Here is a 72,089-nt window from a genome sequence, read left to right on the forward strand (position 1 = left end):
TTATTTGCGTATATTGTATTTATTATAGTCATAACTCATAACTCTCACCTTACCGCTATAAGGTAGCTCCACATGGAGGACACTGTCATGGCCGTTATCGGCGTTCCTATAATCCTATTGCACATGTCTGGAAATCCAGTTACCATGTCACAAAGTATCGGCCAATGGGAGTTCCAATTCACTTTCATTTTCATAGCGCATGCGCACTATCGTTATGTCAGTGCCGCATCGCCATCTTGGATGTGGCAAAAGCGTTATATTGTGCCATATCATAGCCTCAATTCAGATTGCGCTCCTAAGGATGTTTTCATGATTTATATCTGATTTATCTTTATAGATACACACAGGCTGTTTGTCTACAATACCGGATATATACTCCTTAAATGGATATTAAAAGGGCTACATAGTTACAAATTTCACTTTGACATAATGGATGAAAGCCTTACTCAGGCTATCTCCATTAGTCTGTGCCTTTCCAAGTTGACATACAGCCTCTCCAGGCCATAACATCACACTTTAGAACTGGCAAAAAAAGTGACATATATAATTTACCCTGTATCTAGATATAAGACTAACAGCTGGTAGTTTTTTTATATGCAGTGAATTTTATTATGGATAAAGAACACTTGCCATTGGTCGACATAAGCGACAGATAAATTTAACCAAAAAATTATTGTAAAAAAACAAAAAATATTTTTTTTCAAAAGAAAAATTAGCATATAATGTACGGGCAAAAATTAATTATTCATTCCTCCATATGGATACTCCATCAAGCGGCTGGTGGGGACATATATACGACCCTCCGGTCACAAGATATCTATAAAACAACAAAAAAATTATTAAAATCAATGCACTCTGCAAAGTACAACAAGGAGCCTATACACATCTAATTCAGAGGTCTATCATAGGAGGTTTCTTCACATACCTGACTGAATTTTAAATTCCACATTGAGTCCTTTAGGTTTTAGAGTGTTCAATTCATAAATCCATCTAAGTTCTAATTTTTTTAAAAGACATGTTCTGTCCCCTCCTCTCCTCTGTATGGGGACCCTATCTATTATTTTCCATTTAAGGTCTTTTTCTGTATGTTTGAACTCTGTAAAATGTTTTGAGACTGGGAGATCTAATCGCTTCTTCCTAATAGAGTGCCGATGATTATTTATACGTGTTTTGAACTCACAAGTCGTTTCCCCTATATACCACAATTTACAAGGGCATTCCAGTAAATATACTACATAGTCAGAGTTACATGTCAAGAAGTGTTTGATTTTATATACTTTATTCGTTTCTGGATGTTTAAATATAGGACCTTTTAGTATATTGGGGCAATTTACACAAGATAAGCATGGGAAACAGCCTTTTTGGACCTTGCCTGTAATGGTGGTCTGACTAAGATCTTTTAATGAACCAATATCAGCTTTGACTACATAGTCTCTAATATTTTTCGCCCTCCGATATGAAAATAGTGGGGGCTCTCTTAGTTCTTTAATCCTTGGTAAACAATTGCCTAACATCCCCCAATGTTTTCTGATAATGTCGCCAATAGCTCTACTTTCCTCTGAATAGGTCATCACACATGGTATCCTGCTTAATCTTTTTTTATTTTGATAATTTTTCCTTAGTAAATCCTTTCGATCTTTTTGGATGGCTTTGTTTTTAGCAATATTGATTACATCTTGTGGATATTTCCTATTTAGAAATTTTTTTGCCAGGATATCCATCACTCCCTCCATCTCTTTATCTTGTTTAACAATCCTACGCACTCTCAAGAGTTGGCTCAGGGGTATTGACCTTACCATGCTGCGTGGATGTTGACTGTCATAAGTTAGGAGATTATTTTTATCAGTTTCTTTAACGTATAATGTAGTTGTTAATTCTCCCTCATTTTGTGTCACAGATACATCTAAAAATTGTATACTTGTTCTGGAGAAATTTAAGGTGAATTTGATAGTCTCATCTATTTCATTCAGGAACCGGTGAAAATTATGTAACTCTTCTTCTGTATTTTTCCATAGGAGGAAGACATCATCTATGTATCTCCACCACACCAGAACATGCCGGAAGTGGTGGGACACATAGATGAGGTCCTCCTCCAAGGCACTCATCACTAAATTTGCGTAAGCAGGGGCCATATTGGCCCCCATAGCTGTACCTCTTTGTTGTCCATAGAAGGTATCCCCAAATAGGAAGTAGCTCCGCCTCAAAATTATTTCCAACAATTTGATTATAAATATTTTACCTTCATGAGTTATATTTGTTGTATTTAACTTTTTTTCAACTGCCCTTATTCCCGAAGTGTGGTCTATTGAAGTGTAGAGTGAGATGACATCAAACGAGGCCAAAATAACATGACCCTCCAATTTTACAGATTCCAATTTATTAAGGAAATCTGTAGTATCTTGAATATAAGATTTTGAATTTTTCGCAATAGGGTTAAGGATTTTGTCCAAAAAAGTTCCTATTCTGCTAAATACTGAGTCCACTCCCGCCACTATGGGTCGCCCAGGAGGGTCGACCAGTGACTTATGTATTTTAGGGGTAATGTACAGTACAGGGGTTCTTGGAGACTCTATGGATAGGTAATCCATTAGCTCCTGATCTATGATTTTATTGTTAAGAGCTTCTTGTAAATAATTATTAATCTCCCCCATTATTTTAAATTTAGGATCACTCTCAAGTTTTTTATAGACATTCTCATCCCCCAATTGCCGATATATTTCTGCCATATATTTTGACTTGTCCATGATGACGACAGCACCACCTTTATCTGCAGGTTTAATTATGATGTCGTCATCATGGACAAGTTCTTGTAGAGCCTCAAACTCCTCCTTTGTCACATTCGGGTATTTAAATTCACTGGAGGCCTCACTTCTGATCCCCTCCACCTCACTCCTTACCACACTCTCAAAAGCATCTATAATTGAGGAGCTAGTGGGTGGCGAAAAATCACTTTTATTTTTTAATTCCATATTTCTAGAATTGAATTCACCACAACCTGTTATATGTTCTACATTCCTATCTTGGAACCACTCTTTAAGTTTGATGGACCTAAAAAATCTCTCCAGATCTATCTGTAAATCAAACCAATTAGTATGTGCACAAGGTACGAACGACAGTCCTTTACTCAGGATTGAAACCTGTGGGGAGGTTAATACCTTGTTAGAAATATTTATCACGAGTTCTGATCCTTCTTCTTGGATGTTACTTGTCTCTGGGGCTGTGTTCTGTTCTTTTCTGATCTTTTTTTGGGACCGATGGTGCCGCTTGCCTCCTCTCCTCTTGCGCTTGATTGTTTCTCCATAGTAGTGTCCTGGTCTATGAGGAATAATATCATTATTAGTCAGATTATTGTTATCACCACATTGCTGATTCTTCCAAAGACCACCTTTCTTTTTCCATGCCGGTTTATTATTCTCCTTCTGCCATGCATATATTTGTCCTGTTTCATAGTCCTCTAGGTCTCTATTCCACTTCCTCCTTTTAATCTCTTCTAAGTCATTACGCAGCTTAGTGCCTTCCTTATCAACTTTTTCTTTAAATACATTCCACTCTTCGACAGGAATTAATACTCGTATTTTGTTTTCAAGATCTCCAGTATTAAGTTGTAATTTCTTTATTTCAGTTTGTAAAAAATCAATATTAAGTAATATTGTGTCCATCGCATATTTGTTAGAGATAATGACAAATCGTGTACAATATGCCGCATTCCCTTGAAATAAATTCGGGCGTATAGTCGATCTCAATCCTCTGGGGATTTTACCCTCTTTGTAGTACTGCCCCAACGTCATCATATGTAGTTCTAGATTTATGGTACGTTTAACATCACTTTCATACTTGCGTTTTAATTCCAGTATGGACGGTGTCTTAAGAAAACAAGCTTCACCCTGAATACCTCCAAGGATACGCTCCTCCTCCTCAGATGTATACTTAAATACTCCAAGTTCCATGGTGCTTCCATCCATGGAACAAAAAATGGCTTGTAAAGCAAAAAATAGCAAAAAATTGAATAAGAAAAAATTGTGCAAAAATTTCCGGACATAAATAAGGAAAGAAAAATGGAACAGCACAAAGCTCACCAATGGTGGGTGCCTAGCCCCCTGGATAAAATGGTCCAAGCATAAATCCAACATGTATACCAAATAGTAGAAATGAAGGCAGCACTCCAAAAGTTTCAGATGAAAAAAAGGTGTAGTTTTAATCGACCCACATCACTGCGCGACGTTTCGGCTCACTGAGCCTTTTTCAAGCAGTGGGTGTTAACAACAATTGTGCTTTTATATAGACAATTTCTCTTGATTTGCATATTACAGTTGCCATTTATACATATATAAACAAATAATTGTACAACTTTCTATAAAGTGCATATTATAGATTATTAGTAATGTTGAGCATTCCGATACCGCAAGTATCGGGTATCGGCCGATATTTGCGGTATCGGAATTCCGATACCGAATTCCGATACTTCCCGCGTATCGGATACCGGAATCGGAAGTTCCCAGAATTCAAACTGAACGCAGCAGCCAATGAGGAATGATTGGAAGTGTGGGCACATCCTGTTTAGCATGGTGGGCATGTAAGTACTGGCAAGGCTGGGATTGGCTGCTGAAATGATGTCACTCTGCACTATAAAAAACGCTGCCGCCATTTTGCGCTCACTCTGCTGTGATTTCAGTTAGGGACAGGACGCTGTGTTCTAACTGAGGGCCAGTCGAGCTAGCTAATTGCTTTATTTTACTTTCCAAAGGCTAATTTAGCAAAACGCTGTGTGTTCTTCACTGTTCACCTTGCTCTTGCCTTGCAGCGCTGTTTTAACAGCGTTCTACAAGGTCTCTGTGTGTGTGTGTGTGTGCAGCTCACTCTGTAGTCTGTGTGCAGCCATATACCCGGTTGTATTCAGCTCAGGGGGGGTTCACACTGCCTCACACAGTTGTCCTTTTTTGCTCTTAGTGCAGCCTGCTGCACATTTTTTCTCAAATTTCCTATTAGTGTTTTTCCACCAGTCTCCAGCTCTATTGTGGAAAAACACTACATAGGATAACCTAGAGGGGGTTTTTTGGGCCTTGCAGCGCCATTTACGGCTGTCTGCACGGTCTCCGTGTGAGCCCAGCTCGCCCTGTAGTCTGTGTGCAGCCATAGCCGGTTGGATTCAGCTCAGGGTTCATTACTGGCTCATACCTAGAGAAAAATTTTACTTTTTTTCAAATAGTGCAGCCTGTTTAAAATTTGAAAAAAAAAAAATCCTATTAGTGTCTTTCCACTCGTATCCAGCTAAAAGTGGAAAAACACTATATAGGATAACCTAGAGGAGGGTTTTTTGGCCTTGCAGCGCCGTTTACGGCTGTCTGCACGGTCTCTGTGTGAGCGCAGCTCGCCCTGTAGTCTGTGTGCAGCCATAGCCGGTTGGATTCAGCTCAGGGTGCGTTACTGCCTCATACCTTGAAAAACAATTTCCTTTTTTTCAAATAGTGCAGCCAGTTTAAAATTTGAAAAAAAAATTCCTATTAGTGTCTTTCCACTCGTATCCAGCTAAATAGTGGAAAAACACTATATAGGATAACCTAGAGGAGGTTTTTTTGGCCTTGCAGCACCGTTTACGGCTGTCTGCACGGTCTCCGTGTGAGCCCAGCTCGCCCTGTAGTCTGTGTGCAGCCATAGCCGGTTGGATTCAGCTCAGGGTTCGTTACTGGCTCATACCTTGAGAAAAATTTTACTTTTTTTCAAATAGTGCAGCCTGTTTAAAATTAGAAAAAAAAAATTCCTATTAGTGTCTTTCCACTCGTATCCAGCTAAATAGTGGAAAAACACTATATAGGATAACCTAGAGGAGGGTTTTTTGGCCTTGCAGCGCCGTTTACGGCTGTCTGCACGGTCTCTGTGTGAGCGCAGCTCGCCCTGTAGTCTGTGTGCAGCCATAGCCGGTTGGATTCAGCTCAGGGTGCGTTACTGCCTCATACCTTGAAAAACAATTTCCTTTTTTTCAAATAGTGCAGCCAGTTTAAAATTTGAAAAAAAAATTCCTATTAGTGTCTTTCCACTCGTATCCAGCTAAATAGTGGAAAAACACTATATAGGATAACCGAGAGGAGGGTTTTTTGGCCTTGCAGCGCCGTTTACGGCTGTCTGCACGGTCTCCGTGTGATTTAAACTAGCCCTGTAGCCCGATCTGCACCAAAAAAAAAGTTAAGTTCACCAAACACAACTTAACACTTGTGTAGGCCACATTTGAAAAATAATAAAGTTTAGTCCACAATTTACAACATTAGTGTTTCTTACACCTGTTAGGAGGAGCATTTCAGGAATAAGCACACTAAGGCCTTAGTACTTTTGTGCTTATCTTTATCTGTCAACCAAGATGAAGAGGGCAGGGAGTAAGGCACGTGGGCGTGGGCGCGGAGCAGGGAGAGGAGCAGGGAGAGGACGTGGTGATTCTGTGCCTGCTGCGGGCGCCGGTGACTCGTCGTCACTCAGTTTCAGCAGGGAACAGTCCTTCATGCGCAGCTTTGTCGGAGAGCGCCGTGCACCGCTGCTGCGTGAAGACCAAATTGAAGCCGTTGTCGGGTGGATGGCAGCTAACGCCTCGGCATCGGCTTCAGTTAGTGCCACATCCTCTCAGGCACAGAGCACTGGAGAGCAGCCATCTGTCTCTTCACCACCTGCCAAATTGGCCAGGCAGTCAGAGAGCCCAGGACAGGAGCCTTCTCTACTTCTGTTCTCTGAATCTCTTGGCTTGGAAACAGGGGGCCAGCCAAGCAGCATTGGAGAAATGGAAGAAGAGGCAGTGTGCAGTGATGCCCAACAGCTTTTTCTCTCTGACTCTGAAGAGGCAGGTGGGCCAGTGCCTCCGGTGACCACAGCGCAGTACGCATCTGATGATGAAACTCAGGTGCCGCTTTCTGGTGCATACTGTGCTGCTGAGACTACCCAGGAGGAGCAGTTGGTGGCAGAGGGTAGTGGAGATGATGAGGTCCTTGACCCATCGTGGCGTGAGGAACAGGAAGGTGGTGGGAGCAGCTCAGAGGAAGAGCTTCCTCTTACGGGCCAAAGAGGGAGAGGGAGGGGGAAGACTGCGGAGCCTGTAGCCTCCACTTTGGCACCCGTTAGGAGCCTGTCTCTTTCCAAAGCCAAAAAGGGCGCTCCCAAGACTTGCAGTGCCTGGTCCTTTTTTGACACAGTTGCAGATGACATTTGTTTTGTCAAATGCAAGCTGTGTCATCAGAAAGTAAAAAGAGGGAAAAATGTCAGCAACCTCAATACCACAAATATGTGGAAACATGTGCGGACCAGGCACGCGGTGGAGTTACAGAAACACAGTGAAGACGTAGGCCAACCAACAGCGGCAGCTACCACCTCTTCATCTCGTGTTGCCTCTTCCTCCACTGTTGTCCAGAGACCTAGTATAATTCCACCCACAGCACCACCTTCCCAGTCATCCTCACACTCCCAGTCTACTCTACAGCCATCGGTAGTACAGGCATGGGAGAAAAGGCGGGCATTCTCGGCCAACCACCCCCGAGCACAGGCTCTGAATGCAGGCATTGCCAAACTGTTGTCCCTGGAAATGCTCTCGTTCAGGCTGGTGGAGACTGACAGCTTCCGTGACTTGATGGCATTGGCAGTCCCACAGTACAAGGTGCCCAGCCGCTTTTACTTCAGCAGGCAGGCTGTCCCTGCCCTGCACAGGCATGTTGAGGCAAACATAAAACATGCGCTACTGAACGCCGTCAGTAGCAAGGTCCACCTCACCACCGATGCGTGGACCAGTCAGCATGGACAGGGGCGATATGTTTCCCTCACTGCCCATTGGGTTAATGTTGTTGAGCCAGGTACAGATCGTGCGAGTGGCGCAGGACGTGTCCTGCCCACTCCAAGGATTGCAGGAATCCAGTCTGTACGCATCGACTCCTCCTCTTACACCAGTTCCTCTGATTCCTCTCTGCAGGATCCGTCACAGTCCACCTCCACATGGACCCGTGAACGTTTACCTATGACCGACATGAGCACAGCCGTGGCCAAACGTCAGCAGGCCGTCTTGAAACTAGTTTCATTGGGGCATCGAAGCCACACAGCGCAGGAGCTCTGGAATGCCATCAAGCAGGAGAGCGATGTGTGGTTACTGCCAGCGAATCTCCAGCCAGGCATGGTAGTGTGTGACAATGGCCGAAATCTGGTGGCAGCTTTGGCCCTTGGCAACCTCACTCACATCCCATGTCTGGCACATGTGCTCAATTTGGTTGTGCAGAGTTTTCTGAGGGACTATCCGGATCTTGATGCCCTGCTGCACAAGGTCCGCCTAGAGTGTGCTCACTTGCGGCGTTCCAGCTTGGCCAGATCCCGCATTGCTGCTCTGCAGCGCCGATTCCGCCTTCCGGAACACCGCATCATATGTGACCTACCTACCCGGTGGAATTCCACGTTACATATGTTGGAGCGGTTGTGTGAGCAGCAGCAAGCAGTTATGGAGTACCAGCTGCATCAGGCGCAAAGAAGTCGCAGTCAGCGCCGATCAGACTTCACAACCACAGAGTGGGCCACTATGAAGGACGTCTGCCAGGTTTTGCGTCCTTTTGATTATTCCACGCGGATGGCAAGTGCAGATGATGTACTAGTCAGCATGACTGTCCCCCTTATCTGCCTGCTTCAGCAAACTTTGCAAGGGTTAAGGGATGATGTGGAAGAGGTGGAGGATGAGGAGTCACCTTTTCCATCAGCTTCTGGAGAGTCAGCGCCACGTGGTTCCTCACAAAGGGGTACGCAGGGGCCAATTTGTGAGGAGGATGAGGAGGAGTCAATGGAGGAGGAAGAGCTCCGTCCAGAGGAGGGAGCGACACAATTGTCCAGTGGTCAGTGTGTACAGCGAGGGTGGGGTGATGACGAGCGGGCAGAGATCATGTCTCAAGCAGGGGACAGCGTTTCTGGGCCAGTTGGCACTCTGCAGCACATGGTGGATTTCATGCTGCAGTGCCTGAGAAACGACCGCCGCATCGACCACATTCTCAACATGCCTGATTATTGGGTGTTCACCCTCCTCGATCCTCGCTACCGGGACAACGTCCAAAACCTCATCCCTGCGTTGACCCGGGAGCGTAAATTGCGGGAGTACCACGACACACTGGTGAATTCCATCATCTTCTCCTGTCCAACTGAGAGGAGTGCTGCTAGTGCTTTACAAAGCAGCTCAGTGCGTCGAGGCAGTGGGGGAGGCTCTGCCCAAAGAGGGAGCAGAAGCAGTGCCTCTGCCCAAGGCAAGCCCAGTATGGCACAACTCTGGCACACTTTTGTGTGCCCGCCCCAAATGTCTACACCATCACCAGCGGCTCCAGTCAGCAGGAGGCAACGGTTCCGTCAGATGGTGACAGACTACATGGCTTGCCCTCTTACTGTACTCCCAGACGGCTCTTCCCCGTTCAAGTTTTGGGTCTCTAAGCTGGATACATGGCCAGAGCTAAGCCAGTATGCATTGGAGGTGCTGGCTTGCCCTGCGGCTAGTGTCTTATCAGAACGTGTCTTTAGTGCCGCAGGTGGTGTACTAACAGACCGTCGCATGCGACTATCCTCCGATAACGTTGACCGGCTTACTTTCCTGAAAATGAACCAGGCCTGGATCTCGCAGGAATTTGCCACTCCTCTGCCTGATTAAGTAATTGGGTGTCATCCAGGTCTCCTGCTGTGTTCATCTTTCTACCATCTGAACTGCTATTCCTGGGCTCCAACACCGCCAGTTGCGGCTCAGAAGTGCAGGCTGCACAGTAAAAACATAAGACCCAGTGTTATTTGGTTTCAGTAACGTCAGCTGATCCCCAGCTGTGTAGCCGGCAATGTGTCCTGCGACCGCCACGCTGGCACAACAACCTAAATGTAAGGGAACCTGTCCCCCCCCCCCCCCCCGTCGTTTGTTACTGAAAGAGCCATCTTGTGCAGCAGTAATGCTGCACAAGGAAAAGGTAGCTCTTTTTTTTTAGCTCCTTGCACACGCAGAACTTAACACTTGTAAAATGTGTTCACTGATACCGTTATACCGTCCCGGAGCTGGGACTTTCCTTCGTATTGTGACGCAGCACAGCCGTCATTCCTACCCCCTTGGTGCCATGCGCTGCCTCCTCAGCGTTGTTTTAAGCTGTCACGGAGCCTGCGCTGTTCTGTTATCCCTTGGGCATGCCCTATTTGCGCTGCCTGTCTTCTGACATAATTTGGTGTCAGGCTGGCTGCGCCTGTGCGGCCGCGCTGCCCGAGATCCCGCCTCGCAGTGTCTTCTGATTGAGTCACACTGCGGGCCTGGGATCCATGGGCATGCGCAGTGCATATCTTCCCCTCGGGCTCTCGCTCATTTCCCTCCGCCTTCTTTAGACTGTGCGCCGTCAGCTGATCCCTAGCATGCCACGGCCGTGACACCGCACAGTCTGAAGAAGAGGGAAGGAGGGGAGTGAGAGTCGAGGTTATGCACTGTGCATGCCCATGGTTCCAAGGCCCGCAGTGGGATTACGTTAGACGAGACTGCGAGGTGGGATCTGGAGCAGCGTGGACGCACAGGCACTGACAGCCTGACACCAAATTATGTCAGAAGACAGGCAGCGCTAATTGGGCATGGCCAAGGGCTAACAGAACAGCGCAGGCTCCGTGACAGCTTAAAACAACGCTGAGGAGGCAGCGCACGGCACCAAGGGGATAGGAATGACAGCTGTGCTGTGTCCCATTACGAAGGAAATTCGCACCTCCGGGACGGTTTAACGGTATAAAGGGACACATTTTTAGTGTTTACTTCGGTGTTTGCAAGGAGCATAATTAAAAGAGCAACCTTTTCCTTTTGCATCCTTAGTGCTGCACAAGATGGCTCTTTCAGCTACAAACGTCTTGGGGGGTTCCCTTTCAACTTGCTCCAATCAGGCTTCGGCCTACACTCTGTTCCTCTGCTCCTCCTGCTGTCCCTGGGCTCTAACACCGCCAGTTGGTGCCTGGAAGTGCTGTGTGCACAGTCAACAGTCGCTCCTCTGTTATTGTGGTTCAGTAACATCAGCTGATCCCCAGCTGTGTGTGCGGCAATACCTCCAATCTGCTCCTCCTGCTGTCCCTGGGCTCTAACACCGCCAGTTGGTGCCTGGAAGTGCTGTGTGCACAGTCAACAGTCGCTCCTCTGTTATTGGGGTTCAGTAACGTCAGCTGATCCCCAGCTGTGTGTGCGGCAATACCTCCAATCTGCTCCTCCTGCTGTCCCTGGGCTCTAACACCGCCAGTTGGTGCCTGGAAGTGCTGTGTGCACAGTCAACAGTCGCTCCTCTGTTATTGGGGTTCAGTAACGTCAGCTGATCCCCAGCTGTGTATCCGGCAACGTGTCATGCGACCGCCACGCTGGCACAACTAAAATGTAAGGGGACCTGTCCCCCCCCCCCTAGGCGTTTGTTACTGAAAGAGCCACCATGTGCAGCACTAATACTGCACAAGGGAAAGGTCGCTCTTGAAATTATGCTCCATGCAAACGCTGAACTACACACTCATGTAATGTGTCCCCTCACACCGTCCAACCGTCCCGGAGGTGGGACTTTCCTTTGTAATGTGACGCAGCACAGCCGTCATTGCTACCCCCTTGGCACCGTGCGCTGCCTCCTTAGCGTTGTTTGATTCCGTCATGGACCCTGCGCTGTTATGTTATCCCTTGGCCATGCACAGTTTGCGCTGCCCGTCCTCTGACATCATTTGTTGTCGTCCTGGCTGCGCCTGTGCGTCCACGCTGCCCGAAATCACACCTCGCAGTGTCGTCTAATGTGATCCCACAGTGGGCCTGGTATCCATGGCCATGCGCAGTGCATATACTAGCCTCTCACTCCCCTTCTTCACGCTTCTTCAGACTAGGCGGCGTCAGCTGATCCCTAATAGCATGCCACGGCCGTGACGCCGCACAGTCTGAAGAAGCAGGAAGGATGTGAGTGAGAGGCGATGATATGCACTGCGCATGCCCATGGATCCCTGGCCCGCAGTGGGACTACATTAGATGACACTGCAAGGTTGGATCTCGGGCAGCTTGGATGCACAGGCACTGCCAGCCTGACACCTACATGATGTCAGAAGACGGGCACCGCTAACTGTGCATGGCCAAGGGATAACATTACAGCGCGGGCTCCGTGACAGAACCAAACAACGTTGAGGAGGTGGCGCCTGGCACCAAGGGGGTTGGAATGACGGCTGTGCTGTGTCACATTACAAAGGAAAGTCCCACTTCCGGGATGGTTTGACGGTGTGAGGGGACACATTATATGAGTGTGTACTTCAGCGTTTGCAAGGAGCATAATTTTCGGAGCCACCATTTTCCATGTGCAGTATTACTGCTGTACAAGATGGCTCTTTCAGCAACAAATGCCTGGGGGGGGGGGGGGTTAAAGGTTCCCTTTCAACTTGCTCCACTGCAGGCTTCGGCCTACACTCTGCTCCTCTTTGATTCCCTGGGTTTCAACACTGTCAGTTGCCACCTGGAAGTGTTGTCTACACAGAAAAAACACTAGGTGATGTGTCAGTGGGGTTCAGCACCGCCAGCTGTTCCCCTGCTGTGTAGTCGGCAACGTGTCCAGCACAAGCCACGCTGGCACAACAGAACAAAAGCTGCCACCAGTGCAGGCTTCGGCCTACACTCTGCTCCTCTCCTCCTCCTGCTGACCCTGGGCTCAAACACCGCCAGTTTCTGCCCGGAAGTGCTAGCTGCACAGAGAAAAACACCAGCCAATGTGTTAGTGGGGTTCAGCACCGCCAGCTGTTCCCCTGCTGTGTAGCCGGCAACGTGACCTGCAAACGCCACGCAGGCACATGAACTGAAATTGAAGGGAGCCTGCCCCCCACCCCCAGGTGTTTCTATGTATAATAGCCACCTTGTACAGCAGTACTGCTGCATTTGTACAAGGTGGCTGACTTTTTCTCCTTGCCCACGTTTAATTAAACACGTACTAAATGTGTCTCATTGAGACCATTCCACTGTCCCTGAGGTGTGACTTTCCTTTCTAATGATAGCAGCACCACCCTTGTTAGCGCTGCCCGTCTTTTGACATCATTGGTTAGCTGGCTGCGCCTGTGCGTCTGCCCTGCTCGAAACAACGCCCCTCGGTGTCTTTTTTTTTTGGACAGCGAGGGTGTGATTGATGGGCATGTGCAGTGCATATGTTTGCCTGTGTTCACTCATCTCCTTCCGCCTTCTTCAGACTGGGTGTCCTCATGGCCGCGGCAGGCGATAAGGGATCAGATGAGGCCGCCCAGTCTGAAGCAGGTGTAAGGACATGTGTGAGCGTCAAACATATTTACTGAACAAGGCCACGAATCCCAGCCACGCAGTGTGATTTTTTGAAAACACACTGTGGGTCTGGGATTCATGTCCATCGCTAACCGTAACGGCCGACATGAAATGAGGTCAGAAGACAGGAAGCGCTCACAGCGCATGGCCAAGGGATCACAATAGCGCAGACTCCTGTACAGCAAATAACAACGCTCAGTAATCTGCGCACAGCAGCTAGGTGTAAATTTTGACACCTGTGCTGCATCTCCTTAAAAAGACAAGTCACGCCTCCACTACTGTTTGACAGTATAATGGGCTAAATAGTGTACGTGTTTTATTCAGCGTGTGCAAGGAGCAAAATTTATAGAGCAACCTTTTACTTGTGCAGCATTAATGCTGCACAAGGTGTGGCTCTTGTACCTTTCAACACCTGAGGGGGGGTTAAAGGTAACCTTTGAAATTGGTTCAACTAGGCTTCGGCCTACACTCTGCTCCTCTACTCCTCCTGCTGACCCTGGGCTCAAACACCGCTAGTTTCTGCCCGGAACTGCTAGCTGCACAGAGAAAAACACCAGTCAATGTGTTAGTGGGGTTCAGCACCGCCAGCTGTTCCCCTGCTGTGTAGTTGGCATCGTGTCCAGCACAAGCCACGCTGGCACAACCGACCAAAAGCTGCCACCAGTGCAGGCTTCGGCCTACACTCTGCTCCTCTCCTCCTCCTGCTGACCCCGGGCTCAAACACCGCCAGTTTCTGCCCGGACATGCTAGCTGCACAGAGAAAAACACCAGTCAATGTGTTAGTGGGGTTCAGCAACGCCAGCTGTTCCCCTGCTGTGTAGTTGGCATCGTGTCCAGCACAAGCCACGCTGGCACAACCGACCAAAAGCTGCCACCAGTGCAGGCTTCGGCCTACACTTTGTTCCTCTCCTCCTCCTGCTGACCCTGGGCTCTAACACCGCCAGTTTTTGCCCGGACATGCGATCTGCACAGAGAAAAACACCAGTCAATGTGTCAGTGAGGTTCAGCAATGCCAGCTGTTCCCCTGCTGTGTAGCTTGCAACGTGACCTGCAAACGCCACGCAGGCACATGAACTGAAATTGAAGGGAGCCTGCCCCCCACCCCCAGGTGTTTCTATGTATAATAGCCACCTTGTACAGCAGTACTGCTGCATTTGTACAAGGTGGCTGACTTTTTCTCCTTGCCCAAGTTAATTAAACACGTACTAAATGTGTCTCATTGAGACCATTCCACTGTCCCTGAGGTGTGACTTTCCTTTCTAATGATACGCAGCACCACCCTTGTTAGCGCTGCCCGTCTTTTGACATCATTGGTTAGCTGGCTGCGCCTGTGCGTCTGCCCTGCTCGAAACAACGCCCCTCGGTGTCTTTTTTTTTTGGACAGCGAGGGTGTCATTGATGGGCATGTGCAGTGCATATGTTTGCCTGTGTTCACTCATCTCCTTCCGCCTTCTTCAGACTGGGTGTCCTCATGGCCGCGGCAGGCGATAAGGGATCAGATGAGGCCGCCCAGTCTGAAGCAGGTGTAAGGACATGTGTGAGCGTCAAACATATTTACTGAACAAGGCCACGAATCCCAGCCACGCAGTGTGATTTTTTGAAAACACACTGTGGGTCTGGGATTCATGTCCATCGCTAACCGTAACGGCCGACATGAAATGAGGTCAGAAGACAGGAAGCGCTCACAGCGCATGGCCAAGGGATCACAATAGCGCAGACTCCTGTACAGCAAATAACAACGCTCAGGAATCTGCGCACAGCAGTTAGGTGTAAATTTTGACACCTGTGCTGCATCTCCTTAAAAAGACAAGTCACGCCTCCACTACTGTTTGACAGTATAATGGGCTAAATAGTGTACGTGTTTTATTCAGCGTGTGCAAGGAGCAAAATTAAATAGAGCAACCTTTGACTTGTGCAGCATTAATGCTGTTCAAGGTGTGGCTCTTGTACCTTGCAACACCTGAGGGGGGGGGGGTTAAAGGTAACCTTTGAAATTGGTTCAACTAGGCTTCGGCCTACACTCTGCTCCTCTACTCCTCCTGCTGACCCTGGGCTCAAACACCGCTAGTTTCTGCCCGGAACTGCTAGCTGCACAGAGAAAAACACCAGTCAATGTGTTAGTGGGGTTCAGCACCGCCAGCTGTTCCCCTGCTGTGTAGTTGGCATCGTGTCCAGCACAAGCCACGCTGGCACAACCGACCAAAAGCTGCCACCAGTGCAGGCTTCGGCCTACACTCTGCTCCTCTCCTCCTCCTGCTGACCCCGGGCTCAAACACCGCCAGTTTCTGCCCGGACATGCTAGCTGCACAGAGAAAAACACCAGCCAATGTGTTAGTGGGGTTCAGCACCGCCAGCTGTTCCCCTGCTGTGTAGTCGGCAACGTGTCCAGCACAAGCCACGCTGGCACAACCGACCAAAAGCTGCCACCAGTGCAGGCTTCGGCCTACACTCTGCTCCTCTCCTCCTCCTGCTGACCCCGGGCTCAAACACCGCCAGTTTCTGCCCGGACATGCTAGCTGCACAGAGAAAAACACCAGTCAATGTGTTAGTGGGGTTCAGCACCGCCAGCTGTTCCCCTGCTGTGTAGTCGGCATCGTGTCCAGCACAAGCCACGCTGGCACAACTGACCAAAAGCTGCCACCAGTGCAGGCTTCGGCCTACACTTTGCTCCTCTCCTCCTCCTGCTGACCCTGGGCTCAAACACCGCCAGTTTCTGCCCGGACATGCTAGCTGCACAGAGAAAAACACCAGCCAATGTGTTAGTGGGGTTCAGCACCGCCAGCTGTTCCCCTGCTGTGTAGTCGGCATCGTGTCCAGCACAAGCCACGCTGGCACAACTGACCAAAAGCTGCCACCAGTGCAGGCTTCGGCCTACACTTTGCTCCTCTCCTCCTCCTGCTGACCCTGGGCTCTAACACCGCTAGTTTTTGCCCGGAACTGCTTGCTGCACTGAGAAAAACACCAGCCAACGTGTTAGTGGGGTTCAGCACCGCCAGCTGTTCCCCTGCTGTGTAGCTGGCAACGTGTCCTGCAAACGCCACGCAGGCACATGAACTGAAATTGAAGGGAGCCTGCCCCCCACCCCCCCAGGTGTTTCTATGTATAACAGCCACCTTGTACAGCAGTACTGCTGCATTTGTACAAGGTGGCTGACTTTTTCTCCTTGCACACGTGGAACTCAACAAATACAAAATGTGTCTCATTAGAGACTATTACAATGTCCCTGAGGTGTGACTTTCCTTTTTAATGACACGCAGCACCCCCATTGTTAGCGCTGCCCGTCTTCTGACATCATTGGTTGGCTGGCTGTGCCTGTGCGTCCGCCCTGCCCGACACAACGCCCCCCGTTGTCTCATATATTTTGACTGCGAGGGTGTGATTGATGGGCACGAGCAGTGCATATGTTCCCCTGTCTTCACTCCCCTCCTTCCGCCTTCTTCTGACTGTGCGGCCTCATGGCCGCGGCATGCGATAAGGGATCAGCTGAGGCCGCCCAGTCTGAAGCAGGTGTAAGGACATGTGTGAGCGGCGAACATATTTACTGCACAAGGCCACGAATCCCAGCACCGCAGTGTGACTTTAGGAAAAGCCACTGTGGGTCTGGGATTTATGGCCATCATTAACCGCACCGGCCAACATGAAATGAGGTCATGAGACGGCCTGCACTAACAGGGTATTGCCAAGGGATAACACAAGAGCGCAGTTTCCTGTACTGCAAATAACAACGGTAAGGAATCTGCGCCCAGCACCTAGGTGTAAATTTGTACACCTGTGCTGCGTCTCCTTAAAAAGACTAGTAGTCACCCCTCCACTACTGTTTGACAGTATAATGGGCTAAATAGTGTACGTGTTTTATTCAGCGTGTGCAAGGAGCAAAATTAAATAGAGCAACCTTTGACTTGTGCATCATTAATGCTGTTCAAGGTGTGGCTCTTGTACCTTGCAACACCTGAGGGGGGGGGGTTAAAGGTAACCTTTGAAATTGGTTCAACTAGGCTTCGGCCTACACTCTGCTCCTCTCCTCCTCCTGCTGACCCTGGGCTCAAACACCGCTAGTTTTTGCCCGGAACTGCTAGCTGCACAGAGAAAAACACCAGTCAATGTGTTAGTGGGGTTCAGCAACGCCAGCTGTTCCCCTGCTGTGTAGTCGGCATCGTGTCCAGCACAAGCCACGCTGGCACAACTGACCAAAAGCTGCCACCAGTGCAGGCTTCGGCCTACACTTTGCTCCTCTCCTCCTCCTGCTGACCCTGGGCTCAAACACCGCCAGTTTCTGCCCGGACATGCTAGCTGCACAGAGAAAAACACCAGCCAATGTGTTAGTGGGGTTCAGCACCGCCAGCTGTTCCCCTGCTGTGTAGCTGGCAACGTGTCCTGCAAACGCCACGCAGGCACATGAACTGAAATTGAAGGGAGCCTGCCCCCCACCCCCCCAGGTGTTTCTATGTATAACAGCCACCTTGTACAGCAGTACTGCTGCATTTGTACAAGGTGGCTGACTTTTTGTCTTTGCCCACGTGGAACTCAACACGTACAAAATGTGTCTCATTGAGACCATTCCACTGTCCCTGAGGTGTGGCTTTCCTTTCAAATGATACGCAGCACCCCCCTTGGTAGCGCTTCCCGTCTTCTGACATCATTGATTGGCTTGTTGCGCCTGTGCGTCCGCCCTGCCTGAAACAATGCTCCTCGTTGTCTTACTTATTTTGACTGCGAGGGTGTGATTGATGGGCACGAGCAGTGCATATCTTCACCTGTCTTAACTCATCTCCTTCCGCCTTCTTCAGACTGTGCAGCCTCATGGCCGCGGCATGCGAGAAGGGATCAGCAGAGGCCGCCCAGTCTGAAGCAGGTGTAAGGACGTGTGTGAGCGGCCAAAATATTTACTGCTCAAGGCCACGAATCACAGCACCGCAGTGTGACTTTATAAAAAGGCACTGTGGGTCTGGGATTTATGGCCATCGTTAACCGCACCGGCCAACATGAAATGAGGTCATAAGACGGGCAGCTCTAACAGGGCATTGCCAAGGGATAACACAAGAGCGCAGACTCCTGTACAGCAAATAACAACGCTCAGGAAGCTGCGCCAAGCACCAAGGCGTTATTTGGGACACCTGTGCTGCGTCTCCTTAAAAAGCCAAGTCACGCATCCACTACAGTTTGACTGTAGAATGGGCTAAATTGTGTACGTCTTTCATTCAGCGTGTGCAAGTAGACAAATTAATAGAGCAACCTTTCACTTGTGCAGCATTAATACTGCACAAGGTGTGTCTCTTGTACTTTGTAACACCTGAGGGGGGGTTAAAGGTTTCCTTTGAAATTGGTTCAAATAGGCTTCGGCCTACACTCTGCTCCTCTCCTCCTCCTCCTGCTTCAACACGGGCTCTAACATCGCTAGTTTTTGCCCGCAAGTGCTAGCTGCACAGAGAAAAACACACGCCATTGTGTTAGTGGGGTTCAGCAACGCCAGCTGTTCCCCCACTGTGTAGCCGGCAAAGTGTCCTGCAAACGCAACGCAGACACAAAGCTGCCTCCAGTGCAGGCTCCGGCCTACACTCTGCTCCCCCTGCTTACCCTTAGCTCCAACACCGCTAGTTGGGGCTCTAGGAAGACAATCTTTAATAGGCAACGCATCTGGGTTCCATCACCGCCAGCTGGTTCTCGGCAGTGTTCTTGTCACAGGTACTCCCTCGTGCCAAGCCTGGTTTCAGCACCGTCAGCTGTTTCCGGGTTGTGTCAAGTTCACTGAGACGCCTATGCTTGCCCCGTCGTGTTGCGGTCGGGTTAGCCAACTCCAGGGTGCCTCCAGTTTAGGAGCTTCCTATGTGGGCTGCGTGAACTGGTAGTCAAGGCTGGTTCTGTAGTGCCAGTAGGCCCAGCTCCCCCTGTAGGACTGTTGGGGTTCGGTAACTGCGGCTGCCTCGCGGCCTAGCTGTTCTCTCCTCTCCTGTGGACCTTGGGGTCCACCACCTGGTTCCAGCACCGTCAGCTGGTTCCGGGCCGAGCCTTTGGCTTAGGTGCCTCCTCCTGGGTATCCGAGTTCCGCCAACATCAGGCGGTCCTTGGTAGTGCTTTTAAGCGCGGGCACCTACAGCTTAGTAACCGGGTTCCAGCACCGCCAGCTGGTCCTCGGTCGTGCCATTGTCTCTTGCACACTGGGGCAACGCATCTGGGTTCCAGCACCGCCAGCTGGTTCTCGGCAGTGTTCTTGTCACAGGTACTCCCTCGTGCCAAGCCTGGTTTCAGCACCGTCAGCTGTTTCCGGGTTGTGTCAAGCTCACTGAGACGCCTATGCTTGCCCCGTCGTGGTGCGGTCGGGTTAGCCAACTCCAGGGTGCCTCCAGTTTAGGAGCTTCCTATGTGGGCTGCGTGAACTGGTAGTCAAGGCTGGTTCTGTAGTGCCAGTAGGCCCAGCTCCCCCTGTAGGACTGTTGGGGTTCGGTAACTGCGGCTGCCTCGCGGCCTAGCTGTTCTCTCCTCTCCTGTGGACCTTGGGGTCCACCACCTGGTTCCAGCACCGTCAGCTGGTTCCGGGCCGAGCCTTTGGCTTAGGTGCCTCCTCCTGGGTATCCGAGTTCCGCCAATGTCAGGCGGTCCTTGGTAGTGCTTTTAAGCGCGGGCACCTACAGCTTAGTAACCGGGTTCCAGCACCGTCAGCTGGTCCTCGGTGGTGCCATTGGCTCTTGCACACTGGGGCAACGCATCTGGGTTCCAGCACCGCCAGCTGGTTCTCGGCAGTGTTCTTGTCACAGGTACTCCCTCGTGCCAAGTCTGGTTTCAGCACCGTCAGCTGTTTCCGGGTTGTATCAAGTTCACTGAGACGCCTATGCTTGCCCCGTCGTGTTGCGGTCGGGTTAGCCAACTCCAGGGTGCCTCCAGTTTAGGAGCTTCCTATGTGGGCTGCGTGAACTGGTAGTCAAGGCTGGTTCTGTAGTGCCAGTAGGCCCAGCTCCCCCTGTAGGACTGTTGGGGTTCGGTAACTGCGGCTGCCTCGCGGCCTAGCTGTTCTCTCCTCTCCTGTGGACCTTGGGGTCCACCACCTGGTTCCAGCACCGTCAGCTGGTTCCGGGCCGAGCCTTTGGCTTAGGTGCCTCCTCCTGGGTATCCGAGTTCCGCCAACGTCAGGCGGTCCTTGGTAGTGCTTTTAAGCGCGGGCACCAACAGCTTAGTAACCGGGTTCCAGCACCGCCAGCTGGTCCTCGGTGGTGCCATTGGCTCTTGCACACTGGGGCAACGCATCTGGGTTCCAGCACCGCCAGCTGGTTCTCGGCAGTGTTCTTGTCACAGGTACTCCCTCGTGCCAAGCCTGGTTTCAGCACCGTCAGCTGTTTCTGGGTTGTGTCAAGTTCACTGAGACGCCTATGCTTGCCCCGTCGTGTTGCGGTTGGGTTAGCCAACTCCAGGGTGCCTCCAGTTTAGGAGCTTCCTATGTGGGCTGCGTGAACTGGTAGTCAAGGCTGGTTCTGTAGTGCCAGTAGGCCCAGCTCCCCCTGTAGGACTGTTGGGGTTCGGTAACTGCGGCTGCCTCGCGGCCTAGCTGTTCTCTCCTCTCCTGTGGACCTTGGGGTCCACCACCTGGTTCCAGCACCGTCAGCTGGTTCCGGGCCGAGCCTTTGGCTTAGGTGCCTCCTCCTGGGTATCCGAGTTCCGCCAATGTCAGGCGGTCCTTGGTAGTGCTTTTAAGCGCGGGCACCTACAGCTTAGTAACCGGGTTCCAGCACCGTCAGCTGGTCCTCGGTGGTGCCATTGGCTCTTGCACACTGGGGCAACGCATCTGGGTTCCAGCACCGCCAGCTGGTTCTCGGCAGTGTTCTTGTCACAGGTACTCCCTCGTGCCAAGTCTGGTTTCAGCACCGTCAGCTGTTTCCGGGTTGTATCAAGTTCACTGAGACGCCTATGCTTGCCCCGTCGTGTTGCGGTCGGGTTAGCCAACTCCAGGGTGCCTCCAGTTTAGGAGCTTCCTATGTGGGCTGCGTGAACTGGTAGTCAAGGCTGGTTCTGTAGTGCCAGTAGGCCCAGCTCCCCCTGTAGGACTGTTGGGGTTCGGTAACTGCGGCTGCCTCGCGGCCTAGCTGTTCTCTCCTCTCCTGTGGACCTTGGGGTCCACCACCTGGTTCCAGCACCGTCAGCTGGTTCCGGGCCGAGCCTTTGGCTTAGGTGCCTCCTCCTGGGTATCCGAGTTCCGCCAACGTCAGGCGGTCCTTGGTAGTGCTTTTAAGCGCGGGCACCAACAGCTTAGTAACCGGGTTCCAGCACCGCCAGCTGGTCCTCGGTGGTGCCATTGGCTCTTGCACACTGGGGCAACGCATCTGGGTTCCAGCACCGCCAGCTGGTTCTCGGCAGTGTTCTTGTCACAGGTACTCCCTCGTGCCAAGCCTGGTTTCAGCACCGTCAGCTGTTTCTGGGTTGTGTCAAGTTCACTGAGACGCCTATGCTTGCCCCGTCGTGTTGCGGTTGGGTTAGCCAACTCCAGGGTGCCTCCAGTTTAGGAGCTTCCTATGTGGGCTGCGTGAACTGGTAGTCAAGGCTGGTTCTGTAGTGCCAGTAGGCCCAGCTCCCCCTGTAGGACTGTTGGGGTTCGGTAACTGCGGCTGCCTCGCGGCCTAGCTGTTCTCTCCTCTCCTGTGGACCTTGGGGTCCACCACCTGGTTCCAGCACCGTCAGCTGGTTCCGGGCCGAGCCTTTGGCTTAGGTGCCTCCTCCTGGGTATCCGAGTTCCGCCAACGTCAGGCGGTCCTTGGTAGTGCTTTTAAGCGCGGGCACCTACAGCTTAGTAACCGGGTTCCAGCACCGCCAGCTGGTCCTCGGTCGTGCCATTGTCTCTTGCACACTGGGGCAACGCATCTGGGTTCCAGCACCGCCAGCTGGTTCTCGGCAGTGTTCTTGTCACAGGTACTCCCTCGTGCCAAGCCTGGTTTCAGCACCGTCAGCTGTTTCCGGGTTGTGTCAAGCTCACTGAGACGCCTATGCTTGCCCCGTCGTGGTGCGGTCGGGTTAGCCAACTCCAGGGTGCCTCCAGTTTAGGAGCTTCCTATGTGGGCTGCGTGAACTGGTAGTCAAGGCTGGTTCTGTAGTGCCAGTAGGCCCAGCTCCCCCTGTAGGACTGTTGGGGTTCGGTAACTGCGGCTGCCTCGCGGCCTAGCTGTTCTCTCCTCTCCTGTGGACCTTGGGGTCCACCACCTGGTTCCAGCACCGTCAGCTGGTTCCGGGCCGAGCCTTTGGCTTAGGTGCCTCCTCCTGGGTATCCGAGTTCCGCCAACGTCAGGCGGTCCTTGGTAGTGCTTTTAAGCGCGGGCACCAACAGCTTAGTAACCGGGTTCCAGCACCGCCAGCTGGTCCTCGGTGGTGCCATTGGCTCTTGCACACTGGGGCAACGCATCTGGGTTCCAGCACCGCCAGCTGGTTCTCGGCAGTGTTCTTGTCACAGGTACTCCCTCGTGCCAAGCCTAGTTTCAGCACCGTCAGCTGTTTCCGGGTTGTGTCAAGTTCACTGAGACGCCTATGCTTGCCCCGTCGTGTTGCGGTCGGGTTAGCCAACTCCAGGGTGCCTCCAGTTTAGGAGCTTCCTATGTGGGCTGCGTGAACTGGTAGTCAAGGCTGGTTCTGTAGTGCCAGTAGGCCCAGCTCCCCCTGTAGGACTGTTGGGGTTCGGTAACTGCGGCTGCCTCGCGGCCTAGCTGTTCTCTCCTCTCCTGTGGACCTTGGGGTCCACCACCTGGTTCCAGCACCGTCAGCTGGTTCCGGGCCGAGCCTTTGGCTTAGGTGCCTCCTCCTGGGTATCCGAGTTCCGCCAACGTCAGGCGGTCCTTGGTAGTGCTTTTAAGCGCGGGCACCTACAGCTTAGTAACCGGGTTCCAGCACCGCCAGCTGGTCCTCGGTCGTGCCATTGTCTCTTGCACACTGGGGCAACGCATCTGGATTCCAGCACCGCCAGCTGGTTCTCGGCAGTGTTCTTGTCACAGGTACTCCCTCGTGCCAAGTCTGGTTTCAGCACCGTCAGCTGTTTCCGGGTTGTGTCAAGCTCACTGAGACGCCTATGCTTGCCCCGTCGTGGTGCGGTCGGGTTAGCCAACTCCAGGGTGCCTCCAGTTTAGGAGCTTCCTATGTGGGCTGCGTGAACTGGTAGTCAAGGCTGGTTCTGTAGTGCCAGTAGGCCCAGCTCCCCCTGTAGGACTGTTGGGGTTCGGTAACTGCGGCTGCCTCGCGGCCTAGCTGTTCTCTCCTCTCCTGTGGACCTTGGGGTCCACCACCTGGTTCCAGCACCGTCAGCTGGTTCAGGGCCGAGCCTTTGGCTTAGGTGCCTCCTCCTGGGTATCCGAGTTCCGCCAACGTCAGGCGGTCCTTGGTAGTGCTTTTAAGCGCGGGCACCTACAGCTTAGTAACCGGGTTCCAGCACCGCCAGCTGGTCCTCGGTGGTGCCATTGGCTCTTGCACACTGGGGCAACGCATCTGGGTTCCAGCACCGCCAGCTGGTTCTCGGCAGTGTTCTTGTCACAGGTACTCCCTCGTGCCAAGCCTGGTTTCAGCACCGTCAGCTGTTTCCGGGTTGTGTCAAGTTCACTGAGACGCCTATGCTTGCCCCGTCGTGTTGCGGTCGGGTTAGCCAACTCCAGGGTGCCTCCAGTTTAGGAGCTTCCTATGTGGGCTGCGTGAACTGGTAGTCAAGGCTGGTTCTGTAGTGCCAGTAGGCCCAGCTCCCCCTGTAGGACTGTTGGGGTTCGGTAACTGCGGCTGCCTCGCGGCCTAGCTGTTCTCTCCTCTCCTGTGGGCCTTCGGGTCCACCACCTGGTTCCAGCACCGTCAGCTGGTTCTCGGCAGTGTCTTTTGCTCTTGTACCTTCTGCTCCCCATCCTGGTTCCAGTACCGTCAGCTGGTTCCGGGCAGAGCCTTTGGCTTAGGTGCCTCCTTCTGGGTATCCAATTTCCACCAACGTCAGGTGGTCCTTGGTAGTGCTTTCAGGCACGGGTACCTCCTGCTTAGTAACCGGGTTCCAGTAACGTCAGCTGGTCCTCGGTAGTTCCATTGGCTCTTGGACCTTCGGCTACCCATCCGGGTTCCAGTACCGTCAGCTGGTTCTCGGCAGTGTCTTTTGCTCTTGTACCTTCTGCTCCCCATCCTGGTTCCAGTAACGTCAGCTAGTTCCGGGCAGAGCCTTTGGCTTAGGTGCCTCCTTCTGGGTATCCGAGTTCCGCCAACGCCAGGCGGTCCTTGGTAGTGCTTTTTAGCACGGGTACCTCCTGCTTAGTAACCGGGTTCCAGTAACGTCAGCTGGTCCTCGGTAGTTCCATAGGCTCTTGAACCTTCGGGTAGCCATCCGAGTTCCAGTTCCATCAGCTGGTTCTTGGCATTTTCTCAGCCTTCTTGTACCTTCTGCTACATTTCCAAGTTTAAGACCCTAAAGTCGACGACCCGGAAGACCACCCCGATGACGACGACCCGGAAGACCACCCCGATGACGACGACGACGGCGGAGACGACGACGGCGGAGACGACGACGGCGGAGACGACGACGGCGGAGACGACGACACTGAAGACGACGACCCTGGAGACGACGACATGGAAGACCGAGAAGCAGAAGAACAAGAGGCTGCAGAACAAAGAGCAGAAGAACATTAAGCATAAGACTTAATATCAGAGCAAAAGATATTATCTAAATTATATGCAGAAGAAGACTAAGCAGTGTATGGGGGTGAGTCCGTTCCTCCTCGTGGTGCCCCTGGATAAAGCCTGATGCTGCAGGCCAAACTGAACGCGGACAAATGTAACTTTTGTGACTGGCAGAACGGAAGGTGTAATCTTCCAACTTTTATAGATAACAACTACGGGAATGCCTGTCACAAATGAGAATATGATGAAGAAGTAGAATAGGAAGAATAATAACAGTGGAATAAAAAGAATATGTAGAATAGGAAGAATAATAATAGTTGAATAAAATGAATATGAAGAATGTAATGAAATAAAAAAATAGGTAGAAGATGAAGAAGAAGATGAATAAGGTGAAGAAGAAGTTGATGTCAAAGATGCTGATGATGATGAAGATGAAAGTGTGGGAAAAGTAAAAAAAAAAAAAGAAAAAAAAGAAGGGGAAGGGCGTGGAATAGTGAAACATCAATATCTGACAAAATAAAAAAAAATTTCCATAGTCAATATCTTTTTCACTCCGAACGTCTTTAAAAAAAAAAATTCATGCTATTCTATTTGATTGGGCTAAACCTCATTGCCTTTAATGTCTCCGCCACCTCCCACAATACATCCTACATTATTCTTAGTTGTTTTCCTTGATGTAGAATGAACCTACAAGGAAAGAAAGGGTTTATTTTAATTCCGATATTTTGGTCCCATTGACTTGCATTGGGATCGGGTATCGGTATCGGCGATATCCGATATTTTTTGAATATCGGCCGATCCCAACCGATACCGATACTTTCCGATATCGGAAGGTATCGCTCAACACTAATTATTAGTGCAATCTCAGTGCTTATTAAAGTGCTTAGTGCTGTATTATTTATAAAATATTCTACCTTTCCACTTTCCCCTTTGTTTCACAGGTTATCTTATTTGCGTATATTGTATTTATTATAGTCATAACTCATAACTCTCACCTTACCGCTATAAGGTAGCTCCACATGGAGGACACTGTCATGGCCGTTATCGGCATTCCTATAATCCTATTGCACATGTCTGGAAATCCAGTTACCATGTCACAAAGTATCGGCCAATGGGAGTTCCAATTCACTTTCATTTTCATAGCGCATGCGCACTATCGTTATGTCAGTGCCGCATCGCCATCTTGGATGTGGCAAAAGCGTTATATTGTGCCATATCATAGCCTCAATTCAGATTGCGCTCCTAAGGATGTTTTCATGATTTATATCTGATTTATCTTTATAGATACACACAGGCTGTTTGTCTACAATACCGGATATATACTCCTTAAATGGATATTAAAAGGGCTACATAGTTACAAATTTCACTTTGACATAACGGATGAAAGCCTTACTCAGGCTATCTCCATTAGTCTGTGCCTTTCCAAGTTGACATACAGCCTCTCCAGGCCATAACATCACACTTTAGAACTGGCAAAAAAAGTGACATATATAATTTACCCTGTATCTAGATATAAGACTAACAGCTGGTAGTTTTTTTATATGCAGTGAATTTTATTATGGATAAAGAACACTTGCCATTGGTCGACATAAGCGACAGATAAATTTAACCAAAAAATTATTGTAAAAAAACAAAAAATATTTTTTTCAAAAGAAAAATTAGCATATAATGTACGGGCAAAAATTAATTATTCATTCCTCCATATGGATGCTCCATCAAGCGGCTGGTGGGGACATATATACGACCCTCCGGTCACAAGATATCTATAAAACAACAAAAAAATTATTAAAATCAATGCACTCTGCAAAGTACAACAAGGAGCCTATACACATCTAATTCAGAGGTCTATCATAGGAGGTTTCTTCACATACCTGACTGAATTTTAAATTCCACATTGAGTCCTTTAGGTTTTAGAGTGTTCAATTCATAAATCCATCTAAGTTCTAATTTTTTTAAAAGACATGTTCTGTCCCCTCCTCTCCTCTGTATGGGGACCCTATCTATTATTTTCCATTTAAGGTCTTTTTCTGTATGTTTGAACTCTGTAAAATGTTTTGAGACTGGGAGATCTAATCGCTTCTTCCTAATAGAGTGCCGATGATTATTTATACGTGTTTTGAACTCACAAGTCGTTTCCCCTATATACCACAATTTACAAGGGCATTCCAGTAAATATACTACATAGTCAGAGTTACATGTCAAGAAGTGTTTGATTTTATATACTTTATTCGTTTCTGGATGTTTAAATATAGGACCTTTTAGTATATTGGGGCAATTTACACAAGATAAGCATGGGAAACAGCCTTTTTGGACCTTGCCTGTAATGGTGGTCTGACTAAGATCTTTTAATGAACCAATATCAGCTTTGACTACATAGTCTCTAATATTTTTCGCCCTCCGATATGAAAATAGTGGGGGCTCTCTTAGTTCTTTAATCCTTGGTAAACAATTGCCTAACATCCCCCAATGTTTTCTGATAATGTTCGCTATAGCTCTACTTTCCTCTGAATAGGTCATCACACATGGTATCCTGCTTAATCTTTTTTTATTTTGATCATTTTTCCTTAGTAAATCCTTTCGATCTTTTTGGATGGCTTTGTTTTTAGCAATATTGATTACATCTTGTGGATATTTCCTATTTAGAAATTTTTTTGCCAGGATATCCATCACTCCCTCCATCTCTTTATCTTGTTTAACAATCCTACGCACTCTCAAGAGTTGGCTCAGGGGTATTGACCTTACCATGCTGCGTGGATGTTGACTGTCATAAGTTAGGAGATTATTTTTATCAGTTTCTTTAACGTATAATGTAGTTGTTAATTCTCCCTCATTTTGTGTCACAGATATATCTAAAAATTGTATACTTGTTCTGGAGAAATTTAAGGTGAATTTGATAGTCTCATCTATTTCATTCAGGAACCGGTGAAAATTATGTAACTCTTCTTCTGTATTTTTCCATAGGAGGAAGACATCATCTATGTATCTCCACCACACCAGAACATGCCGGAAGTGGTGGGACACATAGATGAGGTCCTCCTCCAAGGCACTCATCACTAAATTTGCATAAGCAGGGGCCATATTGGCCCCCATAGCTGTACCTCTAAAAAAAAATTAGAACTTAGATGGATTTATGAATTGAACACTCTAAAACCTAAAGGACTCAATGTGGAATTTAAAATTCAGTCAGGTATGTGAAGAAACCTCCTATGATAGACCTCTGAATTAGATGTGTATAGGCTCCTTGTTGTACTTTGCAGAGTGCATTGATTTTAATAATTTATTTGTTGTTTTATAGATATCTTGTGACCGGAGGGTCGTATATATGTCCCCACCAGCCGCTTGATGGAGTATCCATATGGAGGAATGAATAATTAATTTTTGCCCGTACATTATATGCTAATTTTTCTTTTGAAAAAAATATTTTTTGTTTTTTTACAATAATTTTTTGGTTAAATTTATCTGTCGCTTATGTCGACCAATGGCAAGTGTTCTTTATCCATAATAAAATTCACTGCATATAAAAAAAACTACCAGCTGTTAGTCTTATATCTAGATACAGGGTAAATTATATATGTCACTTTTTTTGCCAGTTCTAAAGTGTGATGTTATGGCCTGGAGAGGCTGTATGTCAACTTGGAAAGGCACAGACTAATGGAGATAGCCTGAGTAAGGCTTTCATCCGTTATGTCAAAGTGAAATTTGTAACTATGTAGCCCTTTTAATATCCATTTAAGGAGTATATATCCGGTATTGTAGACAAACAGCCTGTGTGTATCTATAAAGATAAATCAGATATAAATCATGAAAACATCCTTAGGAGCGCAATCTGAATTGAGGCTATGATATGGCACAATATAACGCTTTTGCCACATCCAAGATGGCGATGCGGCACTGACATAACGATAGTGCGCATGCGCTATGAAAATGAAAGTGAATTGGAACTCCCATTGGCCGATACTTTGTGACATGGTAACTGGATTTCCAGACATGTGCAATAGGATTATAGGAACGCCGATAACGGCCATGACAGTGTCCTCCATGTGGAGCTACCTTATAGCGGTAAGGTGAGAGTTATGAGTTATGACTATAATAAATACAATATACGCAAATAAGATAACCTGTGAAACAAAGGGGAAAGTGGAAAGGTAGAATATTTTATAAATAATACAGCACTAAGCACTTTAATAAGCACTGAGATTGCACTAATAATCTATAATATGCACTTTATAGAAAGTTGTACAATTATTTGTTTATATATGTATAAATGGCAACTGTAATATGCAAATCAAGTGAAATTGTCTCTATAAAAGCACAATTGTTGTTAACACCCACTGCTTGAAAAAGGCTCAGTGAGCCGAAACGTCGCGCAGTGATGTGGGTCGATTAAAACTACACCTTTTTTTCATCTGAAACTTTTGGAGTGCTGCCTTCATTTCTACTATTTGGTATACATGTTGGATTTATGCTTGGACCATTTTATCCAGGGGGCTAGGCACCCACCATTGGTGAGCTTTGTGCTGTTCCATTTCTCTTTCCATATATATATATATATATATATATATATATATATCTATCTAAATACATAATTGTCTAAGGGTCACTTCCGTCTGTCTGTCTCCTTCTGTCACGGTTATTCGTTCGCTGATTGGTCTTGGCAGCTGCCTGTCATGGCTGCTGCGACCAATCAGCGACGGGCACAGTCCGATTAGTCCCTCCCCTACTCCCCTGCACTCACTGCCCGGTGCCTGCTCCGTAATCCCCTCCACTCACCGCTCACACAGGGTTAATGGCAGCGGTAACGGCCCGCGGTGTAACGCGCTCCGTTACCGCTGCTATTAACCCTGTGTGTCCCCAACTATTTACTATTGATGCTGCCTATGCAGCATCAATAGTAAAAATAGATCATGTTAAAAATAATTAAAAAAAAAAAAAAAAAAAACCTGCTATACTCACCATCCGCCGCCTTTCCCGCTTCTCTGGACGCTCCCGGGACCGCGCCATTGCAAGCAGCAGCTTCCGCTCCCAGGGCTGGTGTACGACAAGGACCTGCCGTGACGTCACGGTCATGTGACCGCGACGTCATCTCAGGTCCTGCTCACACCGGCCCTGGGAGCGGAAGCTGCTGCTTGCAATGGAGCGGTCCCGGGAGCGTCCAGAGAAGCGGAAAAGGCGGCGGAGGGTGAGTATAGCAGGACTTCAACGAGCTATAGGTGAGTATATGTTTATTTGTTTTTTAAGTCTCTATACTACGTGGCTCTGTGCTGGGCAATATACTATGTGGCTGGACAATATACTATGTGGCTCTGCTATATACAATGTGGCTCTGCTATATACTACGTGGCTGGGCAATATACTACGTGGCTGGGCAATATACTACGTGGCTGGGCAATATACTAAGTGGCTCTGCTACATACTATGTGGCTCTGCTATATACTACGTGGCTCTGCTATATATATACTACGTGGCTCTGCTATATACTACGTGGCTGGGCAATATACTACGTGGCTGGGCAATATACTACGTGGCTGGGCAATATACTACGTGGCTGGGCAATATACTACGTGGCTGGGCAATATACTACGTGGCTGGGCAATATACTACGTGGCTGGGCAATATACTACGTGGCTGGGCAATATACTACGTGGCTGGGCAATATACTACGTGGCTGGACAATATACTACGTGGGCTGGGCAATATACTACGTGGGCTGGGCAATATACTACGTGGGCTGGGCAATATACTACGTGGACATGCATATTCTAGAATACCAGATGCGTTAGAATCGGGCCACCATCTAGTATATATATATATGTATATAACACTGGTCTGATAAGACCCCAACCCATATATATGTTCTATCCTGTAGCCTGGGTCAGGATCCTATCAGACCAGTGTCTGCATGATTTCATATCAGTAAATCTAAGGTGGTAAACACGACAAATAAAGAAACACGAAATATGTAAAATAAAAGGTAAAACCTTTTATTAAAAAAGTTGAGGATGAATATATATTTACTGTATGGAGACCCGATGCTATCGCATTGGGAGGGCGGTAATGTCACGATGGGGTCAGGCTTTGTAGTGTTGAGAATCTCTCCCCCCATGTGCTCGCCCACCTATCCACTCTCTCTTTCCCACGTCTGTGCTCTCTTCTTTGACCTGTCTACCCCATGTGCTCTGCGCTCCTCTTGTACAAAGATGGCGGCGGTCAGTGAGTCATTCGGCTGATCCCGGCAGTGGCATGTTTGCAACGGTGTTCTGCTGGTGGTACCGCTCAAGAGGATGAGTATAAAGTGTGTGTGTGTACTGCCTACGGCGTTTACAGTGGGTGTGTGGTGCGTACGGCATATACAGTGTATGTGGTGGACGGTGTTCAGCTGGTGGTACCGCGCAAGAGGCTGGTACCGTAAACAGTTTCCAAATTGAGACACCCATCACTTGAGTGTCCCAATATGGTGGTCGGTGAACTTCCGCCTCTTAGAATTCTGGGATCTGGACACATCTGGACGGAACAGGATGTGAAGACATTACAAGGTAAGTATATATTAAGATGATAAATAGCCAGACAGAAGAAAATAGAAACAGCAAGTAGGTGCATATAGAAAATCACATATGGGTGCGGGTCCATTTACATATAATCAGTCCAGACCACAAGATCCCCAAGGGGGAGAAGAGGAAAAAGGAACAGAAGAGCCAGGGGGTGTACTTTTTCCTTTAGATGGGTAATATTCTACCTCCCCCTCTTTTTTCTGATTCCCTCATTTCCATTTCCCTCTTTGGGGTCTTGTCCAGACAAGAGTATTCCTTTAGGGTTATCTGGACACATTCAGGGAGCTATACCCATATGATGGCCTCTATACGCACCCACTGGCAGTTTCTTCTATTTATGTCTTTGTCATATATTTCAGTGCAAGTATCAGCCCCCAGAGACGGACAGACAGTGACCAGAATCCAAGGAGCGGGAGCTACAGCGGGTTCCATTATACAGCGTGCAAGCTAATGCGGGGGTCATTATACAGCGTGGACACTAATGGAGGGGTCATTGTACAGCATGGACACTAATGCAGGGGTCATTATACAGTGTGGAAGCTAATGGAGGGGTCATTATAAAGTGTGGTAGATAATGTGGGAGTCGTTACACAGCGTGGGACCTAAGGCAGGAGTCATTATACAGTGTGGGAGCTAACGCAGGGGTCACTATACAGTTTGAAGGTTGCTGTCGGGCCATCATACATTGTAGGGGCCTATATACAGTGTGGGGACTACTGTGGGGGCCTGTAAAGAGTTTGGGGCTACTGTGAGAGCACAAAGGAGACATTGTACTATGTAAGGACACAGTGGTGGCATTACTATGTGATGCAGTATGAGGAGCATTGCATTTGTAGCACACAGCAGGTGCAGTAATAGGGACACATACGGCAACAGCGGCTCAGTATTGGGGTATCAGGGGCAGTATAGGGACACATACGGCAGCAGCGGCTCAGTATTTGGGTATCAGGGGCAGTAGTAGGGACACATATGGCAGCAGCGGCTCAGTATTGGGGTATCAGGGGCAGTAATGGAGTCACGGCAGCAGTGGCTCAGTATTGGGGTATCAGGTGCAGTAATAGGGAAACATACGGCAGCAGAGGCTCACTATTGGGGTATCAGGGGCAGTAATAGGGACACATACGGCAGCAGTGGCTCAGTATTGGGGTATCAGGTGCAGTAATAGGGACACATACGGCAGCAGTGGCTCAGTATTGGGGTATCAGGTGCAGTAATAGGGACACATACGGCAGCAGAGGCTCAGTATTGGGGTATCAGGGGCAGTAATAGGGACACATACGGCAGCAGTGGCTCAGTATTGGGGTATCAGGTGCAGTAATAGGGACACATACGGCAGCAGAGGCTCAGTATTGGGGTATCAGGGGCAGTAATAGGGACACATACGGCAGCAGCAGCTCAGTATTGGGGTATCAGCAGGATGAGGGGTTTGTGCAGGTTGGGAATAGATGGTGATGGCTGGAATATGAGAAGTGAAATGTGTCTTTGTTGTAATTTCTGCAGATGAGTCCTGGGTGGAGAAGTCGCCATGTCGGTCTGGACCAGATGGAAAAGGCGGGAAAAGTGAACGATTCCATCAGAAAGAACGTCAGTGGTAAGTCATTATCTGTAACTGTGCTGTTATCACTTGTATGCTTTGTAGGACTGGTATCTACCCCTATATGGTCACAATATGGCGGTAATATCAGTATTGGTCTTGTGGAGATGTTTTTTTTTTTTAGTTGCAGCAGGATCATCTGCTGACGTTCTCCTACGTCCACTATTAGGGTGCATCACCATAGTTGTAATCAGAGGTTAGGGGCCCACTCAGATGTCTCGCCCCCCCTAGGCTGAACCCCTAGCTACGCCTCTGCTCCAGAGAAACACCCCACAGAAATAGCAGCCCCCCACATGTAATAACGGTGAAATGAGAGGAAAGCACATACGTAGTTATGAAAACAGATTCAGCAAAATGAGGCCCGCTAAAGCTAGATAGCAGAGGATACAAAAGTGAACTGCGCGGTCAGCGAAAAACCCTTCAAAAAACCATCCTGAAATTACTTGAACTCATGTGCCAACTCATGGAACATGAGGAGTATTTTCAGCCCACAAGAGCAACCAGCAACAAGAAATCACATATCTGCAAGCTGGACAAGACAAAAATAAAGCAAAACGTGGAACAGGAAAATCAAAACTTAGCTTGTCCTGAAGATTACAGAAGCGGGTAGCAGAGGTAAAAAGACACACTGATTACATTGATAGCCGGCGAGGAAATGACAAGAAAGCCAGGCTAAATAGGAAACTCCCATATCCTGATGGAACAGGTGGACACCAGAGACCGCAGAGAACACAAGTCACCCAGTACCACCAGTAACCACCAGAGGGAGCCCAAAAACAGAACTCACAACACATAATACAGGCCCTCACTTGCATACACTGTATTTAGAATTTAACTCTAATGCTTTTGGTGTCTGGTAGAATCCAATTTTCTGACAGTGATCATACAGTTCCCCGAACTCCTGTATTATATTCACCTTACAGCGGCTTCACCCGCTATCACAGTGGCTCCATTGGGATCTGAAGGCCAAAATGAACTGTGAAGCTCACAAAACTGCCCTCTGAAAATGTGAAGCGGGAGCCGCATAATGACATGGTGGTAGACATGGTGGTGGTGGCGGGCGAAGCCCAAAATTCAAATGGGCATGTTTTAGTTGTCATTGTAAAGTGATGGGGAATATGCATTCCACTATCTAGCTAACAATTTTGAATGAGGGAGGGACTGCCCAAATATAGGAGTGAGAGCCCTCCCATATGCCCATATGTTTGATACAGAGCCATCTGACGCCCCATCCTAAACTCAGGTTTCATGACACCTGCTGGCCCTCTGAAGGAAAAAAATGTTTCTTAGCATTTTTCCCTTTAAAAAAAAATTTAGGTTTGGTTCTGTAAAACCGGCACAATAGTCTGACAACATTATTCCCAGTGTTAAATATGCTTAATTTGCACATTTATTTAATCAGGACTTTACCAGGTGAGTTACTCTTAAAGAAAAAATATAATGATACTTTCACAAAAAATGTAGTGGTTTATTGAATTGTCCACAGAAAAACCACATTGCAGCAAAACATAAAAATAGATGAAATAGTTACGAACAGATTGTCCATTTATAAATATCAGCGCTTGTTACTCATCTTTCTCAAAGTTCTGAATGGTAAAATCCGTCTGTCTGTGTGAAGTCTGAAGTCATCATGGCTACCAGCTGTTCCTTCCTTGTGTGACTTGTCTTAATCTCCATGGAGAATGATGGTGAAGGGCGGAGGTAATAGCCCCCACGTGACAAAATCCCCACACCCTCCTAAGACGTTATTTATATATCCCATAGACCACATGTTTCCTTTATATATGGTGTTGACTTATACTCTAAGCTACACAGAAATAGCTTTTGTATTGTCAGCAAGAAGCAATGTGCTCAGTACAGAATTGAGAATAAGAATAATTTAATTAATAATTAATATTTAACACCCAGATACTATATGTGAGTCATAAAGGCATGCAGGCATCTTCTCCATGTGCTTCCCTTTTAGTTTTAGCACTTTCCCATCCATTTCAGCTTTTTTCTCAGACCTGTTTCTTGGATCCAGCAGAAAAATATTCGGCTTTCCCATTGACTTGCATTGAATTCGTTATTTGGTACGAATACACAGATATTAGTCATTATTGGCTCCGATTTTCTCGAATCCGAATATTTCACTATAAGCTCATCACAAGGCGCCATTTGACTTTTTGAATGTAAAATTGGCTGGAATCATTAGCGGCCGCCATGTTGTGTTTGGAGAGCCCCTGATGTGCCTAAACAGTGGAAACCCCCACACACAAACAAGATGATTTTAGAAACTAGACCCCTCAAGGAATGTATCTTGAAATGTGGTGAGCACCTTGAAACCCAAGCTGCTTCTCAGAAGTTTACAAAGTATATGTAACGCTCGCGCCGAGACTGGTTGGCGCGGGCACCTGGGGGTGTGGCCCCACTGGACCACAGACTGAACTTCCCTGGAAGGGGCGTAACTAAGTAGCTTCCTAGGTGTTTGCTGGAGCCTCTGATGGTGAGGTCAGACTTGTGCAATAGGAAGCTACCAGGTACCACTCCAGGGTGGAGTCGGACTGTGGATGCTGATCCCACCGGGGACAAGACACGGGCAGGCAGGCACGGCTGTGACACTGGCTGACAGACGGGTATGGCAGAAGCCCTGACGGGCGGACTGGCTTGACGGAGATACAGGCAGGCAGACGGGCGCGGCTGGCACTCAGGCAGACAGGCGGGCACTGGCAGACAGGACTGATACTCTGGTAGGAACTGGTATTCAGATGGATGTGTGGAAACAGGCAAAAACCTGTTCAGACTGGAGATTATAAAGGAACAGGTAGAGACCTGTAGGGAAAGTTGCAGAATAAAGATAGAGCAAGAGTGGAAGCAAAGCTGAATCGCAGGAGGCTGAGTACGAGTAGAAGGTGGAGCTAAGAGAAGAGAAGGAGAAGGCAGAGCCAAGGACGGAGCCGCTGGAGGCGGAGCCAAGAGCGGAGATGCTGGAGGCGGAGCCAAGAGCGGAGGCGCTGGAGGCGGAGTTAAAAGCGGAGGCGCTGGAGGCGGAGCCAAGAGCGGAGATGCTGGAGGCGGAGCCAAGAGCGAAAGACGTAGAACCGCAAGGAGCGGTGCCAGGTAGAACCGCAAGGAGCGGAGCCGCAGATCAAAGCCACAGAGTGCGGAGCAAGGTCTGAGTGCAGAGCTGAGAGCAAAGCCACAGAGTGTAAAGCAAGGTCAGAGTGCAGAGCAAAGTTACAGAGAGAAAAGCTGAGAGACAAAGAACCACAGGTTGTGGTAGAACTGAGCAGAGAGAAGCAGAGCCACAGACAGTGGCGAACAAAGCAGAAAGATAAGGCAGAGGTACACACAGCAGAGTGGGAAATGACTAATGACAAAGAAGGAGCAGGGATGGACATAGACCAGAGTACAGACAGGAACGGACACGGATACACAAACTGAACACAGATGAAGGCCTGCAGTAGTGCAGCCCTCTGAGACAGGAAGCAGACACGACCTGGCAGCTCAGTAGCAAATGCTAACTGAGGGAAATTGTTTGCTCAGGCATCCTCCAATGGGTGAGGATGCCTTAAGTATCAGAGGCCTCAAAGCTATTGGCCAGAAGCACCTTAGGGAGGTGCACACAGTTTCAATAAGAATCCAGAGTGGCTGGCGCCGCCCCCTATGCACACAGCCAGGATGTGTACACAGAACAGGCCGCCATGAAGCACATGGCATGGAACCAGCAGCAGACAGATCTCACAGCATGGCACTGGGTGAGTGAGTAGATGTAACAGGCAGGTGGGGAATGGAAGGCCATGCAGTGATGCCGGCAGGGTTGTTACAGTACCCCTTCCTTTACGCCCCCTCTTCTTCAAACCCGCTAAAATGATCCATAGAAGAAGAAAGAAACCACTCACAGTCCAAGTCATAACATCTTCAAAGTAGGATAAGGCAAACGGGTCACCAGGAATCTCAGAAGACAAAGTCTCTTTGTGCCCATCAGGGTTAGCTTCATCATAAATCTCAGATAGCAAAGTCTCTTTGTACCCAATAGGGTTAGCCTCCTCAATGGACTGGACCATTTCCTCTGGGTAGACAAGAAGCAGGGACTTGGATGCTACTGGTTTGATATCTTCACCAGCCGGCCACTTAGAAGCCGAAGGAACACTCACAGGATACATCCTCTGCCTGATATCCAGAGACAAATTCTCAGGTAGCAGAGATGTCTTGAAATCTTCACCAGCCGGCCACATGGAAGCCGAAGGAACACTCACAGGATACACCTTCTGCCCGATATCCAGGGGCGAACTTTCAGGTAGCTGAAATGTTCCAGAGTACTGAACACAGGAAAAATCACTGGAGCAGAGGGTGGAGAATAATAATTCCACCGGATCAGGAAAAAACTGAGAGGAGGAAACTTCTGTTTTGGAATCTTCACCAACCGGCCATATGGACGATGAAGGCACCCACATAGGAACCATTTTCTGCCGATTATCCAGAACTGATACTCTGGTAGGAACTGGTATTCAGATGGATGTGTAGAAACAGGTAAAAACCTGTTCAGACTGGAGAATATAAAGGAACAGGTAGAGACCTGTATGGAAAGTTGCAGAATAAAGATAGAGCAAGAGTGGAAGCAAAGCTGAATCGCAGGAGGCTGAGTACGAGTAGAAGGTGGAGCTAAGAGAAGAGAAGGAGAAGGCAGAGCCAAGGACGGAGCCGCTGGAGGCGGAGCCAAGAGCGGAGAGGCTGGAGGCGGAGCCAAGAGCAGAGACGCTGGAGGCGGAGCCAAGAGCGGAGATGCTGGAGGCGGAGCCAAGAGCGGAGATGCTGGAGGTGGAGCCAAGAGCGGAGATGCTGGAGGCGGAGCCAAGAGCGGAGACACTGGAGGCGGAGCCAAGAGCGGAGACGCTGGAGGCGGAGCCAAGAGCGGAGACGCTGGAGGCAGAGCCAAGAGCGAAAGACGTAGAACCGCAAGGAGCGGTGCCAGGTAGAACCGCAAAGAGCAGAGCCGCAGAGCAAAGCCACAGAGTGCGGAGCAAGGTCTGAGTGCAGAGCTGAGAGCAAAGCCACAGAGTGTAAAGCAAGGTCAGAGTGCAGAGCAAAGTTACAGAGAGCAGAGCTGAGAGAAAAGCTGAGAGACAAAGAACCACAGGTTGTGGTAGAACTGAGCAGAGAGAAGCAGAGCCACAGACAATGGCAAATAGAGCAGAAAGATAAGGCAGAGGTACACACAGCAGAGTGGGAAATGACTAATGACAAAGAAGGAGCAGGGATGGACATAAACCAGAGTACAGACAGGAACGAAAACACGGATACACAAACAGAACACAGATGAAGGCCTGCAGTAGTGCAGCCCTCTGAGACAGGAAGCAGACACGACCTGGCAGCTCAGTAGAAAATGCTAACTGAGGGGAATAGTTTGCTCAGGCATCCTCCAATGGGTGAGGATGCCTTAAGTATCAGAGGCCTCAAGGCTATTGGCCAGAAGCACCTTAGGGAGGTGCACACAGTCTCAATAAGAATCCGGAGTGGCTGGCGCCGCCCCCCTATGCACACAGCCAGGATGTGTACACAGAGCAGGCCGCCATGAAGCACATGGCATGGAACCAGCAGCAGACAGATCTCACAGCATGGCACTGGGTGAGTGAGTAGATGTAACAGGCAGGTGGGGAATGGAAGGCCATGCAGTGATGCCGGCAGGGTTGTTACAGTATAGCTGTGAAAATAAAATAAAAAATCACATTTTTACCACAACAATGTTCTTTTAGTCCCTAATTTTTAATTTTCATAAGGGTAACACGTGAAAATGGACCCCAAAATTTGTTGTTGTTGTTGGCAGGGCTCATGTAGCTTTTGGAGAGCCGCAGATATGCCTATACAGTGGAACCCCCCCCCACAAGTAACTTCATTTTGGAAACTCGACCCCTCAAGGAACTTATCTAGACGTGTGATGAGCACCTTAAACCCACAGGTGATTCACAAAATAATACGTTGATCTGTGAAAATTGCAAAAATATGTATTATTCCAACAAAAATGTTGTTTAAGCCTTCATTTTTTTCTATTTCACAAGGATAGCAGGATAAATTGAACCCCAAAATTTGTGCAATTTCTCCTAAGTACATTGACACCCCATATGTGGTTGAAAACTACTTTCAATGCACAGTGCAAAGCTCCGAAGGGAAAAAGCACCATATTGGAATTCAGATTTTGCTTGACAGGTTTGATTGTGCCATGTTACATTGGCAGAGCCCCTGGGGTGCCAGGAAAGAAGAACCCATCATAAGTGAACCCATCTAACAAACTACATCTCTCTAGGAGTGCATCTAGGAGTGCAGTGATCATATTGACCCCACAGGTGGGTCACAGAATTTTATACCATTGGGCAGTGAAGAAAAAAATAATTCCATTTTTACCACCAAAATGTTGTTTTAAGCCCCAGATTTTATATTTTCACACTGGGAAATGGGTAAAAATGGCTCAAAAATGTGTCCCACAATTTCTGCTGAATGTAGAAATACCCTATATATGACTGTGCAGTACTGTTTAGCCATACGGTGAGACTCGAGAGGTTATAAGGCTCTGTTCTAGGACCCCTACTCTTCTCAATCTATACACTTGGCTTGAGACAACTCATAAAGTCCCATGGATTCCAGTACCACCTCTATGCTGATGACACTCAGATCTACCTCTCTGGTCCAGACGTCACCCCTCTGCTGTCCAGAATCCCAGAGTGCCTATCACCATATCCTCCTTCTTCTCCTCTCGCTTCGTCAAACTCAATGTGGACAAATCTGAACTCATCATCTTTGCTCCATCCCATAGATCTTTCTTACCTGACCTATCTATCGCAATCAATGACATCATGCTTTCCCCCGTACCGGAAGTCCACTGCCTCGGAGTAACCTTCGACTCTGCCCTGTCCTTCAAACCGCACATCCAAGCTCTTTCCACCTCCAGCTCAAAAATATCTCCGGAATCCGTCCTTTCCTCAACCGTCAATCTACTAAAATGCTTATGCACGCCCTCTTCATCTCCCGCCTTGACTACTGCAACATCCTTTTCTGCGGCCTCCATGCTAACATCCTTGCACCTCTCCAGTCCATTCTTAACTCTGCTGCCCGACTAATTCATCTCTCTCCTCGCTACTCCTCTGCTTCCCCACTCTGCAAATCTCTTCACTGGCTCCCATTCCCTCAGCTTATCCAGTTCAAATTACTAATACTGACCTACAAAGCCATCCATAACCTGTCTCCTCCATATATCTCTGAACTAATCTCCCGATATCTTCCCTCACGTGATCTCCGGTCCTCCCAAGACCTCCTTCTCTCCTCCACACGTATTCACTCCTCATCCAACCTCCTCCAAGACTTCTCCCGAATATCCCCCATCCTCTGGAATTCTTTGCCCCAACACGTCCGACTATCAACCACATTCGGATCCTTCACACGGAACCTGAAAACCCATCTCTTCAGGAAAGCCTACAGCCTGCACTGACCTCGCTGCCGCCTCATCACTACCGAAGCTGTCGCCTCACCAACACCGGAGCTCCTGCAACCCTCAACCTACTGTCTCCTTCCCCATAATCCTGTAGAATGTAAGCCCGCAAGGGCAGGGTCCTCGCCCCTCTGTATCAGTCTGTCATTGTTAGTTTACTGTAAGTGATATCTGTAATTTGTATGTAACCCCTTCTCATGTAAAGCACCATGGAATCAATGGTGCTATATAAATAAATAAATAAATAATAATAATAATAATAATAATAATAATAAAAATAAAGAGCTATTTGCCTCCTGGAGCGCAGATTTTCCTAGAATAGTTTGCAGACCCCATATTCAGAGTCCCTACATACTAGAAGAATACCCCCCTTCAAGTGACCGCATTTTGGAAATGATACCCCTTTGAGAAGTTATCTACAGGTGTAGGGACAATTTTGACTCCATGGGTGTTTTCCAGAAACAAGCAGCAGCGGATGTTGCTAAGTGAATATTGCAAACAGCCATTGTAGTGACCAGTATGTTGTAGTCACCAGTATGTTGTAGTCATCACTATGTTGTAGTGCCCAGAACGTGGTAGTGCACAGCTCATGCTTCCGGAGACATGCACCCGTAAATTAAGCCCGCTCTCACCACAACAGAAATGCCTAAGATGTGGACGCTAAATGTGGTTTATGCATATTGTAGGGCTCAGAAGGGAGGGTGGCATTTGGATTTGGGAGCTCAGAATTAGCCGAATTTCTTTTGGGGGGCGAGGAGACATAGCGGTTTTCCAGAGCTTTTTGTACTACCAGTAATGTTGAAGCCCCTATATTTCCATTCATAGATGACTGACCTGAGTGGGGGATTGCGTTTTTTGTGGATTTAGTTGAATGTTTGATTGGAAACATTTTAAGTAACGCTTGGGATCACATTTATCCGGTACGGGATCATAGGCCAGAGCTGAGCTGCCCCATAGAATAATACTGGGCAGAGTGTCATGCGATGTTTTATCGCATAGCACTCGGCTGTGTTATACGGTAGTGTGACTCTGGCCTTATACTGTATGTATATTATTTTGTCACTATTTGTCTCTTATTTGGGGTATTATTGGTATATTTGTATTGGTATAGTGGATTGTGTTGAGTATGGAGATCACTTGTGCTCTCTGATAGCTGTAACGTGGCTGTAAGACAGGACACTTAGTAGATGGGAGATATACGTGCTAAAACATTTCTCCAGGTTTAGGACTAAAAGGGGTTAATTGAGCAAGAAAGTTTGATTGTGAGCAGCTAATGAGTTGGGAGAGGTGGCTTCTCATCATATCTCCACCCCTAGTTGTGGTTCACTTTGTAAATTGAGAATGTTTGCCTCGCACATGGCTGTTTGTACGGAGGTGTGCAGATCTCCTGGATTTAGTGCCTTTGCTAAAGGACTAAGAAGTTGGACTCTAATCCAGGTAGGCTAAGAAGCATTATTGTATGTACTTTGAGCTAGACAAGAGCTGTATTTGAGTTTCCTATGATGTGGTTTATGAGGACTGCAAAAAAAGAGCCAGACTTTTAAATAGAAACGATTACTGTGATACCTTATATCGCTCCTAAGTGAGTAGTATCTTTCTATTTGGTGTTCGAAATGTGGGCAGCGTTGCCAGTGAACATGTGTGATTGCTACAGAAGTACTTCATGTTGTGGGTGAAGGCAGCTATAAGCCAGAGAGCAACATTAGACAGCAGGGAGGACCTGATTAAACACCTAGTGCAAGCCCAGTAGCAGCAGCACCAGCAACAGCTATAGCAGCACTAGTATCATACCGCTGCTGCCGCCTCTCCAGTCAGCGTCTCTCTCCGTGCTCGCTCCCGGCCTCTACTTCTCGTGCGCGCGCGCATGCCAGGTTCAGTGCTGTGCGTGTGCACTTCTGATCTTCTATCGGTCCTCCTCTTCCTCTCCTCTATGGTCCTGGAGGACTAGTACCCGGAGGTCAGTTCTCCTCATTGTCCTCTCTATGGTTCTGGAGGTCTGTTACCTGGAAGTGCTACCCTGCCTATAGGTATTTAAACTGCTTCCTGCCATCCCTCTGTGCCTGGTTATCATTTGTTCCTTCAGGTGTTCCTGGCCGCTCTTAGTCTCTGTGAAGTTCATGTTTCCCTCTGACTTTGGGTTTATCCTGTCTTTCCTGTATCCTGCTAGCCTCTGCGTCTCCTCAGTTCCTCCGCCAGTCCCTGTACTGCTGCAGTTTACCCATCAGTCCTGTGTCTCTGCAGTACTCTCTATATGACTGCGCTCGGGTGTCATCTGAGTGCAGCCTGACTCTATAGCATAACTCTGTGGTCCTACTATCTCCGCCTCTTCTTGGTCTTCTCCCGTCCTGGTCCTCCAGCTTCCATGGCGATAGTCCCTCACGGGCCTGCCCCTAACTCTCCCTGTATAGGGGGAGGTCAATCTGATCAGCTCGTTTGTGAGGGGTTCGTCGTCGCGGTCTAGAGGGTCCACTTTCCATTTTCCTTCTTTGAATCGTCACACTCATTATTGGACTGCACTCGGGTGACATCTGAGTGCAGCCTAATTATTTCAGCATAACAGTATAACCAGGCCATGGACCCGCTGGTGTCTCTGCCACTCAAAAGGAGTTAATTTTTTTGCGGGAGAACCAGACTAGAATCATGTCCTTTCTCAAGAACATGGAGTCTCGTCTTGCGACGTTACAGTCTACCGACCCTGTTAACGCTACTCAGTTGGCGTCTCTTCAGCAAGAGTTAAGTCAACAACGGGACACTCAGTCCCATATTTTGAATTTTATGGCCTCTGTCGATAATCGACTTCTCTCTCTTCAGACTGCCGCTTCTGCTCCTGTACAGGCGTCCGCTCCACAGCCCTCGCCCCGTCTTGCCAGGCCACCTCGATATGGTGGGGAACCTAAATTATGTCGTGGGTTTCTCAACCAGTGTCAACTACACTTTGAATTATCCCCACTACTGTACCCAACTGACCGTAGCAAACGTGCTAAGGTGGCTTTTGTGGTGTCCCATTTGGAGGGCGAGGCTGTGGCTTGGGCGAACCCTCTTTGGGAGCGAGATGATCCTGTGGTTTCTCAACTTGCTCTCTTTTTAGACACGTTGCGCAAGGTGTTTGATGAACCTGGTCCTCTGGTTCGACTACTGAGTCCCTTTTCAACCTTTGTCAGGGGACCCTTTCTGTAGCTCCATATGCCATCCGTTTCCGGACGCTGTCCTCTGAATTAGGTTGGAATAATGAGGCTTTGAGGGGAGCATTTTGGCGAGGTTTGTCTTCCCGGATTAAGGATGAGCTGGCAGGGCGGGATACTCCTTCTGCTTTAGATGACCTTATATCTTTGGCGACTCGCATTGATTTGCGGTTCCAGGAGCGTTCTCGTGAGGTTGTCAGAGAGAGGAGACCTCCTCGTTTTTCCTCCGTTACACGTGGTACTTCTCCTTCCCAAACCACTGCAGCTTCTTCCTCTTCTTCCCCTGAGCCTATGCGGGTTGTTCGCCTCAAGCCTCCCCAACAACGCCGAAAGGAGAGACTTGCACAGGGCTTATGCTTTTGTGGCAGCGCTTCTCATCTTCTGCGTTCTTGTCCCCAGAAGCCGGGAAACGCCTCCGCCTAGGTCAGGTAAAAGAGGCCTCCCTAGGTAGCCATGATTCCTCTCCACCTTTGATTTTGCCTGTCATTTTACACATGGGTTCCAGTCGCTTCTCTCTTGAGGCTTATGTGGATTCTGGTGCGGCTGGGAATTTTGTTCAACTTGAGCTCGTCGAGAGGCTTGGGATTCCTGTCAGATCCTTGGAGGTTCCTAGGCAAATAGCTTCTGTCGACGGTCAGCCTTTGCGGGAGGTCGTTTCTTCTGTCACAGAGGAGATTAAGATTCAAATTGGAGCTTTACATCGAGAAAAGTTGGCATTTTATGTTTTACCGTCTTTATCCCATGCATTTCTTTTAGGACTCCCCTGGCTAAGAAACCATGAACCTACTCAGAATTGGCGTACTGGGGACGTCCTATCCTGGGGACAGTTTTGTCAAGACAGATGCCTGCTTCCCGTCAAGCCTGCTAGTCTCTCTCCCTTGGTTCCAGAACTAGCGAATCTATGTGCAGCTTATCACTCTTTTTCAGACGTTTTCAACAAAAAGGAAGCAGAAGTCTTACCTCCGCATCGCCCATACGACTGTCCGATAGATCTTGTATCCGGCTCTACTCCTCCTAGAGGTCGTATTTATCCTCTCTCACCCTCCGAGACTGTAGCCATGTCTGAATACGTTCAAGAGAATCTGGCCAGAGGCTTTATACGGAAGTCCTCCTCACCTGCAGGCGCTGTTTTTTTCTTCGTCAAGAAGGACGGTTCCCTTCGTCCCTGCATTGATTACCGAGGCCTCAATAACATCACCATTAAAAACAAGTATACACTTCCTCTCATCCCAGAACTTTTTGATCGTCTGCGTGGAGCACGAATCTTCACTAAACTGGATCTGAGGAGCTTACAGCTTGATCCGAATTCGTTCGGGTGACGAATGGAAGACTGCGTTTAACACCAGAGACGGTCATTATGAGTATTTGGTGATGCCTTTCGGCTTATGTAATGCTCCTGCAGTTTTTCAAGAGTTGGTGAATGATGTTTTTCGGGACCTACTTTACACCTGTGTAGTGGTGTACTTGGACGACATCCTTGTGTTTTCACCGGATCTGCTTTCTCATAGGAGACATGTGCGGCAAGTCCTTCTCCGTCTGAGGGAGAATTGTCTATATGCTAAACTTGAGTGTGCCTTCGAACAGGTGTCCCTGCCATTCCAGGGCTTCATCATCTCTGATTCTGGTCTGTGTATGGATCCGGCTAAAGTTTCTGCCGTACTCAACTGGCCACGTCCACTTGGGGTTAAGGCGATTCAGCGCTTCCTAGGATTCACAAATTACTATCGGCAATTTATTCCTCATTTCTCCTCCTTGTCGGCTTCCATCTCCTCTTTGATAAAGAAGGGTGCCAATTCTCGTCTTTGGCCAGCAGAGGCTGAAAAGGCTTTCCACTCTCTCAAAGAAGCATTTGCCTCCGCTGCTTTACTCCATCGCCCTGAAGCTAATAAACCCTTCTTCCTAGAGGTTGACACCTCTGCTGTTGGTGCCGGAGCTGTGCTTTCTCAGAAGTCTTCTGCTGGTCGTCTTGTGCCCTGTGGTTTCATCTCCAAGAGTTTCTCTTCTTCTGAAAGAAATTATTCCATTGGCGACAGAGAACTTTTGGCCATTAAATTGGCCTTAGAGGAGTGGGGATATCTGTTGGAGGGAGCCTTACATCCCTTTGTCATCTTTACGGATCATAAGAATTTGGCATACATCCATTCAGCACACCGACTGAATCCACGACAGGCCAGGTGGGCCTTGTTCTTTGCCCAATTTGACTTTGAACTTCGCTTCCTGCCTGGAGAAAAGAACTTCAAAGCTGACGCTCTTTCCAGGTCCTTCTTGTCAGTGGACACTGAGAAGGAATCCAAGCACATCATTGACCCCGCTAGAATAATCACACTTGCTCCAGTATCTATGACCTCTTTACCTCCGGGTAAGACTTTCGTTTCTGAGGGGAACAGGAGACGTGTGTTGCTCTGGGGACATGCTTCCAAGCTAGCGGGACATGTCTGTTTCAAGAAAACGCTTGATCTAATATCTCGTCACTACTGGTGGTCGACTCTTTTGAAGGATGTCCAAGCTTTTGTGGTCTCTTGTACTTCCTGTGCCAAGAACAAAGTACCCAGGCGGCTTCCTTCCGGGCTTCTTCTTCCTCTTCCAGTGCCTACTGCTCCATGGCAACATATTGCAATGGATTTCTTAACTGATCTGCCTCGCTCCTGTGGTTGTACTGTCATCCTCGTGGTTGTGGACTGTTTCTCTAAAATGGCACATTTTATTGCTCTTCCTGGTCTGCCTTCGGCTCCTGAACTGGCAAAGATTTTTGTTCAACATATTTTTCGCATTCATGGTCTTCCACAGCACATTGTTTCTGACCGGGGAGTTCAGTTCACCACTCGTTTCTGGAGATCTCTCTGTAAGTCATTGAACATTTCGCTTGATTTTTCTTCGGCCTATCATCCACAGTCCAACGGCCAAGTGGAGCGTACCAATCAGATCCTGGTTACTTATCTCTGGCATTTCTCCAACGCTCATCAAAATGATTGGTCTGACTTACTACCATGGGCCGAGTTTTCTTATAATAACCACCCCAGTGAAGCTTCTACCAAATCTCCAGTTTTTATCGTCTACGGACAACACCCTGGTCTTCCTCTACCAGTTCCTCCTGTCTCTACTGTGCTGGCGGCAGATCTTCTGTCTAAAGGTACCTTCACACTGAGCGATGCTGCAGCGATCCAGACAACGATCCGGATCGCTGCAGCGTCGCTGTTTGGTCGCTGGAGAGCTGTCACACAGACAGCTCTCCAGCGACCAACGATGCCGGTAACCAGGGTAAACATCGGGTTACTAAGTGCAGGGCCGTGCTTAGTAACCCGATGTTTACCCTGGTTACCAGTGAAGACATCGCTGAATCGGCGTCACACACGCCGATTCAGCGATGTCTACAGGAGGTCCAGCGACGAAAGAAAGTGCTGGCCTTCTAGTTCCGACCAACGACATCACAGCAGGATCCTGATCGCTGCTGTGTGTCAAAGTTTGGAATGAACCACCTATAGGTTCCCTACGATTCCCAGAAAGGCATTAACTTGCTTTTTAGAGAGTGGTTTTCACCCAGGTCTGGCTTGTGTCCACTTTGTTGATTTGGGGTTTGATTTCACCTCTACCTACCACATATCCAAGGTATTTGGCCTCCTCTTTCCTCATAGCACTTTTAGGGGTTTTATAGAGAACCCTGCCTTCCTGAGAGCATCAAACACCACCTGTACCTTTCCCGGATGACTTCCCCAATCTGGACTGAAGATTATGATATTGTCCAGGATGGCCCAGCATAATTCTTAACGGTGCGAGGATCCCGTCCATGGCCCTCTGAAAGTTTGGAAGGAGCTCCCTGCAGTCCGAACGGCATCTGGATATTTTAAAAGCGATATTCTGGTGTAGAGAAAGCTGTCTTCTCCTTAGCTTCTTGTGACATGGGGATTTGGCATATCCTTTTGTTAGATCCAAGGTGGTTATGTACCTTGCCAGCCCAAGTCTCTCGATCAACTTATCGACACTTATCATCGGATATGTGCCTAACTTGGAGACTTTGTTCAGCTTTTGATAATCAGTACAGAATATCCATTCTCCATAGGGTTTTTATCAAGCACAATAGAGTTAAGGTACCGTCACATTTAGCGACGCTGCAGCGATCCAGACAACGATCCCGATCGCTGCAGCGTCGCTGTTTGGTCGCTGGAGAGCTGTCACACAGACGGCTCTCCAGCGACCAACGATGACGGTCCCCTGGTAACCAGGGTAAACATCAAGTTACTAAGCGCAGGGCCGCGCTTAGTAACCCGATGTTTACCCTGGTTACCAGCGTAAAAGTAAAAAAAAAAAAACACTACATACTTACCTTCCGCTGTCTGTCCTCCGGCGCTCTGCCTCTCTGCACTGACTGTGAGCGCCAGCCGGAAAGCACAGCGGTGACGTCACCGCTGTGCTCTGCTTTCCGGCTGGCCGGCGCTCACAGTGCAGAGAAGCACAGCGCCGGGGGACAGACAGCGGAAGGTAAGTATTTAGTTTTTTTTTTTGTTTTTACTTTTACGCTGGTAACCAGGGTAAACATCGGGTTACTAAGCGCGGCCCTGCGCTTAGTAACCCGATGTCTACCCTGGTTACCAGTGAAGACCGCTGAATCGGCGTCACACACGCCGATTAAGCGATGTCTGCAGGGAGTCCAGCGACTAAATAAAGTTCTGGACTTTCTGCACCGACCAACGATGGCACAGCAGGATCCTGATCGCTGCTGCGTGTCAAACTGAACGATATCGCTAGCCAGGATGCTGCAACGTCACGGATCGCTAGCGATATCGTTCAGTGTGAAGGTACCTTTAAGAATTCTCCAGGGTTTGGCAGGAGACCAAGTCTGCTCTAGAACTAGCTCAGCTTAGGATGAAGAGGCATGCTGATAAAAGGCGTCTCGATTCTCCTGTTTTCCATTCTGGGGATAAGGTCTGGCTTTCTTCTAGATTTATTCGCCTTAAAATCCCTTCACATAAACTGGGTTCCCGTTATATTGGTCCTTTCGAGGTTTTGGCACGTATTAACAACGTCTCTTACAAACTTAAGTTACCTGCCTCTCTTCGTATCCCTAATTCCTTTCATGTATCTCTCCTTAAGCCTGTAGTTTTCAATCTGTTTCACACCTCGACTCTTTCTTCACCTTCGCCTGTTTCCGCAGACAATGTTTTTGAGGTTAAGGACATTTTGGCCATGAAAAAAATTAGAGGTAGAACTTTGTTTTTGGTCGACTGGAGGGGTTTCTGTCCTGAGGAGAGATCCTGGAAGCCTCGGGAGAATATTCAGGCTCCTCGAATTTTAGCTAAGTTTCTTTCTGGCCTAAAGAGGAAGGAGGGATGTAAAGACGGGGGTACTATCATACCGCTGCTGCCGCCTCCCCAGTCAGCGTCTCTCTCTCCGCGCTCGCTCCTGGCCTCTACTTCTCGTGCGCGCGCGCATACCAGTGTGACGCCCAAGAGACCGGGGTACCCAGCACCGGACCAATGGGGTCTGTCTCTTGAGGGGGGTGTCACGGGTGGCTTGACCCGGTGCTGTGGCCTCAGGCAATGCACAGTGTAAAGGGTATCGTGAGGGAACAGGCACTTACTTGATCAGCAGCAGGTTCTCCCAGCGGTGATGATCCCAATCCTGGATAGATGGCTATTGTCCAAATGAAAGGCTGAGGCACTGAAACGTTTAACCAGTTTACTTTAACAAAAAAGGATTTACAACCAGTCCTGTCACCGGAGTCTGTATGGGAACTCTGAGTTACTTTGACCCTGCCGGGGTCTTCGCCTCTTATTGTACGCAATATCTGTGTGGCCCTGCTGCTGTATGTGAACTGGCTGCCGGCCCAATGTGTCCCCTCCGGGTCCTGGTTCGACGGGCAACCCGAGTCCTTTTATCGGCTTACCCCCTCCAGGAGTACCGCTGAACTCTGTGTCTGTTGCTGCGTCCGACCCTAGTGAAGCTGATATCACCTCACGTTTTTCCGGTTGCTGTATTATATGTAATGAATACAGCCACGGATCCGGTATCCGTCTTTGCGCCTGTTCTGGGTAGTGATTAATGCTACCCGGTTCTCACAATGTCCTTTTTCTCTATCCCTCTTCTCCTCAGGCCGGTGATTTAGGCCTGGTAACAGTCACAGGGCTGTTAGAGATTCAACTGTATGACCTCTCACTATCAGCTCCTTAGCCCAACTGCCAGTTCTTCTCTCAGACCAGAATGGATCAAGGGGAGTCTCTGGAGCTCCCCCTTCTGGCCGGAGGTGGTAGTGCAGTCTTGCTATTTTAGTATTTGCATTTACTGTCAGTAACTATTTTTGTGGCAAATACCCCTAGGGGTGCCACACCAGGTTCAGTGCTGTGCGTGTGCACTTCTGATCTTCTATCGGTCCTCCTCTTCCTCTCCTCTATGGTCCTGGAGGACTAGTACCCGGAGGTCAGTTCTCCTCATTGTCCTCTCTATGGTTCTGGAGGTCTGTTACCTGGAAGTGCTACCCTGCCTGTAGGTATTTAAACTGCTTCCTGCCGTCCCTCTGTGCCTGGTTATCATTTGTTCCTTCAGGTGTTCCTGGCCGCTCTTAGTCTCTGTGAAGTTCATGTTTCCCTCTGACTTTGGGTTTATCCTGTCTTTCCTGTATCCTGCTAGCCTCTGCGTCTCCTCAGTTCCTCCGCCAGTCCCTGTACTGCTGCAGTTTACCCATCAGTCCTGTGTCTCTGCAGTACTCTCTATATGACTGCGCTCGGGTGTCATCTGAGTGCAGCCTGATTCTATAGCATAACTCTGTGGTCCTACTATCTCCACCTTTTCTTGGTCTTCTCCCATCCTGGTCCTCCAGCTTCCGTGGCGATAGTCCCTCACGGGCCTGCCCCTAACTCTCCCTGTATATGGGGAGGTCAATCTGATCAGCTCATCCGTGAGGGGTTCGTCGTTGTGGTCTAGAGGGTCCACTTTCCGTTTTCCTTCTTTGAATCGATTCGTCACACTCATTATTGGACTGCACTCGGGTGACATCTGAGTGCAGCCTGATTCTTTCAGCATAACCACTAGCAAGCGCTACATCAGCACCGACAACCGCAACATCAGCAGATTGAATTACTCACAAAGGTGGTTCATGGCATGGCGCCAGCTTCAACTCCAAGGTCAGATGATGATTTTTATGTCCTGAAGGTGGTGAGGAGAGCCTTGCAAAAAATTATCCTGGGTGACTATATAGAGGCATTTTTACCTGTTTTTGAAAGGATTGCTGATAGTCAGAGCAGTGGGCAGCAGTCCTGGAGCCATACTTAATGGGGGGAGCCACAAAATGCCTACTACGATTTAGCCTTACAGGACACCAAAGAATATGCAAAACTGAAAACAGAAATTTTGGCATGCTTGCTGTTGACAATGACTTTCAGGACAACCGGTCCATCGCTGGGCATTTCACCGTGACAAACCCATCGCTCCCAAATGTGTGATCTGCTGCACCTTTTCCAAAAGTGGTTGCAGTCTTAGTCCTCTATCCCAGCACAGATGGTAGAGAGAGTTGTAATGGACCAGTTCGTGCACTTCCTTCCAAACCCAATGCAGACTTGGGTTACCCAGGAATATCACTGATGACTTCGTCAGACTAGTCAAAAGGTATCAGGGGGTCCTTGGAGAGGCAACCCACTCCATAGTAAAAGGGGGGTGGAGCGTCCAAGGGGGCAAAACATGTCATGCTGAGGGTCTCATCAGGGGATGTCATTTTCTGGAGATGTCACGGCCCAGGTCATATAGCTGCCCATTATCCCCTGACCACCGAGCAAGAGGACTGTAGCATGGAACACCAGTGTTCATTTTATGCATATCCGGCTTGCAGTGTGGACTGTCCATCTGCGGTGGTGCCCCAAGCTTGTCCTGTAAAAGTGAATGGTCTGCAAATGACTGGACTACTAGACTCAAGGAGTTTGGTGACCCTAGTGAGGGTCACATTCTGTCTCCTATTGATCCCTGGGATGAAGGTAGGTATCCGCTGCATTCATGGGGAAGCTAAACACTATCCGGTGGCCAAAGTGGTCATTCAGGCAGCCCAAGGTACTGAGTTCCATAAGGTTGGCACGGTCCAGGATTAATTGCAACCAATTATCATAGGCCAAGACTTTGTGTTGGTTTGTGACTTATGGGGCAGGGGTTGAGACCTCACTTGCTTGTGTAAGAGAAGGGGTGGCCCTAAAGAAGTCTCACCAACCCCAAAGCCTGACGGGTTTCCCTTCTGCGTAATTGTGGGATATGAGCAGGCAGTACCCTCTGAGGACAAAATTCTTGATATAGGGGTGACTGGAGAAAAGTTTGGGTCCGCCCAACATAGGTACCTAACTCTAAAAGTAGCATTCAATAAAGTAATTGTTATAAACGGCATAGCACAGATGCCAGAGGCTGAGACCAGATTTTCTTATTTTATGATGAGTGGGGATATATTGTACTAATTGTTGTTACCAGGACCCTATAGATGGATGGTGTTGGTCCGGATGTCACTGAGAAATCCTAAGGTATTGCAAGTCCTGTCCCACTTGCCAGTTAACCACTCTCACTACACACTTCCGAAAACCAGCAATGTTGGGAATTGCTGCAGCAGAATCGGGACCTGTTCTCAGATGTCATAGAAGACGAGATTCTGACGGAACGCCATGTGCAGTTGAACTTGAAGCCCTTCCAAATTCCTGAGACCTGGTGAAAACTCCAGAATCTCCAAGGAAGTGAAGCGTATGCTGAATCTGAGTCATTGAGCAAGCTAAGACCAGGTGGTCTTAAGGTACCTTCACACTGAACGATATCGCTAGCGATCCATGACGTTGCAGCGTCCTGGCTAGCGATATCGTTCAGTTTGACACGCAGCAGCGATCAGGATCCTGCTGTGCCATCGTTGGTCGGTGCAGAAAGTCCAGAACTTTATTTAGTCGCTGGACTCCCTGCAGACATCGCTGAATCGGTGTCTGTGACGCCGATTCAGCGATGTCTTCACTGGTAACCAGGGCCGCGCTTAGTAACCCGATGTTTACCCTGGTTACCAGCATAAAAGTAAAAAAAAAAAACACTACATACTTACCTTCCGCTGTCTGTCCCCCGGCGCTGTGCTTCTCTGCACTGTGAGCGCCGGCCAGCCGGAAAGCAGAGCACAGCGGTGACGTCACCACTGTGCTTTCCGGCTGGCGCTCACAGTCAGTGCAGAGAAGCAGAGCGCCGAAGGACAGACAGCGGAAGGTAAGTATTTTTTTTTTTACTTTTACGCTGGTAACCAGGGTAAACATCAGGTTACTAAGCGTGGCCCTGCGCTTAGTAACCTGATGTTTACCCTGGTTACCAGGGGACCGTCATCGTTGGTCGCTGGAGAGCCGTCTGTGTGACAGCTCTCCAGCGACCAAACAGCGACGCTGCAGCGATCGGGATCGTTGTCTGGATCGCTGCAGCGTCGCTAAATGTGACGGTACCTTAACTCTATTGTGCTTGATAAAAACCCTATGGAGAATGGATATTCTGTACTGATTATCAAAAGCTGAACAAAGTCTCCAAGTTAGGCACATATCCGATGATAAGTGTCGATAAGTTGATCGAGAGACTTGGGCTGGCAAGGTACATAACCACCTTGGATCTAACAAAAGGATATGCCAAATCCCCATGTCACAAGAAGCTAAGGAGAAGACAGCTTTCTCTACACCAGAATATCGCTTTTAAAATATCCAGATGCCGTTCGGACTGCAGGGAGCTCCTTCCAAACTTTCAGAGGGCCATGGACGGGATCCTCGCACCCGTTAAGAATTATGCTGGGCCATCCTGGACAATATCATAATCTTCAGTCCAGATTGGGGAAGTCATCCGGGAAAGGTACAAGTGGTGTTTGATGCTCTCAGGAAGGCAGGGTTCTCTATAAAACCCCTAAAAGTGCTATGAGGAAAGAGGAGGCCAAATACCTTGGATATGTGGTAGGTAGAGGTGAAATCAAACCCCAAATCAACAAAGTGGACACAAGCCAGACCTGGGTGAAAACCACTCTCTAAAAAGCAAGTTAATGCCTTTCTGGGAATCGTAGGGAACCTATAGGTGGTTCATTCCAAACTTTGCCATGGTGGCCACACCTCTGACAAGATCTCCTTAAGAAGACAAAATCAGTCATCGCCAAATGGATGACTGAGACGGCCTTTAATAACTGAAAGTAGCTCTGTGTAAGCAGTCGATCCGGGTTGCCCTTAATGTAAGAATGAATTCTTACTTCAAACGGACTCCTAAGAAGTCAGATTAGGAGTGGTCCTTTCTCAGGAGAACACGGAGAAGAGCATCCTGTTCCCTACCTGATTAGGAAACTGTCGGCATGTGAGAAAAATTATCCCATTGTAGAAAAGGAATGCTTGGCCATAAAGTGAAAATTTTAAATTAGTGTCAGACCATGCCCCACTTAGGATGAGGGAGAAAAAGTTGGACAACGGCTGTATTTGAGTTTCCTGTGATGTGATTTATGAAGACTGCAATAAACGAGATAGACTTTTATATAGAAATGGTTCCTGAATCCTGATACCTCATAGCTCCCAAATGAGTAGCATTGTTACATAGCAATAAGGGTAAGATTCTTTATTTCCATTAAAGATGAAATAATTGTAAGTTTAACCCCTTCCTGTCCTGTAACATAGTGTTACACAGTGGTAAAGTTGCATCTAGAAGGGTTCTTCAGTGTAAACAAATTATTACCTGCTCACAGGATAAGTGATAACTTATTGATTGGTGAGGGACCTACTGCTGGCAAATTGGCAAAATGTGGAAGTTTAATCTCCATTAGAATGGAGCAGAATGTTTGACTCGACCACGGCTCCATTCATTCCATAAGAGGCTGTGAGCACTGCTTGACTTTTTTTAGCAGCCTCAAAGAGGATAAATGGAGTGGTGATCAGACATCTGCCTCTCCAGGTTGGGGTTAAGCTTCCAATTATTTAATTTTAAAATGGGGATGAAAGTTCATCATTGTACCGATCGGTGCCATTCCCAGTGGTCGAACCCAACCAATCAATAAGTTAATTCCTATCCTGTCAATTCTTTGGATTGCTGATAGCTTGTTTTCACCAAAGAACCACTTTGATGCAAACTAGAGTAATTGTACATTCCAGTTATGGTGTACATACATAGATGTGCAGGATCCACCAGTATTTTGCAGCCTACGCTCCATTATAGCACAGACAATGGCTAACAGATATTTGCATATAGCTGTAGTGTGGGCCCTAGAGTCAATTCTACCTGTGGGCCCCAGACACCCCACTCTGACCCTGGTTATGCCTCTGGTTTCCGATGCCCTACGGTCCACAGAATGCAGCCTCAGGGTAAAGTAACACATGACTTTGGAAAAAAAATTGTAAAAAACACTACTTAAAAAATGACCACAGATGTTCAAACTGCTATGTTTAAAGCTACTTTACATGTGCCTTTTGCCTCTAACTTGGCACTGCAAAACATGTATATTTGTATCTAAACAATGAAAATTTCTAGCCAGTAAACAATTATTGCATTATCATTGATAGTAGTTTTCAGTACATTTCCAAAACCAGGATTTCCCAAGGATTGGGTACCAGATTTATAGTTTTTAATATAATACACTTTTGATGAGAAACACCAATATTAAATGAACACACAATCCCTTTCAGTGTGCAGCAAATCATTCCTTTCTAACATAATAATGTTTAATCAAATTATAATCCAATGTTAATTAAATATATAAAAAGACAGTTTCATAAGAATAAATCACATTTAAATTTGTGGAACAATATACTGATCATTCACATCATTTACAGTTATATTTTTTGATCGTTATACTCACCCTCTATTCCAGTGATCCCCAATCTTTTTTATCTTGAGAGACACATTCAGCTCTGAGAGCGTGTCACGAGCCACATCCAAATTTTCCCCGCTCCACTGGAATAGTGACATCCAGATTCTACCTTCCCATCAATAGTGACACCCAGAACCCCCATTATCTTTATAGTGACAGCCAAAGCTTCCCCACAGAAATTACTCCAGGCACAGAGCCGGTTTTAGGCAAAGTGGGACATTAGGAAAAAGATTAAAGTGCGGTCGCAAATGCTAACATATTGCAACATCACACAAACATTTCGGTTGCATTTATATGTGCAGGTTGTTAACCCCTTTCTGCCATTTGACGTACTATCCCGTCGAGGTGACCTGGGACTTAATTCCTAGGGACGGGATAGTACGTCATAGGCGATCGGCCGCGCTCACTGGGGATGCTTGGTCGATTGCCGCCGTATGTCAGCTGATTATTACAGCTGACATCCGCACTGTGTGCCAGGAGCGGTCACGGACAACTCCCGGCACATTAACCCCCGGAACACTGCGATCAAACATGATCACAGCGTTCCGGCGGCATAGGAAAGCATCGCGCAGGGAGGGGCTCCCCACGTGCTTCCCTGAGACCCTCGGAACAACGTGATGTGATCGTGTTGTTCCGAGCATCTGCTTCCTGCAGGCCCCGGATCCAAAATGGCCGAGGGGCTCCTTCCGGGTCCGGGAGGTGGCTTGCAAGCACCTGCTCAGAGCAGGCCCCCGGCAAGCCTCCAGCACTGCCTTCTTTGAAAAGCGTCAGATCAGTGATCTGACACTATAGCATGATGTCCCAACCCTGGGACAAAATAAAAAAAAAAATATTTACTGTACATGTGTAAAAAAATTTTTTAAAAAAATTCCTGCATAAAGAGAAAAAAAATTGTTCCAATAAATACATTTCTTTATCTAAATTTAAAAGAAACAATAAAAGTACACATATTTAGTATCGTCACGTCCGTAACAACCCAACCTATAAAACAGTCCCACTAGTTAACCGCTTCAATGAACACCGCAAAAAAACATTTAAAAAAATGAGGCAAAAAACAACGATTTCTTATCATACCGCCGAACAAAAAGTGGAATAACACGCGATCAAAAAGACGTATATAAATAAACATGGTACCGCTGAAAAAGGCATCTTGTCCCACAAAAAACGAGTTACCATACAGCATCATCAGCAAAAAAATAAAAAAGTTATAGTCCTCAGAATAAAGCGATGCAAAAATAATTATTTTTTATATAAAATAGTTTTTAGCGTATAAAAGCGCCAAAACATTAAAAAATGACATAAATGAGGTATCGCTGTAATCGTACTGACTCGTAGAATAAAAGTGCTTTATCAATTTCACCAAAAGCAGAACGGTATAAACGCCTCCCCAAAATAAATTCATGAATAGCTGGTTTTTGGTCATTCTGCCTCACAAAAATCGGAATTAAAAGCGATTAAAAAATGCCACATGCTCGAAAATGGTACCAATACAAACGTCAACTCGTCCCACAAAAAACAAGACCTCACATAACTCTATAGACTAAAATATGGAAAAATTGTAGCTCTCAAACTGTGGAGACGCAAAAACTATTTTTTACAATAAAAAGCGTCTTTTAGTGTGCGACAGCTGCCAATCATAAAAATCCGCTAAAAAAAAGCTGTAAATAGCAAATCAAACCACCCTTCATCATCTCATTAGTTAGGGAAAAATAATAAAATTTAAAAAATGTATTTATTTCAATTTTCCCATTAGGGTTAGGGTTGTGGCTAAAGTTAGGGTTAGGGCTACAGTTAGGGTTGGAGCTAAAGTTAGGGTTAGGGTTGGGGCTAAAGTTAGGGCTAGGGTTGGGCTAAAGTTAGGGTTTGGATTACATTTACAGTTGGGATTAGGGTTTGGATTAGAGTTAGGGGTGTGGTTAGGGTTACTGTTGGGATTAGGGTTAGGGGTATGTTTGGATTAGGGTTTCAGTTAGAATTGGGGGTTTCCACTGTTTAGGCACATCAGGGGCTCTCCAAACGCGACATGGTGTAAGAGGGTGAACTGTAGTACCACTGAGAGGGCACTAGGACCCTGTGGTTTTTGCCTGTTGCAGCAAAGGACAGACCGTGCAAAACTCCCAGAGACAATGTGTGCTGGGGGGTGGGGTCTAGTGTCTCCGGTGTAAAGTGAAACTAAGAAGAGAGAGCTGAGAGAGAAAAGGCGGGAAGCAAAAGGAGAAGCTGCTGTGAGATCTTAAAAAGAGACTTTGTGGATTTACTGCAAGTGTTTTTTGGAGGAAAAGAAGCTTTTGAGAGACTTTTTGTTGCTAACGTTCCCCTGGAGAAGAGCTAACCTTTTGTTTAACTCTGTGAGAGACTTGTGTTGCTAACGTTTCCAGGAGAGGAGCTAACCCTTTATCTAAGAAAAGACTGAGACTTTACTAAGAACCCAGTACGTATTTGGAAGTCTGTGGATTCCCTGTGCATTGAGTGGAGGAACAAGTCTGGACAGACTGCTGATACAGAGACGGACGGATTGTCGTGGAAGCATTCCTAGGAGCTACAGAAGCAGAGACTACATCGTGAGACCACTAACTAAGTCCCCGGTGTTTGGGCTCGGCATCGGCCGACAAGACAAGAGGAGCTTGCTGTAACTTATTGGCGCTGAAGATAAGGACTGGCTGCAGCCTGTGCGGATTCCTGCCTGAGAGGAAATCCATCTCAGGATACGGTACCATAGTTATAGATACCCGGGTATCTCTGCTCAGAGTGTTAAATTGTTACTTTAGAGGTGTATCTTATATTAGAGTTGTGTAAGTTATACTCAATGTGCCATTCCAGGGGCTCCCTTAATAACACTACATTCAATTTACACTTGTTCCTGTTTTTAGTTGCCTGTTAGGTAAATTTCTTACTAGTCTGTTGTAGTATACAGTTCTCAGGAGACCTTGGAGTGGCACAGTGATTTCAGCTGCTGCTGAGCTAGTGTATCTTTGGGGTGCATCTGCCTTAATATTCTCCATATTGCCTTGATTATTTTGCCTTTGAGTAAATACCGTTGGAGATTTCTGCCTTGGTCTTGGTTTGTGACTCACTGGATCTTATTCGGACCTCTGGTCATTACAATGGCGTCCGATCTCAATTCCAGCCAATTCTGTGTTGAAAAAGTAAAACAGTGCTCGTTCCCTTCCGAGCTCTCCCTTGCGCCCAACATATGGGGTATCAGCGTACTCGGGACAAATTGGACAACAACTTTTGGGGTCCAAGTTCTCTTGTTACCCTTGGGAAAATAAAAATTTGTGGGGGCTAAAAATCATTTTTGTGGGAAAAAAAAGATTTTTTATTTTCACGGCTCTGCGTTGTAAACTGTAGTGAAACACTTGCAGGTTCAAAGTTCTCACAACACATCTAGATAAGTTCTTTGGGAGGTCTAGTGTTGTGAATTCTGTTGTCAAGCTCCCTCCTGTGGTCATGAATGGTACTTCGGCTGGTTCTGTCCATGGGCTTCCTCTGGTGGTTGTGAGTGGGGCTGCGGCTTCTGAGTTTCCTTCCACAGGTGACGAGGTTAATTCGTTAGCTGGCTGCTCTATTTAACTCCACTTAGATCTTTGCTCCATGCCACCTGTCAATGTTCCAGTATTGGTCTGTTCACTCCTGGATCGTTCTTGTGACCTGTCTTCTCCAACAGAAGCTAAGTTCCTGCTTGTTTTTCTCTTGTTTGCTATTTTTCTGTCCAGCTTGCTATTTTGATTTTTGTCTTGCTTGCTGGAAGCTCTGGGACGCAGAGGGGCGCCTCCGCACCGTGAGTCGGTGCGGAGGGTCTTTTTGCGCCCTCTGCGTGGTTTTTTTGTAGTTTTTGTGCTGACCGCAAAGTCACCTTTCCTATCCTCTGTCTGTTCAGTAAGTCGGGCCTCTCTTTGCTAAATCTATTTCATCTCTGTGTTTGTAATTTTCATCTTCACTCACAGTCATTATATGTGGGGGGCTGCCTTTTCCTTTGGGGAATTTCTCTGAGGCAAGGTAGGCTTTATTTTTCTATCTTTAGGGCTAGCTAGTTCCTTAGGCTGTAACGAGTTGCATAGGGAGCGTTAGGAGCAATCCACGGCTATTTCTAGTGTGTGTGATAGGATTAGGGATTGCGGTCAGCAGAGTTCCCACGTCCCAGAGCTGGTCCTGTATTATTGTAACTATCAGGTCTTTCCGTGTGCTCTTAACCACCAGGTCCATTATTGTCCTAACCACCAGGTCATAACAGTCTAGTTTCCAATATGGGGTCACTTGTGGGGTGTTTCTACTAACGTAGTCCATTAAATGGGGTCACATAACGCAATGTGACCCCAGCCTTAGGGTTAGGGCTACAGTTAGGGTTGGAGCTACAGTTAGGGTTGAGGCTAAAGTTAGGGTTAGGGTTGGGGCTAAAGTTAAGGTTAGGGCTACAGTTAGGGTTGGGGCTAAATTTAGGGCTAGGGTTGGGGCTAAAGTTAGGGTTTGGATTATATTTATGGTTGGGATTAGGGTTGAGATTAGGGTTAGGTGTGTGTCAGGGTTAGGGGTATGGTTAGGGTTATGGTTTTGATTAGGGTTAGGGGTGTGTGGGAGTTAGGGGTGTGGTTAGTGTTGGGATTAGGGTTAGGGGTGTGTTGGGGTTAGGGGTGTGGTTGGGATTAGGTTTAGGGGCGTGTTCGGGTTAGGGGTGTGGTTAGGGTTATGGTTAGGGTTGGGAATAGGGTTAGGGGTGTGTTCGGGTTAGGGTTGGAGTTAGAATTGTGGTGTTTCCACTGTTTAGGCACATCTCCAAATGCGACATGGCGTCCGATCTCGATTCCAGCCAATTCTGCATTGAAAAAGAAAAACAGTGCTCCTTCCCTTCCGAGTTCTCCTGTGCGCCCAAACAGGGGTTTACCCCAACATATTGGGTATCAGCGTACTCAGGACAAATTGGACAACAACTTTTTGTGTCCAATTTCTCTTGGTACCCTTGGAAAAATAAAAAATGGGGGCTAAAAAATTATTTTTGTGGGAAAAAAATGATTTTTTATTTTCACGGCTCTGCGTTATAAACTGTAGTGTAACACTTGGGGGTTCAAAGTTCTTACAACGCATCTAGATAAGTTCCTTGGAGGGTCAAATTTCCAATATGGGGTCACTTTGAGGGGTTTCTACTGTTTAGGTACATCAGTGGCTCTGCAAATGCAATGTGACGCCTGCAGACCAATCCATCTAAGTCTGCATTCCAAACGGCGCTCCTACCCTTCCGAGCTCTGCCATGCACCCAAACGGTGGTTCCCCCCCACATATGGGGTATCAGTGTACTCAGGACAAATTGGACAACAACTTTTAGGGGCCAATTTCTCCTGTTGCCCTTGGGAAAATACAAAACTGGGGGCGAAAAATTCATTTTTGTGAAAAAATATGATTTTTTATTTTCACGGCTCTACATTATAAACTTCTGTGAAGCACTTGGTGGGTCAAAGTGCTCACCACACATCTAGATAAGTTCCTTAGGGGATCTATTTTCGAAAATGGTGTCACTTGTTGTGGATTTCAATGTTTAGGCACATCAGGGGCTCTACAAACGCGACATGGCGTCCGATCTCAATTCCAGTCAATTTTGCATGGAAAAGTCAAACGGCGCTCCTTCCCTTCCGAGCTCTGCCATGTGCCCAAACAGTGGTTTACCCCCACATATGGGGTATCAGCGTACTTAGGACAAATTGTACAACATCTTTTGAGGTCCAATTTCTCCTGTTACCCTTGGTAAAATAAAACAAATTGGAGCTGAAGTAAATTTTTTGTGAAAAAAGTTAAATGTTCATTTTTTTTAAAACATTCCAAAAATTCCTGTGAAACACCTGAAGGGTTAATAAACTTCCTGAATGTGGTTTTGAGCACTTTGATGGGTGCAGTTTTTAGAATGGTGTCACACTTGGGTATTTTCTATCATATAGACCCCTCAAAGTTACTTCAAATGTGATGTAGTCCCTAAAAAAAATGGTGTTGTAAAAATGAGAAATTGCTGGTCAACTTTTAACCCTTATAACTCCCTAACAAAAAAATGTTGGCTCCAAAATTATGCTGATGTAAAGTAGACATGTGGGAAATGTTTTGTACAAAAAGAAAAAAAAGAGCATGAACCGCACATCCCAAAATCATACGTTGATCTAAAGCCGCTAGGCAAAAATTTATATACTGAACATGAGGTTTTCAGTTTAACATTCTGATCAGACTGTATGAAGCCCACTGCCACTTCACGGCAAACCTCGTAGTGGGTCCTATCGCCCTAACGGAGCGGAGCCGTGCGTCGACCACCGCCATAGCAGCCATGCATCAGCAGGGCGGACGGCCTGTTGCCCCACAGCACCCATGCTGCGAGACTGAGCCCCCATGACTCCAGACCGCGCCGCCCCACCAGCACAAAGCCACAGCAATAATGGCCGCCACACAGCACCAGCACCAAAATGAAAGGAGCTTTGAAACTCACCTTCCTCCAGCTCATCAGTGAGAGCCAAAATGGGCTAGACCCCTTACTTTGCAGACTCCTGCTAATTAAAATCACCTGTGCCAAATGGGAGGAGTGCTGGTCCAAGAAAGAGACAAGAACATGCTTTGTACAAAAAGAAAAAAAAAGAGCATGAACCGCACATCCCAAAATCATACGTTGATCTAAAGCCGCTAGGCAAAAATTTATATACTGAACATGAGGTTTTCAGTTTAACATTCTGATCAGACTGTATGAAGCCCACTGCCACTTCACGGCAAACCTCATAGTGGGTCCTATCGCCCTAACGGAGCGGAGCCGTGCGGCGACCACCGCCATAGCGGCCATGCACCAGCAGGGCGGATGGCCTGTTGCCCCACAGCACCCATGCTGTGGGAAATGTTACTTATTAAGTATTTTGTGTGATAAATCTCTGTGATTTAAGGGCATAAAAATTCAAAGTTGGAAAATTGTGAAATTTTCAAAATTTTTGCCAAATTTCCATTTTTTTTCGCAAATAAACGCAGGTAATATCAAAGAAATTTTACCACTATCATGAAGTAAAATATTTCTCGAGAAAACAGTGTCAGAATCACCAGGATCCGTTGAAGTGTTCCAGAGTTATAACCTCAAAAAGGGACAGTGGTCAGAATTGTAAAAATTGGCCCGATCATTAACGTGCAAACCACCCTTGGGGGTTAAGGGGTTAAACGAGTGTGATCAACAGTAAAGAAGTCCTTTGGCGCTTGTTTCCTGGCATCTTTTCAATGGCTGAGGAATAATTATGGGCACCGAACGATTAGGTTACGTTCACATTTGCGTTGTGCGTCGGTGATGCAACGCACAACGCAAATAAAAATGCACCAAAACGCACGCAAAAACACTGCGTTTTGTGACGCATGCGTCATTTTTTGCCAAAATTTGGACGCAAGAAAAATGCAACTTGTTGCGTTTTCTTGGTCCGACGCTTGCGGCAAAAAAGGCGCATGCGTCGCACAACGCAACAAACAAAAACGCATGTGTCCCCCATGTTAAATATAGGGGCGCATGACGCATGCGTCGCCGCTGCGTCGCCCGACGCAAACTAGCATAACGCTAATGTGAACGTAGCCTTACTGATAGATCAATCTGTTCCCATACAGTATCATGTTATTACCATCACATCTGCAATTTTCACTAGGCGATGTGCTGCTGAGAACAATGATTTTGTTCTGGCAAAAACAATCCAACCATTCAATGAATAGACAGCATTTTGCATTTTTGTACACAGAGGCTTTAAAACACAGTACTCCCACAAACATGGGTACAGAGTACACACAGAGGCTTTTTTGCAGACTACGCACACACAGAACCTAACATTGTCCCTCACTCCAGCTGTGTCCTGTCCCTACTCTGATCAGAGCAGAATGGCAGCAGCACCCGTGATTCGCCATTTATACAAGCCGGATCATGTGATGCACCAGCAAATCACAACCATACCAACACTTGACATGGCTGTGATGGCTCCAGAAGTGCTCACAATCTAACAGCTTGTTGATTGGCTGCACTGGACCACTTCCTATAATAACCCCCATCATCTTTGTCTCTTTCTGCAATATTGTCCTCCATCCTGGGCCTCTTCCAGTTATTATGTCCTTAATACTGGGCTTCTTCCTGTTATTATGTTCCCCATCCTGGGCCCTTCCTTTAATAATGTCCCTGTTATGGGCATTTACTGTGACAGAGAGGAGCCAAAAGACCGCAGCGACTGATTTCTCCTACTCCTGCACTGTTTAGATGCACTTTACCTTCAAAGTAAATGGTGGAGGTTTCCTTTAGCAATGCAGGGGTTAATCTGCTCAGTTAAGAGCTCTTGGAAGCTTTCCTGCATTAAGGATCTCAGCTGTTCACTGTTAGCCACTTCCATTCCCTATATAATCCAGGCTGTGGCTAGCCCTCATTGCCTCAGCTAGCTTGTGCTGCATGATTAGGAGATGGTAGTTTGCGGTTGTTGTTTAAGAAGGTGTTTGCTAGGTTTTGGGTGTGTTCTAATTCCCCTCCTTCTCCTACTTTGGTTTTACCCCATCCTCCACTCCCTGGTGTTTACCTCTGTTGTTTGTGTGAGTATATTTGTATGATTGGTATTTTTCTTTTTATATTTCCTTGTTAGTCTGGTTGGTCTAAGAGTAAGTTCACACAGGGAGTTTTTTATGCTTTTTTTTCTGCAGCAAAACCTGATTTCTTGGCAGGAGAGAAGCTGCGGCAAAATCGCAGTTTTAGGTGTGGTTTTGGTGCATTTTTGGTGCATTTTTTGTGCGTTGTTTTCATGCATTTTAGTGTCTCTTTGTGCATGCTAATAAAGTTGAGTGACCCCAGAGAGAGAAAAAAATACTTCCTGTAGAACCATAGCTACTTTGAATAGATAGATAGATAGATAGATAGATAGATAGATAGATAGATAGATAGATAGATAGATAGATAGATAGATAGATAGATACCAGTGCCTTGCGAAAGTATTCGGCCCCCTGGAACTTTTCAACCTTTTCCCACATATCATGCTTCAAACATAAAGATACCAAACGTAAATTTTTGGTGAAGAATCAATGACAATTGGAACACAATTGTGAAGTTGAACAAAATTTATTGGTTATTTTAAATTTTTGTGGAAATTCAAAAACTGAAAAGTGGGTTGTACAATATTATTCGTCCCCTTTATTTTCAGTGCAGCAAACTCACTCCAGAAGTTCATTGTGGATCTCCGAATGATCCAGTGTTGTCCTAAATGCCTAATGATGATAAATATAATCCACCTGTGTGTAATCAAGTCTCCGTATAATTGCACCTGCTCTGTGATAGTCTCAGGGTTCTGTTTGAAGCACAGAGAGCATCATGAAGACCAAGGAACACAACAGGCAGGTCCGTGATACTGTTGTTGAGAAGTTTAAAGCCAGATTTGGATACAAAATTATTTCCAAAACTTTAAACATCCCAAGGAGCACTGTGCAAGCGAACATATTGAAATGGAAGAAGTATCATACCACTGCAAATCTACCAAGATCCGACCATCCCTCTAAACTTTCATCTCAAACAAGGAGAAGACTGATCAGAGATGCAGCCAAGAGGCCCATGATCACTCTGGATGAACTGCAGAGATCTACAGCTGAGGTGGGACAGTCTGTCCATAGGACAACAATCAGTCGTACACTGCACAAATCTGGCCTTTATGGAAGAGTGGCAAGAAGAAAGCCATTTCTCAAAGATATGCATAAAAAGCGTTGTTTAAAGTTTGCAACAAGCCACCTGGGAGACACCTCAAACGTGGAAGAAGGTGCTCTAGTCAGATGAAACCAAACTTGAACTTTTGATATGTTTGCCGTAATGGCAACACAGCTCATCACCCTGAACACACCATCCCCACTGTCAAACATGGTGGTGGCAGCATCATGGTTTGGGCCTGCTTTTCTTCAGCAGGGACAGGGAAGATGGTTATAATTGATGGGAAGATGGATGGAGCCAAATACAGAACCATTCTTGAAGAAAACCTTTGGAGTCTGCAAAAGACCTGAAACTGGATTGGAGCACTTTGTGGAGCATATTATACTGTATGGAGCACTATGTGGGGCAATTATACTGTATGGAGCACTTTTTGTGGCCATTATTCTGTATGGAGCACAATGTGAGGCCACTATACTGTATGGAACACTATGTGGGGCCCATTGTATTGTATAGAAGACTATGTGGGGCCATTATACTGTATGGAGCACTATGTGAGGTCACTATACTGTATGTAGCACTATGTGAGGCCATTATACTGAATGGAGCACTATCCGGGACCATTACACTCTATGGAGCACTTTTTGTAGCCATCATACTGTGTAGAGCATTATGTGAGGCAATTATTTTATATTGAGCACTATGTTGGGCTACTATACTGTATGAAAAACTGTGTGCCACCCATTATACTGTATGGAGCACTATGTGGAGCCATTACACTCTACGGAGCACTTTGTGTGGCCATCATACTGTATGGAGCAATATGTGGTGCGCATTGTACTCTATGGAGCACTATGTTGGGCCATTATTCTGTATGTAAAACTGTGTGCTGCCCATCATACTGTATGGAGCACTATGTGGGGCCAATTATATTGTATGCAGCACTATATGGTGTCCATTGTACAGTATGGATCACTTTTTCCTGGCCATTATACTCTTTGGAGCACTATGTGGGGCCACTATACTGCATGAAGCGCTATGTGGTGCCCATTATATTGTATGGAGCACTATGTGGTGTCAGTTGTACCCTATGGAGCACTATGCCGTGCCCATTACACTGTATGGAGCACTATGTGGGGCAATTCTACTGTATGGAGCACTTTTGTGGCCATTACACTGTGCAGAGCACTATGTCGAACTATTATACTGTATGGAGCACTTTTTTGTGATCATTATACTCTATAGAGCATTATGTGAGGCAACTATACTATCTGTAGCACAATATTGAGCCTATTATACTGTATGGAGCATTATGTGCGGCCATTATTCTAAATGGAGCACTGTGTTGAGCAATTATTCAGTATGGAGCACTTTTTGTGGCCATTATAATGTATGGAGGACTATGTGGGGCCATTACTCTGTATGGAGCACTATGTGGGGCTATTATACTGTATGGAGCACTATGTTGGGCTATTATTCTGTATGGAGCACTATGTGGGGACACTATACTGCATAGAACTATGTGAGGCCATTAAACTGTATGAAGCACTACGTGGGGACATTACACTCTATGGAGCACTTTTTGTAGCCATCAGACTTTGTGGAGCATTATGTGGGGCCATTATAATACCGTATATACTCGAGTATAAGCCGAGATTTTCAGCCCATTTTTTGGGGCTGAAAGTCCCCCTCTCGGCTTATACTCGAGTCATACCCGGGGTCGGCAGGGGAGGGGGAGCAGGGGCTGTCTAGTTATACTTACCTGCTCCGGCGCGGTCCCTGCAATCCCTGCTTCTTCCAGCCCTGCATCTTTTTCCTGTATTGAGCGGTCACATGGTACCGCTCATTACAGTAATGAATATGAGGCTCCACCTCCCATAGAGGTGGAGCCACATATTCATGACTGAAAATGAGCGGTAACTGTGACCGCTCAATACAGCAAGAAGATGCAGCGCCGGGAGAAGCAGGGACTGAAGGGACCACGCCGGGAGCAGGTAAGTATACGGGGAGGGGAGTGCTACGCGATCTTTACCTGCTCCTCGTTCCGGTGCGGCTCCGTCTCTAGTGTCCTCTGGCAGTGACGCTCAGGTCGGAGGGCGCGGTGACGTAGTCAGTGCGTGCCCTCTGCTGAGCGTCAGTGCTGGAGACGGAGCCGCACGAGAAGCAGGTAAATATTGAAAGCGCCGGCGTCCTGAGCAAGAGAGGTGAGTATGTGATTTTTTTTTTTTTATTGCAGCAGCAGCAGAATTATATATGGCACAGCTTTATAAGGAGCATCTATGGGGCCATAATGAACGGTGCAGAGCATTATATATGGCACAGCTTTATAAGGAGCATCTATGGGGCCATAATCAACGGTGCAGAGCATTATATATGGGGCACAGCTTTATATGGAGCATCTATGGGGCCATAATGAACGGTGCAGAGCTTTCTATATGGCACATCTTTATAAGGAGCATCTATGGGGCCATAATCAACGGTGCAGAGCTTTCTATATGGCACAGCTTTATAAGGAGCATCTATGGGGCCATAATGAACGGTGCAGAGCATTCTATATGGCACAGCTTTATATGGAGCATCTATGGGGCAATAATGAACGGTGCAGAGCATTCTATATGGGGCACAGCTTTATAAGGAGCATCTATTGGGCCATAATGAACGGTGCAGAGCAATCTATATGGGGCACAGCTTTATAAGGAGCATCTATGGGTCCATAATCAACAGTGCAGAGCATTCTATATGGGGCACAGCTTTATAAGGAGCATCTATGGGGCCATAATCAACGGTGCAGAGCATTCTATATGGGGCACAGCTTTATATGGAGCATCTATGGGTCCATAATGAATGGTGCAGAGCATTATATATGGCACAGCTTTATAAGGAGCATCTATGGGGCCATAATCAACGGTGCAGAGCATTATATGTGGGGCACAGCTTTATATGGAGCATCTATGGGGCCATAATGAACGGTGCAGAGCATTCTATATGGCACAGCTTTATATGGAGTGTTGTGAATTCTGTGGCTGAATTCACTCCTGTGGTCACAAGTGGTACTGCAGCTTCTGAGCTTCCTCCCTCAGGTGTTCTGGTGAGCTCGTTGGCTGCTTTATTTAACTCCACCTGATTCTGTCTTCCTTGCTCCTTGTCAATGTTCCAGTGTTGACCTGAGCTTCTGGATCTTTCCTGTGGCCTGCTGCTCTGCTTAGATAAGTGCTTTTTGCTTTTGTTGCTACGTTTTCTGTCCAGCTTGTCTATTCGTTTTTGCTGGAAGCTCTGAGACGCAAAGGGTGCACCGCCGTGCCGTTAGTTCGGCACGGTGGGTCTTTTTGCCCCCTTTGCGTGGTTTTTTGCTTTAGGGTTTTTTGTAGACTGCAAAGTTCTCTTTGCTATCCTCGCTCTATCTAGAATATCGGGCCTCACTTTGCTGAATCTATTTCATCCCTACGTTTGTCTTTTCATCTTGCTAACAGTCATTATATGTGGGGGGCTGCCTTTTCCTTTGGGGTATTTCTCTGAGGCAAGTCAGGCTTGTTTTTCTATCTTCAGGCTAGTCAGCTCCTCAGGCTGTGCCGAGTTGCATAGGTAGTGTCAGGCGCAATCCACAGCTGCCTTTAGTTGTGCTTAGGTTAGGTTCAGGTATTGCGGTCTACAGAGATTCCACGTCTCAGAGCTCGTTCTATTGTTTTTGGGTTATTGTCAGATCACTGTATGTGCTCTGATTGCTGGCACACTGTGTCACTGGATTGCCTACATAACAATGGAGCATCTATGGGGCCATAATGAACGGTATGGAGCATTATATGTGGCACAACTTTCTATGGAGCATCTATGGGTCCATAATGAACGGTGCAGAGCATTATATATGGCACAGCTTTATATGGAGCATCTATGGGGCAATAATGAACGGTATGGAGCATCTATTTTTATTTTTGAAATTCACCGGTAGCTGCTGCATTTCCTACCCTAGGCTTATACTCAAGTCAATAAGTTTTCCCAGTTTTTTGTGGCAAAATTAGGGGGGTCGGCTTATACTCGGGTCGGCTTATACTCGAGTATATACGGTATATTGAGAACTATGCTGGGCGACTATACTGTGTGAAAAACTGTGTGCCGCCCATTATACTGCATGGAGCACTATGTGGCGCCATTACACTCTATGGAGCACTTTTTTTCTGGCTATTAAACTCTATGGAGCACTATGCGGGGCCACTACACAGTATGAAGCACTATGTGGTGCCCATTATATTGTATGGAGCACTATTTGGTGTCAGTTGTACTGTATGGAGCACAATGTGGTACCCATTATACTGTATGGAGCACTATGTGGGGCAATTATACTGTATGGAGCACTTTTGTGGCCATTACACTGTACAGAGCACTATGTGGGACTATTATACTGTATGGAGCACTATGTAAGGTTATTATACTGTATGGAGCACTTTTTGTGGCAATTATACTGTATGAAGCACATGTGGGGCAACTATAGGTATGTAGCGCTAGATTCAGATTCAAAGATTCAAAGAAGCTTTATTGGCAGGACCAAATACACATCAGTTTTGCCAAAGCAAGTGTATAAAGGCAATAGGGATACGGACTGTGGGGATGTTGGGTAGGAGCTGTAGGGAAGGTGGATGGGGGCAAATCCAGGGTGGGGGCTATAGTCCATGGCATAGGGGAGGTGGATGGGGGCAGATCCATTGTGGGGGCTATAGTCCATGGCATAAGGGAGGTGGATTGGGGCAGATCCATTGTGGGGGCTATAGTCCATGGCATAGGGGAGGTGGATGGGGGCAGATCCAGGGTGGGGGCTATAGTCCATGGCATCATAGTTCTCTTTCTCGCAGTCTATGACATTCGCTCTCATACCGCCCTGCTATCTCCACTGCGCTCTCTTCTTCTCCCAGCAGGATATATGTTTTCTCTTCCTCCTTCATGGTGATGAAGTCCGGGAAGAGATGTGAGAGTCTCCTGAAGTGAGTGTCCCTCACTGCTGAGTATTTGGAGCAGTGTAGCAGGAAGTGGGTTTCGTCCTCTATGGCCTCCTGATCAGTGTTGGCACAGTCTTTCCTCCCTGGGCTCCTCAAGCTTGAACCAGGGATTCAAGCTTGAGGAGGCTAATTTGCATATTCCAGGTGCCTTCTGGGAAAAGCGAAGAGTCTCCCTAAGCTAGAAGATCGTTGGGTACAGCCGGGACCAGCTGCTTGGAAAGAATCACAAAACCAGGGATTCAAGCTTGAGGAGGCTAATTTGCATATTCCAGGTGCCTTCTGGGAAAAGCGAAGAGTCTCCCTAAGCTAGAAGATCGTTGGGTACAGCCGGGACCAGCTGCTTGGAAAGAATCACCAAACCAGGGATTCAAGCTTGAGGAGGCTAATTTGCATATTCCAGGTGCCTTCTGGGAAAAGCGAAGAGTCTCCCTAAGCTAGAAGATCGTTGGGTACAGCCGGGACCAGCTGCTTGGAAAGAATCACCAAACCAGGGATTCAAGCTTGAGGAGGCTAATTTGCATATTCCAGGTGCCTTCTGGGAAAAGCGAAGAGTCTCCCTAAGCTAGAAGATCGTTGGGTACAGCCGGGACCAGCTGCTTGGAAAGAATCACCAAACCAGGGATTCAAGCTTGAGGAGGCTAATTTGCATATTCCAGGTGCCTTCTGGGAAAAGCGAAGAGTCTCCCTAAGCTAGAAGAATTTTTGCCTGTAGGACATTAATGCAAGAAAGCTTGGCTGAGTAGATTACACAAGAAGGAAAACACACAGCAAGTCAGCAGGATCTAGGAGCAACATGGCAGATGTGACAACCTACATGGTGAGCTGCAGCATGTGCTACATGTTCACAGATCGACCAGAAGAAGAATTAAATTTCACCTGTCAGAAGTGTAGACTAGTGGCCCTTTTAGAAGAAAAGGTGCGGGGTCTGGAAGAAAGAATAGCAACTTTGAAACTCATCAAAGAGAATGAAGACTTTCTAGACAGAACAGAAGCATCTCTACTGGTCACAGAAGGTGAAAAAAGTGTCAGAGAACCTCCAAAAGCAGATGAGTGGAAGCATGTGACCAAAAGAAGCAAGAAGACCATGGAGAAATCACCAACCACACAACTGAAGAACCGATATCAAATCTTTGTAGAGGATGAAGATGGCACACCTAAGGATGAAGCAATACCAGCAAGCAAAAAAGAAAAGGGCACACAGCAACAAGTGACAGCAAAAAGTACAGCCAAGAAGCAACGAAGAGTGGTGGTGGTGGGAGACTCACTACTGAGAGGCACAGAAGCAGCCATCTGCAGACTGGGGAAGAAAGTAAAGGAACTGGATGCACAGGTAGTTTTTTCTTCTATCCTTCCAGTAGACGGGCATGGCACCAGGAGATGGAACAGGATCCTTGATGCAAACAACTGGCTAAGACGATGGTGCAGACAACAAGGATTCGGATTCCTGGACCACGGTGTGAATTACTTGTACGATGGACTCCTCGCCAGAGACGGACTACACCTCAACAAACCTGGGAAACACACATTCGCCAGAAGACTCGCTACACTCATCAGGAGTAGAGTTGAGCGACCTTGACCTTTTTAGAGTCGAGCCGGGTTTTGCGAAACCCGACTATGTCCAAAGTCGGGTCGAGTGAAATCGGCCGATTATGACGTAAAGTCGGGATCGACCGAAACACGAAACCCAATGCAAGTCAATGGGGCAGCATAGTCGGCAGTGAGTGGGGGCCAGGAAAACACCTAGAGTGGCCATTTTAATGTCAAAACCATCCATTCTTCTTAATGAAGCTTGTCAAGCGTAATTTACCTTATAATAATTGGAAGGCATTTGAAATTGGGGGTCATTTGGCTAAAGTTGTGGGGGGTAGGGCTGGTTCAAGTAATTAGTGGGCCCAGGAAATCTGGACCACGTCACGGCAGTGGAGCAGGGAGAGGTAAGTATTTCAACTTTGCAAGTGCTGTGAACCTGAGCAAGCAGGGGGGGCC

This window comes from Ranitomeya imitator, chromosome 1 (assembly GCF_032444005.1).
Source record: "Ranitomeya imitator isolate aRanImi1 chromosome 1, aRanImi1.pri, whole genome shotgun sequence".
NCBI lineage: Eukaryota > Metazoa > Chordata > Amphibia > Anura > Dendrobatidae > Ranitomeya > Ranitomeya imitator.